This window comes from Populus nigra, chromosome 9, assembly GCF_951802175.1.
Source record: "Populus nigra chromosome 9, ddPopNigr1.1, whole genome shotgun sequence".
Lineage (NCBI taxonomy): Eukaryota > Viridiplantae > Streptophyta > Magnoliopsida > Malpighiales > Salicaceae > Populus > Populus nigra.
Window position 1 is genome coordinate 3,686,618 of NC_084860.1, and position 72,089 is coordinate 3,758,706.

The 72,089-nt window shown below is 33.1% G+C and overlaps 6 protein-coding genes and 2 pseudogenes across 9 annotated transcripts; 7 read left to right on the top strand and 1 right to left on the bottom strand.

Annotated features, from left to right (window-relative positions):
* The first annotated feature begins 5,094 nt into the window (after positions 1–5,094).
* On the top strand, positions 5,095–7,424 carry LOC133703258 (jasmonate-induced oxygenase 1-like). The gene is made up of 3 exons (XM_062127718.1): positions 5,095–5,753; positions 6,229–6,589; positions 6,981–7,424. The coding sequence occupies exons 1-3, from the start codon at positions 5,218–5,220 to the stop codon at positions 7,203–7,205; spliced, it is 1,122 nt and encodes a 373-aa protein (XP_061983702.1). The 5' UTR covers positions 5,095–5,217; the 3' UTR covers positions 7,206–7,424.
* Positions 7,425–13,974: 6,550 nt separating this feature from the next.
* Positions 13,975–16,763, bottom strand: LOC133703476 (protein RTF1 homolog). 4 transcript variants are annotated; one of them, XM_062128025.1, is made up of 2 exons: positions 16,639–16,763; positions 13,975–16,284 (listed from the first exon to the last, which is right to left on the bottom strand). In XM_062128025.1, exon 2 carries the CDS (start codon positions 16,270–16,272, stop codon positions 14,272–14,274), a length of 2,001 nt encoding a protein of 666 aa, XP_061984009.1. In that variant the 5' UTR covers positions 16,273–16,284; positions 16,639–16,763; the 3' UTR covers positions 13,975–14,271. The 4 variants fall into 4 exon arrangements, with proteins under 4 accessions (XP_061984009.1, XP_061984011.1, XP_061984008.1 ...); XM_062128027.1 differs by having other exon boundaries at positions 13,975–16,280; positions 16,639–16,761; XM_062128024.1 differs by having other exon boundaries at positions 13,975–16,296; positions 16,639–16,761.
* Positions 16,764–24,395: 7,632 nt separating this feature from the next.
* Positions 24,396–26,478, top strand: LOC133703660 (uncharacterized; annotated as a pseudogene).
* Positions 26,479–35,112: 8,634 nt separating this feature from the next.
* Positions 35,113–36,401, top strand: LOC133703876 (cytosolic sulfotransferase 17-like). Its single transcript, XM_062128591.1, has one exon. It carries the CDS (start codon positions 35,145–35,147, stop codon positions 36,153–36,155), a length of 1,011 nt encoding a protein of 336 aa, XP_061984575.1. The 5' UTR covers positions 35,113–35,144; the 3' UTR covers positions 36,156–36,401.
* A 772-nt stretch (positions 36,402–37,173) lies between these two features.
* Positions 37,174–41,976, top strand: LOC133703663 (uncharacterized; annotated as a pseudogene).
* A 17,013-nt stretch (positions 41,977–58,989) lies between these two features.
* Positions 58,990–60,161, top strand: LOC133703865 (flavonol 3-sulfotransferase-like). The gene has a single exon (XM_062128577.1). It carries the CDS (start codon positions 59,020–59,022, stop codon positions 60,028–60,030), a length of 1,011 nt encoding a protein of 336 aa, XP_061984561.1. The 5' UTR covers positions 58,990–59,019; the 3' UTR covers positions 60,031–60,161.
* A 1,515-nt stretch (positions 60,162–61,676) lies between these two features.
* On the top strand, positions 61,677–62,950 carry LOC133703845 (flavonol 3-sulfotransferase-like). The gene has a single exon (XM_062128548.1). The coding sequence runs from the start codon at positions 61,753–61,755 to the stop codon at positions 62,761–62,763; it is 1,011 nt and encodes a 336-aa protein (XP_061984532.1). The 5' UTR covers positions 61,677–61,752; the 3' UTR covers positions 62,764–62,950.
* Positions 62,951–68,278: 5,328 nt separating this feature from the next.
* Positions 68,279–69,476, top strand: LOC133703896 (flavonol 3-sulfotransferase-like). The gene has a single exon (XM_062128632.1). It carries the CDS (start codon positions 68,279–68,281, stop codon positions 69,287–69,289), a length of 1,011 nt encoding a protein of 336 aa, XP_061984616.1. The 3' UTR covers positions 69,290–69,476.
* Positions 69,477–72,089: the final 2,613 nt, after the last annotated feature.

Genomic DNA, 72,089 nt, shown 5'->3' on the forward strand with positions numbered 1-72,089 from the left:
TTAATCTTCAACAAATTAAATGTTAAATGATGAAATTGAAAAAAAAATAATCAATAACACGAAAAGATCTAAAAAAAATAGCAATAAAAGAATGAGTGAAAATTTAAAAAAAAATTGAGAAAAATTATTTGATCAAAAGGTTTAATTGAAAATATTTTTTTAACAAAAAAAACAATAAAAAAAAATGAGGATCAAATTATAGCATCGATGGAGATGAATAATCTCATTTTATTTTAATGAGACAATAAAAAATTAACAATGGTGGTAAACATGAAAAAAAAAACCTTAAAAAGTATGTGATTGAATAAAAAAGAAACAAAAAAAAACTTTATTTAAGTAAACCTGAGATTGCGTGGTAAACATATTAGCTAAATAATAAAGTAAAAGTCAACTTGGATTAATTCTCAAAACCTATAACCCAAGTAGAGATCAGGATAACCTAATAAATTACTTATTCACAACTCTACTTGCCGGTTTAACCCCATGACTCAGGTGATTTGGAGCCTAGATTCAAATAATAATAGGAGGACTGAACCAATATAATTCAATCAAGAAACAAGGTTGTCCCGCAACCCAATAAACCATAAAAAACCTATTCAAAACCTTTTGATTTTTTTTTAAAAATAAATTATGTGATTTCTATATGTTTATAAAAAATTCAAGTTGACAAAAGTCAACTAACTTGATTTGGGTTAACCTATTTAACTTTTGATCTAGGATTTGTCCCAAGTTAACCCTGAATTATGTTTCAAAGCTATTCCATTTTATATTTTAAAAGTATAATAATAAAATTTAACTAAAATATTTATAAACACAATGCAATGAACAATTTCCGATCAACTTTTTTTTTCCCACGACACAATGCACACAACAATAGCTAACAAGCAAAAAATATACTTCATTTATTATATTTGAGAGCACCAAAGCTCAAATAAAAACAAAAATATATAAAAACTGAAACAAAAGTTTTGATCATGTATAGATATCACATTTATAATTATGTTTTTAATAAAAAAAAACTGAAACTTTTCAATGAGTTCTTTGAACTTTTTCCTTGCTCATAATATATATATTCCAAGAATCTCTTTTACACATAACAATGAGAGAATAGGTCGAACTATCAAGTTTCATTGACGGGAAAATCAAGACTGCGATCAAATATTAAAACCTTTTTTCAATGAGAGATCCAAAAACTTCATTACGTGCAACACTATTATAATTGTAAATTCATTTTACAATCCATCATGGATACTTGAACAAACATATAATCGATGCAAATTAGAAAACATAACTTCAGTGATTGATAGCAAGAAACCATAAAAAACTCTTGAATTTTAGATCTTACAAATCTAAATTTATTTTTATTTATATCCTGTTTAGAAACTCGGTCCAAATCATATTTTTAAAAATTTTAAAATTTTAAAATTTTTTATTTAAAATTAATATTTTTAATGTTTTTATATCATTTTGATGCATTGATATAAAAATAAAAAAAATATTATCTTAATATATTTTTAAACGAAAAACATTTTAAATCCCAACCATTATCATAATCTCAAATAGACCCCTCAAGATATTAAATAGCTAAATTTAAGATTATTAAAAATAAATAAATTATTAAAAAAGTAAGAAGAGAGAAAGAGGAGTTCCCGTGATGTAATTTTCACCAATAATCACCTAAAAGGATTTTTTTATTTTATTTTGGGGCATACACGAAACAATCTTGATTTCTCAATTGGGATTTTTGTTTTATTAGAATTCATAAATAGAAAATTTTAATTTCCCAGCAAAATGAATTTTTCATTGCTAAGTTTAATATATATATATATATTGTAAGGAAGGACATGAAAGTAATTGTAGTCATTATGCTGGCACGTGACGCTGCCAGCGGAAATTGAACTTAGCAATGAAATCTTGATTTTTATTTATTTTTTTATTAAAAAAAACCTTAGTTTGCAATATAAGTATTTAGTGGGAAATGAAATCTTGGATTATAATACAAGGATTTTGTTTGGTAATTAAGTTTTCTTTAACCTTCTCTCTCTCTCTCTCTCTCTCTCTCTCTCTCTCTCTATATATATATATATATATATATATATATATATATATAGACGCGCACACTTTCTTTAACCTTGAGTTAAATCTACTCCCCGAGACGACAATTCTTAGCACTTCTCTTAAGATTATTTTTCAAGAAATCCTACGCATTCTATGAATATGTCTTATAAATATTTCAAGCATAATGTCCAATGTAACCTTTGATCATAACTGTTAAAGTACCTCCAAATCGGTATTCTTGAAGGGTAAATTAATCTTACCCTCCGTCAAATAAATATTATTTCTTTTCTCTCTTCAATTTTTTACCAAAATACGCATGGAATTTATTTTTAGTTATCTCGTACTAATAGCTTTTTAATAATTTAATAATTCTTTTCTTTCTTTCCACCAACATAAATTAACCCAATACTACATAATGCATCTCTATTTTTTATTTTAAACCTATAATCAAACACCACCTTCGCACAACCTTGTCGTTAGAGCTTAGAGCTGGTTATGGGGTGGTAATGGAGCCTCTGGCTTCGGACTTCAGACATAAGATTAAAGGCCAGATGAATAAAAGATGTCAGGCTCGGTCCAAAGAGCTGCAAGTTAGACAAGAAAAAAACAAAAAAGCCAGCTTTTCTCCACAAGTACATTGGCCAAACACTGCCATGGTTGTGCTGCTTGACAGCGTGTCGAGCTACATGTTGGATCCGACATTGGCCAAACACTGCAATGGTTGCTGTACCTTGTGCTCGGGTTTGGCAGCACGTTAGGCCAGGTGCAACTTGGATTTGATATCTAGCAAACCTAGTTCTTTGTGTCTACCAAACCTAGCAACGGAGTGGGCCTGATTCGTGTTTTCTGAACATATTGAGCTTGGAAATTTTTGTTACTGGGCATGCATGACCGAATTTGCTACTCTAATACCTAAATTTAACGCGATTTTTATATAAAATTATAAATAAATTATTTTTTAATAAATAAATTTAATTAACAAGTTTACACCTCTTCAACACCATTACATATATTAAAATCTTTTATAACATTTTTCTTTTATTTTTTAACTGAATAACATAAGTTAAAAACAATTCAAAATATTATAAAAAATAAAATTATACTTTAGTTATTTCTGTTCAAAAAAAATAAAACTCATGAATTATAAATATATTGTGAGATATTTAAAAAAAATTATAATTTTTATTGTTTACTGTAAATATATTTTTAGAATATTTTTCTATAAAATATTATTGTATTTTTTTCTAAAAAATATTTATTTTTAAATTAGTTTTTTGTAGAATATTTTTTATGACACATAATCAATATCCACCTAGGCTATAGAAAGCGAGAAAAATTAACTTGTTTCCACGGGCACTCCTCCCCAATAAGAATATTAACAACTTATTAGTTAGGTGTAATTCATCACCCAGGCCGTGTTGACGACCCGAGAGAGAGTGACAGGGCCAAGGAAAATGTTTAGCTCAGTATTCATGATGGTGATCCCATTGAGGATCCGCATATCTACAGACAGACCGTGAGTTCTCTCCGGTATGCATATCTCAAACGGCCTGACTTAGCTATCTTTGTCAATAAGTTATGTCAAATCATGGCTCTCCTACAACACTCTGGCAGGCTTGCGAATCTGTACAACAGTATATCACGACAGTACCTTGCACGAAGGTCTCATCTTCACTCCCTAGTCCACAACGAGACCTGAGGCCTATAGTGACGCAGATGACCGCGCTCCACTGGTGAATATGGAGTTTACTTGGGCAGAAATACTGTTTCTTGGCCAGCAAAGAAGCAACCTCCTGCTGCTCGTTCACCTACAGAGGCAGAACATAGAGCAGTTGCTAATGTTATTGCTGAGCTAATTTGGATTCGTTCCTTACTTCAAGAATTGGGATAACATGTTAGTCAACCAGCCATCATCTGATGTGACAATGTTGGAGCAGCATAAACATACGGAATACAGACAGTTGAGCTTCTTTCCAGCTTTATTTCTTCCTCTACTAACTTTATCATATCATTATTAATAACACAAACTTAACAAATGTAATTAAGATCTTGACAGGTATCCACCGCAAGGCATTAAGATAATAATTGTACTTGCATCCAAGTTAATTTCGAGGCGTTCACATGGGAATCATAAGTGATGCACTCGTTCGTCTCTACAGCAAAGGCGATGAATGATTACAGCAGTCGATCTCATGAATCCATCCCTTTTGGCCTGAATTGTTAGTGGAGATCCATGAATGCATCTTTTGTTCCATTTTCATGGAGTCCTTCTAATTTACCTTCATTTATATGGCTTCAATTTTTAATTATTTGTAAAACAGATACTCTATTCATGGTTTATATGATTCATTTATATATATATATATATATATATGTGTGTGTGTGTGTGTGTGTGTGTGTGTGTGTGTGTGTGTGTGTGTGAATAAAATGATTATTTTTATTTATCTTCACCCCCGCCTCCATGAAAATAAAATTTCTCCCATATCCACCTCCAATCAAATAATGCAACGACCTCCATGGAGGCATATTTATGAAATTAACATCTCAAATAGAACAAAGTGAATCCTCATTATCATAATTGTAGAATCTAATTTAAAAACTAACCTGAAAAAGAATTTGAGTTTCTGATTCATTAGGTCAATTGTTTTTATTAAAATAATTATATTTCAAATATTTTTTTAATGTTAATTCAATTAGATTTAGATTAAGTTTAATCAAATTAACTAGATTATAAAAAAAATATAGTCGGATCAATCATGCTTTATAAGATTACTGTTTTGTTTGATTTAGTTCAATTAAAAATTGGTTAAGCTTTAAATTCTAGATTTTCCAAGTTAATCCTTTAAATTATAAAGCCGAGTTTAACAATTATTAAGAATGGTGATTGAATCACTATGAAAAAGATAAAGCATCAAAGTGAAAGTTGTAAAGCAAGATAAAAAGAAAGAAAAGCGTATCAAAGAAAGTTGAACCATGCCAGTTATGATTCTTTAAATGTCTATAATGTTCATAGACATGCCATCATTGCTGCTGCTTAAGACTATTTCTTTCCTTGGTCAAAAAAGAAAAAGGAACGAAAATAAGAAATCTGCATCCTTATCAAGCAGACAAACTTAATTGGTCATCTTAAGCAGTATCAGCAAATAGCCTACCATTTTGATGGCTGTTTCACCTGAATACATGCCAGGAAATCCCATTGATTTTCGTGCTCCGCCGCCCTCTCCTATCGCCTCTGGCCGAAGATCATCCGTCACCAATGATGGAGTTGTCAATGAATTTCTTGAGCACTCTCTACGTGTTCCGGATTTGATTTTACCTGACAATTTCTTTCCAAAACAAAAAATTGTTGAAACACCTCCAAGAATAGATTGTCAATCACTGAATTCTAAGGAAAGTAATTCAGTTCTCAAGACATTGGATTCAATAGCAAGAATCGGGTGCTTCCAACTAGTTAACTTTGGAATTCCAAGTGAGTTTATAAAGTTGGTGTCGGTCATGGCAGCAGGAATCTTTCAGCTTCCTTCTGAAAAGAAGGCGGCGGTGATGAAGTCACCAGAGAAGCCTTATGGATTCAAGGAAGTTCATGGCGATCAAGAGGCCGAGAATGAATTAAGTGAAGAGTTTGTGTGGAGTAAAGATGAGAGTTTGAAATTGGATATGGAGAGAATATGGCCAACTGGGTATTCAAATTTCAGGTAATAATTTACGCAAAAAATATATTGTCTTCATATTTTGTTCTTCTTTGAGTGCATTTCTAATCGGAAAGATTCTACACCGGAAACTACAGAACTAAAAATTCCAATTAGCAATCTTATACTAGTGCTGCATTGCCGTTACTGTTAAAAATCTAGGCATGCTTCAGCAACGTTGCATGGCTTTAGGTGAATACTAATCTCTGAGTTTGGTAATTAACCTGCACCAAAAATTGTTCTAATGATCTTATTAATTGATGTTCATCCTTTTTTTTCTTCCTTTTGGAGATTTTTTTGGTGAATTCTTGAAGGTTTTTTTTTTGTTACACATTACAATAATGTTCGAATACAAGTCTGGACTGCTGGTTTCAGTCTCCCAATACAAGTGCCAATTTTAACATCTCTTCAAATATGAATACTGGTGTGTCGTGAACTATGATGAAGCTACATCTTATGCCCAAGTTCTCATAATTCGCAGCGAGAAAATGGAGACCCTTTCGTCAGATTTAGGGAATTTGGCTGCGAAGATTCTCCAAGTTCTCCAAGAAAATTGTCCGAGGAAATCAAAGTATGGAAATGATATGATGCAAAGGCAAGATCTCATTGGCTCAGTCTGTTGCCTTTACAAGCATAGACGTGACATTCCAGCTGATCGACTGGCTAGCTTCTTGGGATATGATGTGTTTAGCATGCTAATAAGGGGAACTGACTACTCCCATGCCTTGTGTTTGCATACATGTGATGGATCATCGCAATTTCATGTTTACTCTAAGAAAGGCTGGGTGTCTTTCTGCCCAGATAAAGATGCATTGATTGTCACAGTTGGAGATCAAACACAGGTATTATAAAAATTTCTTAAAAAAAAGTAGAATATTATCCTAGCTTTTTGTCCAGTACTACATCAATTTGTTTAACCTAAAAAGATTCATAGCATATGATATTAAAAGCAGCTATGCCCTCTTTACAATTGTGATAGTAATAATAAGATATGTGTGAAAATTAAACTCATCATGAACATAAACATAAACAACCTCTAATCAAAGATTAATTCTTGTACCTTAACTCATCATCATTATATTCCCTTTATATCCAATGACAGCTATTTTGATGTGCTCTAATCATATCATGGGAGATACTGTAAACTAAACAAGTTTATGGAGAAAATGATAACAAAACGTTCCATATTCTGCCATCCATGTACGTATTGATAGCCTCTCTTCTCTTATACAGGCTTGGAGTGGTGGCCAGTACAAGCAAGTTCTAGGAAGACCTATCTTTAAAGGAGAGGATGAGGACACTATTTCAATGGCTTTTCTCTATTCTCCTCCAAACACCATTATTTGCTGCTCCAAAACCACAAAGGGAAAGACTCTTTCCCTTGGCCAACAAGCTATATTGGCTATAATTTTGACTCTGGTGTACCATTTATTAGTTTATTTTTACAAGAAACTTTGATGCTCTCAAATGGATTCATCAACTAATAAGAATATACATATTATTATTATTATTATTATTATTATTATTATTATTATCATTGTAATGGCTATCATTTTATTATTATCATTGTTAGAATGTTAAGCTATTTATAATATTATAGAGATTGAATACACAAACGTTTATAATAAATAGTGATTGTACAACATGAATCCTAATACAATTCATATTTTCTTTTCACATATGCCTTCTCCTCAATCATTTGTATGTATTAGAACACTAAATGTAGTGCAACATTCACCGACAATATTAATCTGCCAAAGTTTTTTGTTTTGAATAGAACTTCTCGTGAAACAATAACTTGAATCTTTATTTTCTTGGTTAATGATTAATTTCAGCCATCACTTCTCATAATCAATTGTACATCATGAATCATATTTAATACTATTAGTGATCAATTTCGGTTCGGTTTAGTTTTTTTTTTTTAAATAACCAAATCGATTTTTTTAAAAAAACCGAAATAGGTTCAAACCGACCGGTTTCTGTTCGATTCGGTTCGGTTTTTTGGAACGAAAACCGGTTGAAATTGATTTGGCTTAGTTTTTTCAGTTTTGGCTTGGTTTTTTCTGATTTGGCTCTTTTTTTTTGTTTTTTTTGGGTTCGGTTCGGTTTTTTCGGTTCCAGACTTATAAAACCGGAACCGAACTAGTCGGTTTTTTAAAATTTCTAATCGGTTTAATTGGTTTTTTTTTCACAGTTCGGTTTTTTGAGTTATTTTTTTCCGGTTTTCTCGGTTTAATCGGTTTTTTGGTTTTTTTCTCACCTCTATATTGTATAATTCATATTTTCTATTCATTGATGCCTCCTCCTGTCATTTGCAAGTATTAGAACACTAATTATACTGTAACATTAGCCAACATTAATCTGGTAAACACTTTTGTTTTGAACAGGATTTATCATCAAACAATAACTCGAATCCTCGTCTTCTTGGTTACTGATGAATTTCAACTATCACCGGTCTTAATCAATATATTTTGTATAAACATACATAGGGCAAAGTTATCCTCACCAGAAGTTATTCATAACCTAGCTAACCATTAAACGTGTTGGCTTCACGTTCCATTTTGTTGCCATAAACTCATGATTTCAAAAGGATCTAAGCCTGAAAAACACTACCAAACAGATTAAATTCACTAAATCTTGCACTCAAATACGAACAATGGTAATTCTAATGACCGTTTCCCTCAATCAGCATAACATCCCTCTAGATATGTCATTAAAATCAACCAAAAACACTCGGCTTCTATGGAAAAGCCTTCATAAAGAAAGGGAGTTGGAGAGGAGAGGGAAGTCCACCCCTCTAGATGGAGGATCATACCATAGTATTTTTTTTCCTAGAAATTAGAAGAGCTATATGATATTTTATATTTAATTTTGAATCAAAGGATATGTATTTGGGTTTAAAAAAAAAACTTGAGGTTTTCGGATTTTTTTTTTCTTATTTTGAATTTTAATTTATGAGTTTTGATTTATATTTAAGCATAGGTTTCTTTGGTGAGGTTAATTTGGTTTCAAGTTGTTACATTGATGGAAGATTTTAATCACGAACATGACCAATGGATGGCAATCTATTTCCAATAACAAGATACAACTTTCAAGCTTTTATTCGAAGGACCCAATCTCCTGGATCTAGAGGCACAAAACTCCCGTATGGAGGAAGGATCATACTGACAAATTAGATCTGAAAAGTTGTTGTAGGAAATAAACAAAATGATGAGAAAAATCTCATTCGTATAAAAGAAACAAGAAAAGAGCAATAAAAAAATTGAGAATATGCAAGATGCTGAAAATGTAAAGAATTATAAATACTATAACACTACCAACATTTTTGCATTTTATGTAAGATGCTGAAAATGGAGAATAAGTTTAAGGAATTTGAAATTACTAGAATTTTTAGATTACTAAAAAACTTTTTTGTCAGTATTTATACTTTCAGTTCTTCAACACTATTTTTACTGACGAGTTTACAAACAGAAACACTCAATCAGTAAAATTCTCATCGGTGATTTCTGGTTTATTGGTGAGTCCGTTGGTAATAAAATTACTGATGAATTTACTAAAAGAAAAGGCATGTAAAAAAAATTTATCCGCTTCATTCTGTTGGTATTTTCCTCGGGAAATTTAACATATGATCGACAGAAAGACCGTATGCAATTCTGTTGGGGATTAAACAATAGCAGTAACATTTACAGTAATTGTTTTCCAACTCTTCGAAATATATCGACAGAGTTAATCCGTCGGTAAGACCGTTGATAATTATTTAAAAATATATTTTTTTTAAAAAGTAATCTACTAATTAACAGAAGTCGAAAATAATTCAAATAAAATAAATTAATATAAATCAACACTCAATAATAATACTCAGGAATTTAGTTTCTTGAAAAAGAGAAGAAGAAAATCAACTCAAACAAATTTGTAACAAATAAATAACATAAAACAAAATAAAGAACAGCAACAAATAAATAAATCAACTAAAAACAATTTCCACCTAACCTAGAGAACCTATTCCAGAACCCATAATCCAGCAACAAATAAATTCATTTAATTGAAACTAAACAATAAAATTAACTAATAATAATTAAAATCAATCCTATACATTTAATTGAAATTGAACCAAAAAAATAAAAACAAATCCAATTAAATTCAATAAAATTGTTTTAATATGAAAAAAATTTCTACAATAACATTAATACAATTATTAAGAACATAAAAAATAAACAATATTAAGAAAACAAATATAATGAAAAAAAACACAAAAAAGAGAAGAAAAACAAATCTTACCTTAATTTCATTGCGAGTAAAGCTGAGAAGAGAAAAAAAAACAAATTCATAAAATATGTTAATTAAAAAAAAATCTAAGAAGATAAAAGAAGAAGAGAGGAGAGGACATACTTGTGTGTGGAGGAGAAGAGAAGGAGTTGAGGAGAGAAGAGAAAGAAAGAGAGGGACGTTGGTGTTTTTTATAGAAGGGGAAGAAGAGGTGCATTTATTATGAAATTAGTGATTCTGGTCTTTTAATCGAGCTTTTTTACCGATGGATAATTAAATATTAATATTTTTAATCATTCTGTTGGTGATTCTGCTTATAATAATTAATTTTAATTTTCAATTTAATAAAAAATTCTTAGAAACCCCCCAAATATCAGTCGACTTTTCAGTTCATTGTTGATTTTGTCTGGAAATAATAGTAATTAACAGTGCAATTGAGAATTAAACTTTTCCAAAGCTCTTTTGAATATACCGACAGACTTAATTCATCGGGGATACCCTCTGTATTTAACACAATGAACAGTGCTAGGAAGAAAGGAATAATTTCAATGCTCTTTAGAATATGCTGACAGATTTATTCTGTTGGTGTATCTATTGGTATTTTATAGTTCCAATGCTCTCTTAAATATTACAGACGGATTATATTGATGGATTGATATTGTCAATAATGTTGTCTGTATAAATGACATATCATCGTACTTCTTGGAATTTTTTTTTATTTTTTTTCCACTGTAATCCCCTCGGTATATATCGATAGAATATTTCTGTTGATATTTACCGATGGATATAACAAAGGACTATTTTATCGATAAAACTCATTGTAATTTACTGACATGAATATTTCATCGGTATTGTGAATTCTTTATTAACAAGAATATACATCGATACATAGAAATCATACTTAACAATGAAACTCTAAACACCAAACATGGTTGCTACAATTTCTTATAAAGTTAAATTTCTTCACATAAAAACATTAGTGCATTGCTTTAATAAGATTAGTAACATCTAACTAACTCAAGATAAATCATGCATTATGATCACAAACAATTTGTTAAACTATCATTCTCTATTAAAAAGTAAAAACAAAGAACATGTAAAATTACCTTGTTGATTTATGTTTGTCATGTGAAGGGTGTAACATAATTCCATTCATTTCAATAATGGTTAGAATTCCAAGCACTCAAAATTGTAATTATAAAGGGCAATGCTTTATTACACAGTAAAAATCAAGCAAACTCATTAAACAAATCCTAGTGATTATGAACGAAAGAGTTGGAACCTATAAGATGATGAGAAGAGAACACCTAAGAATATGGAAATATTTGTACAATAAAAGTTTACATGAGAATATAATTATTATTAAAACTAACGTAATATTTTAATGGAAACAATCAACTACATAATGTCCTATATCATTACAAACCTCATTTATGTACTCGTGTCCCTCTCAAAACACATCTAAAATGTCTAGAAATCACTTATAAACATGTTCATCATTTTAAAAGTGTAAAATTCTATCAGCCAAAATTATCCTAGAAAATGACAACCATTTCTAGATACAATAATAATATGAATAATTTTATTTATAAAATTCATATCTTACTTTAATTTAGTTGTGTTTTTGTTTTTTTTTTTGGCGTTGCTCTATCCTTTTAAAAGGGTTATTTGATATCCATTGGGTAAGAAAGTGTTTCAACTAAAACATCAAGTTAAAAAATAAACAAAAAATACATTATTTAGGTTAAAAATAAATCATAAACAAATTGCATTACTTCATTGAAATTAGCCCAAAACAACCTCATCAATTCTCATACTACACAGACTAACAATCTAGTGATTGTCTATTGTGATAAAGAAAAGGATGCCACTGAAATGATAGATGATGCTTTTTCAAAAAATATCTCTACCATTCTCCACTAGAGTATGTTGGCATGAAAAGGGATAAGTGATGAATAGTTTTCAGTGGATGTGAGAAATGGAGAGGAAGAGAGAGAGGTCTAGCGTTTTTTTTTCTCTAATCAATGGCAAAGGAAAATTGTATTTTAGTGCTTTCACGGCTTTGGGATGTTTATTGAGAGGAAATGAAAAGAAGGGATGCTAATATACTTATATTATTTAAGGATGATTTTAAAAATTTAATCAATTAAATCCTTACTTAATTATTTTAGGATTAAAATTATAATCCCTGAATTAAATATATTTTAGTACTTAATTTCTATAATTATTTTTAATCAAGTCACACTTAATTAATTATCTCAAATTAATTTATAACCACTAGTTCTTAATATGTGTGACCCATTAAGTTCCTAATATGTTAGCTCAAATATAAATTATAATATTTAAATATCATTTATATTTTAATATATTTAATATTAATATTAATATTTTTAGTTTTTTAAAGAAAAGTTTAATTGATAAAAGAAGAAATCTTGAAATAATCTATTTAATATTTTAGTTTTTTTATAGATATTTAAGAATGACTTTTCTTTGAGAGAAAAAAAACATCATTTTAGCACTTCATTTAGCTCTCTCATTCCAACAAAATCAAGGGAAAAAACTAAAATTTTAGTTTTATTTATTTATTTTTATCTCTTCGTTTGCTCTCTAATCTAATATCTATCAAAAAAGCTAAAAGAATTAAAATAAATTATTTAAAAATTCCTTTTTTCATCTTTGCTTACAAAAACCAAAAGTTAATATTAAATTTATTAAAATAAAATCGGGTTGTTAAAATAACTTTTTTTCATTGAAATGTTTATAAAAAAAAATACATTGTTTAAAAAACTATATCAATAATTTTACTTTTCTAAATAGCTTTTGTATTGAAAATATTCTAAAAGGTTACCTTTCTGTTTTAGAATTTAACTATCACACAAGGAAAAACTTGGAGAAGTAGCTCGACAAGTGAGGAGCCACTGCTTTAATGATTTAGGTGTCACGAAGTTTAATCTCAAAGAAAATAGCAAACTTAGCTAATAGTAAGTAAATTTTGATGTGGACAAGAACAAAACATAAATAATTTTGTTACATATTAAAAGCCTAAATAATAATAAATAAATAAAAACATTATAAATATAATACTTAATTTTATCCATTCATCTCTACTTATCAAAAGACTATTATAACTCTTTTATATATATATATATATATATATATATATAAACTTGAAAACCCTAATAATATTGAATAGAAAAAAAATTAATAAAAAAAATATCTATTTTTCTAAAAAAACTCATGCATTAGTCTCATCGGGTTGAAAGGAATTCGTTCTCGAGTTCACTTTTCAATTAAAAATTGTTATTCATTAAAAAACATCATTTTGCATGTACATCGTATCATTATTTATTCCTAAAATTTTTGTTTGGATTTCCTCATCATAAATCCTTAACACAACACATTTATGTGTGTGCTACATCATATATCTTCAATACAAACAAAAACAACATACTAGTTACCTCCTCATCCCCTTCAATAAAGCATATCATGTTCTGCAATTTCTTATTATTATGATTGTTTTGTAACACACAACAAAGAAAAATAACCAACAAAGAAAAATAACCACCAAGTATCATTAGGTTATCTTTCAACCATGTTTTTTTCTACAACACATAGCAAAATAAAATAACCATAAAAATTCATTGAGTTTTAATACCAATTAATACAGAAAAACAGAAGATAAATAAATTTATTTCATGTCAAAATCTTAAAAGATCAAAAACACCAAACCTAGGGAGAGTATCAAGATACTTAATTTTATTCATTTAAATGAAGTATCAAGATACTTTATTTATCAAAAAAAACTATTATAATTTTTTATAAAAAAAAAATAAAACTCCCAGCAATATTGGATAGAATAAAATAAGTTAGAAAAAATATTCCCTTAAATATGAATAAAAATTACAAAAACATCATACTAAAAAGTAAAAAAATAAAAATAAAAATAACTAAGAAAAATATATTTTCCTTAAAAACCACTGCATCAAATTCTCTCCACAAAATCTGAAATACATTAATCTTGGCATCTCAAACAATACCATTCAGAAAATATTGCATTAGCGCCATCAAAAGGACGTAACACAACGCCAAACGTCAGTACTAAAAACGATTTAATCTATACAGTGGTCTCACAGTTTAAACCACTTGCATTAATGTACTCGATAACAGCATAATCATAACTCATCAGATTTACTGTAGACCGCGAACCTGAGGTTGTTATCAGAATCATTAAAGATGCTGTTTGGTGCATCATTGCATTTCAGAGAAGCCCTCTTCTTCTCTTGTAGTCACCAACAGTCAAGGTCAAAGCATGTCTTCTCCCATCATTCTCACGGACTTGGCATCCAACATTTGCTTCTATCCTCTGTTTCCTAGCCATGAACCCTGCATGGGCACCCTGAGGTCCACGAAACTTCTGCAGTGCAATCAGTGAGATTTCAAGCTCAAAGTTATGCATTGTATTTGACTCAGTGCCTTGATCCACAGGAGCACTGGTATCAACCAACTTCCCAGCATCAGCTGCCGCATCCAAGGCAGCTGCTGTAGCAGCAACACCAGACTCCGACATTGCCCCTGCTACCACATGATCGCTATCTGCAACTGCCGCTGTGTCATTTGCCTCACTATTCGATGCTGCAACAGCATCATCTCCTCCAGCAGGGTTTGAAACATAATAATTCCTTGACCTTGTCCATCTCCTTGAAAATGGATCGTACCCAGCTTCTCCGGCTTTTAGACCTGTATTAATAGGCTTCAATTCTGATGCATTTCTGAAGTTCTCAACCCTGTTCTTTCTATTCATTTCTGCCAACCTAAGAGCCTTAGCATCTTTCACCTTAGCCTGCCGAGATGCCTCCAGTTCCAGAATCCTTGCCTCTATCCTCTCAACCTCTGCCTCATCATGCTTACTTTGTGCAATTTCCAACTCCCTCCTCAACCTGTCCTTCTCAGCAGCAACATTTAATGGTCTCGATGATGCAGATTTTTTCTCCTGCAGCATCTGCTTCACAGTGGCTGCTGAGTACACAAAAGTGTTTGACTTACGTATGGCCTCCTTCTTTTCCAAGATATCTTGTTTGCTTGGTAAACGGCCACCACCACGCTCTGCCTCTCTAACCCACTGTTTATACTCTTCCTCAGTTGGTGCAGAATCTGACACCATAGCCATCTGCCACCTGGCAGCAGAGCTATCAGCACCCCAAGTAACATTCAAATACTTATAAGTTGACTTATTCTCCAGTTTGTATGGCTTGTCAGGTTCTGCAGCATCAACATTCCGGACCATGCAGAGCCTGTACACAGGCCCAGTCTTCGACCTACCAATCCCTACCCTCACAAAACAACCAATAATCAATTCTTCAAACCAAGGCTCCATAAACCATTTTGCAAGTTTTGTTCTCCGAATTGTAATTTCTTTTATATCTTCATAAGTTGGCCCCCGGGACCCAGGATCCCCATCCTCATCACTATCTGCCATTCCACCATCACCTGTTGACCCTTCATCCTCACTGTGAGACCTACTTCCACTCTCACTCTCACTGCTAGAGCTACTCAGACGTGCTGAAGTGAAATTATTCTTCTTGACTTGTGCAAAGCCCCTGCTGCCAGCAGATCCTCTAGATGCATCCCTCAACTTGCGATGAGCCTCCGGGTCCTGCTGTTTTAATCGTTTAGCTCTCAATTCATTCAATGCATCATCTTTAGCAGCAGCCCTGTCAGCTGACCTAGCTGACGAACGCACTCCACGCGACGATGGAAGAGGTGGAGTCTCTTTTCTAGATCGGGTTGGCTTATCATTATCCCTTTTCGATCTGATTTTCTCAGTCAAATGTTTATCCCCTTTCTTGTCTGCCCGGTCTGCCAATATCAACTCCCTGTCAAGTTCACTCATCTGAGCAAGCTTCTGCCGATCATCCTCGTCTTTGTAAAGATCATCACCAATATCCGATCCATCACTACTCTCACCCTCACGATCCGAACCACCATCATCATAATCACCTTCTTCCTGACTACCCCCCTCATCATCCCTCTCATTAGTTTCCAGTCTCTTCTTCAAAGGCACCTGAGAACCAGATGGCTTCCTACTTGCATACCCACGATCATCATCGGAACCATCATCCCTAGAATCACTTCCACCATCCGAATATGAACCCTCCTGTTTTCGCCTCCTCAATGGAGGTAATGAATTCCTGTTTCTTCCTGATTTCCCAGTCCTTCCCGCTGCCTCAAGCAGCAAATTTTCTAAATCCGCCATCGTCATACACTACACTGACTTCAAGTACCACTGGAATTAGTCCCCAAGTGTCAATCCAACAAGTTAACCAACCAAATATACAAAAGCATGAATTGATTATCAAAAGCAAATCTTTTTAACTCTCACAATTAAAAAAAAAAAACCGCAAACCATAATCTACAGCAGCTGATTGTGGGGTGATAATTCCCACTATAATCATTATCAACCCAGTAAATTAAAATCTACAGCTGATTGAAACCCTAATATCATAAAAATCCCTTCTTTTTGTAAAACCCTAGAAATCAAACGCGAAATTTAAACGAATACCAACCGTGAGAAGGAAGCAAGAAAGCTAAGCTGAATTAGGGTTTGGAGAGGCAATGGAGAGCTTACCGTCTGAGATTTTCGAAGGCAGGATCGAGCTAAAGATTGAATCTTTGCAATCTAGAATGTGCGTGGAGAGAGAAACAGAGATCATAGATTCGCTAGAGGATATTTTTTTATAAAAAAATCAGGAGTTTAGTTTTAACTTTTAGGAACTAGAAAAGTCACACGTCAATTGTCAAATCAGTCCTCTATGTTAAAGTTCTTAACAAAACACTACTATGAGTCTAGAATATTACGATTTAGCCACCCGAAATTGGTTGTCACAAGGCTATCTCCAAGAGATAATAATAATAATAATAATAGGGGAAAAGACTTGAAACTATATAGTAAAAATTTTATACAGACTGATGTAATGGCTTTTTAACCTGGTTTATATGATTTTCTTGGTTCGTATTGAAATAATAAAAATTAAAGAAGTTCGTTATTATTTGCATAATTTTTGCATAGCAATAAATAGGAAGATTTTATGAATAGTTAGTAATTATTTTATTACCTAGTTTAATTAAAACACCTTGACAGATGTAATTAAGAACAAAAAAAAAACTTTCTATAGGCATAAAAAAGCCCCTTTTCGATTTGTTGAATATATCATAAGAATTAAGAGCTAGTACCTATATTAAATATTTTTTGGATAAAAGATAAAGTATGATGAGGGGATTTTTAATTAAAAAGTTTCGAGAAAGTAAGTTAGAATCAAAAGCCACAAAAAATAAGGGACTCGAGGTTTTTATCTCATAATTTTGTTTAGAGAATAAAAAGGAACTAAGGAAGAAAGAAAAACAACATTAAAAAAACAGTAATAGTAAGAGAGCTTTTGAAAATACGAGTCAATTTATGTTTTTAAAAAACTCAAATTATTTTTTTGTTAAAAAATAAATTTTTTTATGTTTTGGATAGCTTTAATGCACTGATCTCAAAAATAATTTTAAAAAAATAAAAAAATATCATTTTGATGCATTTCAGTATGAAAAAACAATTTGAAAAGCAATCACAACCATACTCCCAAACAGGCCAACATATACTCATTTTGATGATTTCTGTTTCGGTGTTCACACTTAACTGCTTGGTGAGACCCTAGTTATTAAACTTGAATTAGTCTAGCGGGTCGATTTGAGATTTGGTGGTTGGATTGGTTTGGGTAAGATAAAAGACTGGCTAGTGCAAAAACCCTTTGGTATATGTACTCTATATTCATAAGAAAAAAAATTATTTTTTCAATATGGGATTTGAAGCCCTTTAATATATATATATTCTATGTTCATAAAAAAAAAGTTATTTTTTCAATGTGGGATTTGAAGCCCTTTAATATATATACTCTATGTTCACAAGAAAAAAATTAAGTTTTTTCAATGTGGGATAAAAAAAATTTAGTTTAAATACTTCAACTTAAAAGAATAACATAATATCTTTTAATGTGAAATTTAAAGGATTTGAAACCCTTTAGTATATATACTCTATATTCACACAAAAAAAATAACTTATTTTTTAATGTGAGATTTGAAGTTTTTTAGTATATATACTTTATATTCACAAAAAAAAATTTATGTTTTTTGAATGTGAGATAAAAAAAACTTTTCTTGTTTAAATACTTCAACTTAAAAGGATAAAAATATATCTTTTCAATGTGAAATAAAATTTTTTTTGAAATATTCTTTTAAACTTCATTATTTACAACATGTATAGTTTATATTCACATGAATTATTTTTTAATTTTTTCATATGAAATATTAAAACTTAAAATATTTTTTTTAATTTTTCCGGGTTGACATGTGTAACCTGCAACCCAGCCCCTTGATCGGGTCAACCCCCGGGTCGAGTTTGATAACTATGGGTGAAACTATTTTTTATATAAAAAAAATAACGTTAAAGTATTTTTTAATTTATTATAAATTTATAAATAATATATTTTCTATAAAGTTACATAAAAAATAAAAATAATTTAATAATTGTTTGAGATTTAAATGAAAAACTACAATAATTTAATAATTTTTTGAATTTTAAATGAAAAACTAAAATAATTAAAAATTTATTTTTAATAAAACTTAAAATGGAAAATATATTTCTATTAAAAAATTATTAAATAGGTTACACATGTGGAATAATGAAATGGAAAAACAATATCTAGTGTTTCAAATATGTTAGAAAAAAAAAATAAAAGTAAAAGAGATTTTTTACATTCTGTATTATTTTCCACCAACCTAACATAATAGAAAGACACTGACTTTGTAATATATGAATTTTTAGAGAAAAAATAATTTGATTTTTTTTAGATTAGAAATTTTATTCTTTTTTTTTTTAATTTAGTATTATCATGCTTACTCGTAGCTTTTGAAAAGTGAAACTAGAATAGGAAAAAAAAATATTTTAGATTTTTCATTATAATTATAGTATTTTTCATTTTTCATTTTTTTAATTTATATATGAAAACAAACTCTATTATCCTTGGTCATCAATTACCTCACCTTATTTTTATATCATTACTAAATATAACTTACATTCTCCGTATTATTCAGTCTTGTCAGTTTAAAAATATAAAAAATATTTTTATTTTATTTTTATTTTTCAATTCAGTGTTATTATTCTTCATCCTAACCTTTTGAAAAGTGAAACTTGAATGGGAAAAAATTAAGTATTTCAGATTTTTCTTCATAGTTCTATTATTTTTTATTTTTAAATATTTTAATTTATAATAAACTCTGTTATCTTGGTTATATCACCCATAGTTATTAAATCTGGACCGGCCTGATGGGTTGATCCGGGACCGAATGACCCAATGACTAGACCAGTCCAGTTAAGATAAAAGATCGGCCTGAGTAAAAACCTAGCAAAATCCGGTCAACTTGTCAGATCGACCAGTGACTCGGGCGACCCGGCAAAACCCAGTAGAGACATTTTTTTTTCAAATATGTTTTTTCTCCTAACCAAAGACTACTCTTTTATATATTTTTTAGTTGGCTATTGACTATTTTCAAAGTTCACTATATAAATACTAAAAGAATGTTTTACTTTTTCAATATGAGATTTGAAACCCTTTAGTATATATATTCTATTCTCACAGGAAAAAAGTTATTTTTTCAATATGTGATTTGAAGCTCTTTAGTATATATACTTTATGTTCACACAAAAAAGTTATGTTTTTTCAATGTGGGATATTTTTTTATCCCACATATGAATAATAGAAGAATATATACTCTATTAACCTTTTTCAAAGTTCACAATATAAATACTAGAAGAATGTTTTATTTTTTTAATATGGGATTTGAAACCCTTTAGTATATATATTTTATGTTCACAAGAAAAAAAATTAATTTTTCAATGTGGAATTTGAAGTCTTTTAATATATACACTCTATGTTCAGAAAAAAAAAGTTATGTTTTTTCAATATAAAATAAAAAAACCTTTTTGGTTTAAATATTTCAACTTAAAAGAATAACATAGTATCTTTTCTATTTGGGATAAAATAATATTTTAAATTTTATTATTTATAACATGTATAATCTATATTCACATTGATTATTTTTAATTTTTTTATATAAAATATTAAAACTTTAAATATTTTTTTAATTTTTTTAAATTGACTTAAATTAATTCATATGATTCCATAATTCATATAACTTGGAATCTAACTCCTTAACTTAACTGGATAAATCCCCGGATCGGATCGGTTTTGATATCTATAATATCACCTTGTTTTTTATATAATTACTAAATATAACTTCGCTTTCATTCTCTGTATTGTTCCTTCTTGTCATAATTCTATCTTGAAATAGAATCTAAACTTAGACTTCTCTCAACTCTTAAAAATGTTCCACGTGAATCCACCTTCGAATCGTGTTAGGCTTCACTTAGAATCTCCATTTTTTTTCACATTGATATATTATTATTATTATTATTATCATCAAGTATGATTTGAAATTTGTTGCTCAATTAAACTTAGATCAAGGTGGAAATAGGGGCAATTCACCTATTGAAATCTTATCCCTGAGCAACAATAAAACGTCGGCATAATTTAATTTTAGATTCCAAAATTATTTTTATATAAAATATATTTTTTATACAAAAATCTAAAAAAAATAAAAAATAAAAAATATCTTGGTGAGACGAGGAGGTAAGCCATGAATCTCCTTCCTTTTCTTATTATTAGAGCATCTTTTAGTTTTGACTGTAAGAAAAGAAGAATATAAGAGAAGCAATAAAGGGAATGTCTGTTTTATGTTGTTGAAAAATGCTGTCTGCAATTTCAAAAACAAAAGTGTGATGAAGGGTTAGAGGATGTTTGTTTATGTGGGTTGTTCTGTTTTTCAAGCAAATCACAATATATATATATATATATATATATATATATATATATAAAGTATAAAACGTAAGTTAATTGAAAGCTCCACACAAAAGTGAACAGTAAAAAAATCTAATTTCTTTAATTTTTAATTATAATTTATTAAAAAAATTAGTGTTTAACATTATTAAATGACATTACATAAAATAGAAGGAGATTACATAATAACGTAACATTTGCAAAATTTAATCATAATCCTAATTTTGTTGAATTTCGTACGTGATGGAATTGTAAATAGTTTAATAGAATAATAAAAAAATATTTTATATAAAGTATTCTTTATTTCATGATATAATAGCAGTAGTTAAATCTACAATATTTAAATTAAAAATCATCAATATTAATATATATCCTTTTTAATTATTTTATAAACTCAATTTAGAAAACATTTTTAACCAAATAATTTAAATTACTTTTTGTTCAACTTTAATTTCAACCATAGTTTTAACCAAACATATATAAATACCAAACCAATCTCAATTAAAATTACTTTTTATAAAATAATTTTTTTCAAATTACAATCACAAAAACTATCTCATACCAAACACACTTTAAAATCTCTTAAAGACACAAAGGGGCTGGGATTTTTAATTAACTCTATCTCTCTCTTTTTTTATCACCTGGAAGGTAATATCTGCTTTAGTTTTGTCGTTAAAGGCTTAGGTTCTCCAAAGCCCTTATTCCGTTTTTTTTCCAAACACAACTTAGATTAATTTTGAATTTTGAAGGACCACTTTGCAATTAATTCTTGGGTTTTCCATATCATTTTTTCAACCTTTTATATTTAATATTTAAAATTGTAACCTACATATGAAGTATTTTTCTGATATTAAATAAATTAGTTTTTTTCCACAAAACAACAAAATTTTCCCTTAAAAGAAATGCATTTAGATATTTTTGTTGCGTATGTCCAAGTTTCTCAAAAATAAATTATATTGGTATAATTTAATCATAATAAAAAAAATCACAAAAATAGTTTTTATTTTACATACATATTGGATTTAATAACTAATTTATCAAAGCCATAAGAACTTAGTTTGTATTAAAAAAACAAAAAAATTATTTTGTTTCTTTTAATATACAGGATTGTAAACTTATATGTAAGACATATTCTCGGTATTGAATAAAAAAAATTTTCTTTTATTTTTATGTTATGACTCTAGAATGATTAGACTTGACCCCTAAAATTATGGTACACTCTACTAGGGTGGACTAACTTTAATAATTAAACAGGCTAACAGTTAGAAAACACAACATTATCTTAGTTTATATCAGACAAATAAACAATGCAGCTTATTTTAAGTAAGGTGTACTAAGGGTGATATGTTTTTCCTATACACAACCAGTCTCCTTATCTAGAATCGAGACTAGTTAGGATTTCTAAAAACTAAAATACTCGGTTACGACTTCTTCTTTTTCTTCTTCTTTTTATTACTGAGAAAGATAAAAATTCTTTATTTTTTTCACCCATTACCATGAAGATCCCAATCTGGAAAAACAATCATTGCAACGCCGCATACATGCAATGTATCATGTATTTACAAAAAAAAATATTTCAAATTTTATTACTTTCCATTCTCATGCTATCAACAGAATATGTGTCACTGAATCAAACTATTGCATCAATGTTAGTTGGATGGTGAAATTTATATCATTTTAAATTGAGATTAGGTACTGATTTTTAATTTACCATCATAAGTAAAAAATTGGACAGGATCCTTATTTTCCTTATATATTAAAAGAAAATCTAAAAAGTGTGGGATTTTCACTTGTATATATGCCTTTATTTATTGCGAATCTTAATAATAAATTAATGATTTTGCCCTTAAAACAAATCTTATTTAAGTTTATTTTTAAGAGTAAAATAATCTTTTTATTTCACTCATTTGTCATTTGTGAATAGTTAGGGGTGTGTGAATAGTTTGGGGTGTCTAGGTCTTTTTATCAATCTTTTGCATAATTAAATGACTTTTTGGCAATTAGATTCATCTCAGCCTTCTCTTTTTCCTTGTCCATCACGTGTAATCTCTAGACCTCTGATGAGTCGCTGACATTCTTTTTTTTTTTTTCTCTCTTTCCTCCTAGAAAATCATGTTTTGCCCTCCACATTTTCATATTAGACCTTCAAGTTCATTTTATTTTGATTTTGTCCTTGATTTTTTTTTATATCTATTTGTTTTGTTTTAATTCATTTCTCAATTTTGCTTTTCAATTGCATCCTCCTTTAATTTCCTTGTTTACTAAATTTGATCCTCATTCTTTTGATTTTATTTTTTGATTTTGTTGATCTATTTGTTGTTGGTGTTTCAAAATCAATCCTTTTAGTTTTGATTTTAGTCATTTTTTTTTGTTAGAGTTTTTTTTTTTCAATTTAATCATTCAATTCTAATTTGCATATATATAATGTTTTTTGATTTGGTCATTCTGCTTTTGATTTTTTTTCTTGGCTCTTTTGTAAAAAAAATTATAGTTTTTAATTTTATCCTTCAAATTAAGTTTATAATTTTTTTCAATAATAATAATATTAATTTTATTTTGGTCCTTCTTCTTTTGATTTCTTATTTGTTTCCTTCACCCTAAAGTTTTTTATCATTTTTAATTTATCCTTCAAATCAAGTTTATGGTTTTTGTTATTTCAATAATAATAATAATGGTAATTATAGTGGTTATAATAATAATAATAATAATAATGGTGATAGTAACAATATTACTAATAATACTATTAATAATGATAATAATATTAATAATAGTGGTAATAATAATAGTTTAAGTAGTGGTAGTGATAATGATCATAATCGTAGGCATAATACTAGGAGTACTAGTGCCAACAACAACAACAATAACTAAATGATAATAATAATACTAATAATAATAATAGTTTGTTATAGTAGTAGTAACAGCAGCAGTAGTAGTAGTGATAATGATAGTTATAATAATAGTAATAATAGTAGTAATGATAATAATAAAGATGATAATATTAATAGTGATAGTAATAATATTGATAATTCATCATTCAACGTTAGATTTGTTAGGGGTTGAGTTTCACTATTTTTTTATATATGGTATTTCCATTCTAATAACCTAAATTACAGGTTCGAAAAGTTTATGTGGCCTGATGTCTCTTTTATTTTTTTCTTGTTGTTTTTTTATTTTATCATTTAACAATAATTTTTTAAAATAAAAACCAATCATCTAATTTTTCTTTAAATTTATTAAATAAACCAATTCACGGCTTCTATATTTTTAGTAAAAATTTGTGCTAGGTAAATATCCAATTCAAGAAATTTCAAGATTTTTTTTATGAGTTTAATAGTATTGCAAAAAGATCCCCGCGGTATTAGTGTTTTATTTTTATTTATTTTTACGTTTTTTTTTAAAATAGTTAAACAGCATATAAAGCACCCAAGAAAAAAACGCGAGTACATTAATGACACTCTCCTCTGAAAAAAAGTATGGACCAAATCCAGCACAAATTCGTACAAGTCCAAGGATTAAAGCTCCACGTAGCAGAGATCGGAGCAGGTAAGAATCCAACACACTCATCCCAACAACTGTCATGAAACTATCACTGATATTTTGATCACTGGCCTTTCATTTTGATCTTCAGGAGTTTTAAAAAACTTAATGGTCATCATAGACAATCAAGAGACTAAATTATGGTTTCTGAAACAAAAGGACTGAGTTATTATATCCCTTAAACCACAGGGACTAAATTATTATTTTGACGCCAACGAAGTTTGTGTATCCCTCATCCCCTGTAAGGTCTGGGTTCAGACATCTTTTTTGAAAAAAAAAATATTGCATGCAGACCAGGTCTACGCTGCTAACCGCATTTCAAATTCCGGTTGGTCGCTCAAAAAGTTTTTTGCGCGGCCACCTGTAACTTGAAATGTGGGTGGTCTCATAGACAAACGGGCTGTTAGTCCCGACTCTCAACCGGTCTGATGATACCTTAATGTTAAAGAAACGAAATTCCACATCAAGAATATTTTTGTAACCGAAATTTTCCAAGAGGAAAGTGATGGTATGGAAAATATAGCTAGAAAGAAATTACTACAGTACGTGAGCAGCTGTTTTAGTGTGGGAGAAGTGACGAAAAGAAGAGACTTTTGAAATGTTGACTTCTGATGGGTTACTGAGAAATCCAAGCAAAATTAAGAAGAAATCTCAGAGATTGTGAGTTTTATCATTTATGGGGTGTTATTGATTTGATTCTCTCCGTTCTGTTACTTGAATGATCATAGGTTGTTCTTGTTGCAAAAGATTTTGGAGCCAAGCCAGCTTACTTGTTTGCACTTCTGCATCCAGAGAGGGTCCTAGGGGTTGTGACACTGGGAGTGCCATTCATACCACCAGGTCCAAGTCAATACCAGAAATACCTCCCCGAAGGCTTTTATATATCTAGATGGCAGGTCGTTTTCCATTTTATATTCCTTGCTCTAAACATTCGATATGGCATGTCTTTTTTTTTTCTTTTCTCTTTATTTTTGTATCTGATAGTTTGTAAGAATGTATAGAAATTCTAAATGACCATCGAATACTAACTATGCATGCATCGACTAGGACATTTACATGAACGGTTTAGAATTTAACAATCTACATGCTCGAGACTGTCTAATTTGCTGAAGTCTAAAAATCATTTATCTGATTCCTTATTGTTATTTCTTTGAGTTGTGTGTAGAAACCTGGACGAGCAGAAGCTGATTTTGGTCGACTTGATGCAAAAACGGTTGTCAGGAACATCTACATTTTGTTCTCTAGAAGTGAAATACCAATAGCTGCTGAAAACCAGGAGATTATGGATTTGGTGGACCTATCCACTCCTCTTCCCCCTTGGTTCACAGAGGAAGATCTTGCGACATATGGAGCCTTGTACGAGAAGTCTGGATTCCAAACGGCGTTGCAAGTTCCATATAGGTAAGTGGCGTGTCTTTTAAAGGAGTGCCAGTCTCTGCTAATTTGTCTGACTTGTTTAATGTTAGCATCTTATAAGATTGGTTTGATTGTATACTTTGTAGGTCCCTTGATGAAGAGATCAACATAACAGAACCAGTAGTTGAAGTTCCAGCACTTCTGATCATGGGCGACAAAGATTATGTCTTCAAATTTCCTGGGATGGAACCTTACATAAGGAGTGGGAAGGTCAAAGAGTTTGTCCCTGGTTTGGACATCATATATTTGCCTGAAGGAAGCCATTTTGTTCAGGAGCAATCACCTGACGAGGTGAATCAGCTCATACTTACTTTCCTTAATGCCAGAATCTGGTCGTGAGGATTTGTTGCGAAGGATATATGTCTTAATATCAATTGGCCTTAATGCTGCAACCTTGGAACACTGGAATCTAATTCTGATGCTGAGTTCTATGATTGTTGAGTATGCAGAGAACTGTTAATGCAGGACCACTGCTCTCTGCCTCTGTATCTGTGGTCGGACCTGTTTGTATTTGAGTTTGAAGAAAAAACATGCATCATATAATTCGAGTTTTAAATGGATTTTACTGTTTTCAATAACCATAATTTTGTACGCATGCTGAAATATCTTGCCTCACCATAATGTTAAGCTCCATGTGAATTCTTCACACCTTAATGTTAAGCTCCATGTGAATTTTTCGAAAACAATTTCGTGGAGGTTGAATGGATAATGAAAGTCAGAGAAGGAGAACACTGCATCGCATGGTTTCCCAAGAATTACAGCTTCATATGGTGTAAAGCTGAAGAATAGCACACAAATCCGCTATTCCTAATAAATTCTCTGAAAATGGTAAGTTTCCTGGATAAAAACTGAATAGTATCAGTGCCAGCTCGAGCTCAGAATGCCACATCTGTTGATTAACTTACCAGTTACCAACTCGAGGAGACACACACAGCAACTTAAAAAAGGAGAAAAAAATATTATTATAAGAAAATCTAAATGGAGGTGGAGGATTCAATGTGCAATCTGCACTATTAATTTTTTTTCCTGATTTTAACTCTAATATTACATTGATTCTAAAATATTTATTATAAAAAATAAAATTATTAAACATGACTGGGTTTTATCAAGTTTGATTTATAATTAAGAGTTTTTTTATATAATTTTTTTTAAAAGCCTGAATATTTATTTTTCCTTATTAAAACAATTATATCAACTAACTACTTACGATAAGATTGTGAATTGAGAAGTTTATTTGTCAGGCTTCAGTAGATGGTAAATATAGACTGGACTGCTGATCACTGGATCAATTCCCACCTTCATGAACTCTTTTTTTTTTAGTACAGAAAGCTTCATATCAGTCATCTCTCTCTCTCTCTCTCTCTCACAATCAGTGGATCAGATACAACACAAATATGTTGACATAAGAAGTGGAGCTTCATATTGAGCTTCAGATCAGTTTTCTGTATTAAAATCTCTCAAGGTAGATCTGTGAACATCATGCCAGACGCAAATGATATTGAAATGGTAATCATTCAGATGCAAATGTTATGAATTTGGTTATAATAATAATAATAATAATAATAATAATAATAATAATTTTATCATTGAAATCAAATCTATGATTTCTTTTAATGGTAATATATTTTTTTTGTCAAATTTAATAATAATTATATTAATAATAATGAAAATAATAATATTAATATAAATTCTTATAATATTTAATTTTATTCTTCAAATTAAATCTATAATTATTTTTTAATAGTAATAATATTTTTTTTTAAATTTAATAATAATAAACTTGGTTTCTAAATGGATAGTGACCTTCACCTGACTTACCCTAAACAAGTCGAGGCTAAAAGTAGCCAGTGATTTTAGATTTTTAAATGGAAATAATGTAAAAACAAAAAACCTCTTAAGGCCAACATATAATTAAATTTTTTTATTAATTTTAATTTTAATTATTTGGATTGTATGAAAAAATAATAATTAATTTTTGGTTAAACTCCTTATACCAAATTTCTTAGATTAATTCATGCTATTGCTTAGCCAGAAACCAAGCATGCTAGTCACCTTTCAAGGCCGCATGGTCCAGTTGGACTTGAGGTACCATGCTCCTTCAGCCAAAAACTGAGTGGGAAGCCTCTGCTGTAATGTTCAATGATCAATCTAGTTTACACTGCCGATGAGATTCTAAAATTAATGATTAAATAAGATTAAATAAGTTTTCAGGATGAGATTCAACTTTTCTTTAACCAAAGATAGCCACTTTAGTTTGGTGATCTCTAAAAAAAACAAATTCAAGAACTGCCGAGTTAGCTTCACCCCTGATAATTAGTTTACACCAATTTAATTATTGACGTGCTAGCTAGCTAGCTCATGGCAATGCTAAAACAGTGCTGTAAAGGAAACGTGTAAAGCTTTTGACACTGCTCCTCATCTTTGACAGTGCTTCCATCCTCAAGACATGGATTGTACTGTGTCGACTACAAGCAAATCAAAAGGAGCCACTAAAAAAAGAAGCTGTTATTGAGCAGAGAGGCGGATGATGAAAAGCCAAATGGGACCGAGAGGGACGATAGAGGAAAGGGAAACCAAGGGGGAAAAGGAAGCATGTGGAGAGGGAAACTTCCAAAGCCTTGGATTCTCTGTTCATCAAAGCATGCTGGTCCATTACCACATCCATTCTCATGGGACAAGGCTACGATGCCATAGAACCCAATTCAACATCATGGTCACTCATGCGCGTCTAATTAAAAAAAAATTAATATAGTAAATTAAAAGTTGTAATAGAATAATATCATTTAAAAGAAATTAAAATGTTGAGATGGGATTTGAGAGTGAAGGATAGCCTTTTATACTATATTATATAAGTATAGTTGTTGGAACCGATGCAAGAAATTGGTAATCACGAACCTACCCAGAAGAAAAAATAATATATATATAGAAAAGATCTCAATCCTCACAATTGAATAATACTAGTCATAGTTTTGTTTCGTTTGGATTTAACTTGATATATTTTTTTAATTTTTTTTTAACCCGCTGGACAAAATAATATCGACCACGTTTAAAGGATGAAATTAAATTAGAATAGAGTAAGTCAGAAGATGAATTATATAGATTAAGGGGGTCACTTCATGCCAGCCAAACTTGCACTCCGCGTCTTTGTATCTTTTTCCTGTGTTTCCTTGTGCTAAGAACCTGTAAAACAAGATGGAAAGCAGGCCAATAGGGAGGGAAGCCAATGGTTTTTTTTTTTTTTTCTGTTTTGTTAGAAGTTTTCTTGAAACAAATTGAATTTTTTTAATTAAAAAATAAATTTTAAAAAATAAAAAATATTATTTTAATATAATTTTAAATAAAAAATATTTTAAAGAGTGATTGTTATCACAATAATAAATATGATATTAATATGAAATAAAATCTAATTGTATGACATGCGATTAAGAATATTAAAATAGTGTAAACTAGTCATATTGTCAATTTATAAAGAATATTAATGAACGGTAGTGAAGAAACATCTTCTAAATAATAATAATAATAATAATAAGACACATGTTCCTTGACTCTGACATTCTTTACCAGTCCGAAGTTATTATAGCCAGACCCCAATAACTTGGATGGGACGCCTCTGTCATACCCAAATTACTTGGATATGACATCTCATACTAGACTCATAGCATTCGAGATTCAAGATGCTGAGATCTAACAATCATACCTAACCAGAGCCCTAAGATGTGATTGCTTTTCTAGACCCGAGCGCTAAGGCACCAAGACACTATTGTCAAGTTAATGTACCAATCAATCGATTTTAGATCAAGGTTTTTGTTTTTTAAAAAAACAAAACTTTTATTAACATAGAAATAACTTGTAAAAATAAAAATATATTAAAACTATATTTTAATATTATATCTGAACAAAATTAATTTAAAATAAAAATAATATTAAAAAAAATTCAAAAGCACTTTTTAATTGTAAAATCAAACACACTAAAATCATGTAGATTTTCATTTAGACATTAAAATTCAAGAAGAAATTAAGTTCACAGTACTATTAATTCAATCTATGAAGGATTAGTCCCAACTACTTTTGGGCCACCATTGACATTGATTTCTTTGAATAATTTTAATTTATAGGCATAAAAAATTAATACATATCTTTCAGAGGATCAATTTTAGATTATCTCTCTCTCTCTCTCTATTTTTTACCTAATCAAGAATTTACTTTCTTATACTTTACCTCAGTTAAGCGGAAGCATGATCATGAGAAGGGATTTGGAAGCCACTTAGTTTAGGCTCTTCTCTGAGTCTTGAAAAGCAAAACCAGTGGAGACGTGATTGCGCACTCCCTGAGCTATATAAACAGAGTAAGTGGCTGCAAACAAATGTCAACACCAATTCAGGTCCGGAAAAATTAAAGCATTGAAACATAAAAAGTGACCTAACGTAAGCAAATTACTACTTGTTCCAGCCTCACCTAGGAGTGAGACAGCCAGCCCTCCGGTGTCTACATGGTAAGGGAATAATTCCTTCAAGAATGCAGAGAAAATTATACTTGCAATACAACTATAAACGAGATGGTACAGTGTGGAAGGCAAGATGTTAAATCAATTGATCTTATTATAATACTGTGAAATATGATCGGGACAAAAAAAGAAAAGAACGAAAGAGTTGTTTATTTCACAATGATCGATATGATGCTTCTTTCCATTTGGAATCTTCGTCAAAGACTTGTTGAAAATGCCAGATTGTGATCCACTTTTGGCTGTGTCAAATGCATGGGTGGGGTTTCACACAGAGCTATTACCCCTTGTGTAAAACTCAACGCCAGTTTTCATGAGTTCTTTGGGATTGTAACATAGTATATATATAAAAAAAAAATCAAATAACAAAGTGTAAAGAATATTTAGTGAAATAGATATATGTGATTAATCAGTAGCAATTATTATATGCTGGCTCTCTCGGATTTACTGGACAGAAGATTTATTAAAAAGAGATGAGAAAGGAGAAAGAAAAGAAAAGAAAATCTTCAAGGTATATCAAAACTCTGATGATGATATTATTGATATTGTTAAAACAAATCTAAAGATATCAATGTAGGCCACCAATGATGATCATAGTAGGTCATACGAGTGACCGAGATAAATGAGTTTCAATACTTTTAAATAGCTCATATGACCTATTTTATTTACTATTTATAATCTTTTTTTATGTTGTTAAATTTATCTTGTAATGGTGTCGATAATGTTATCATTATAATTTCAATGTATTTTTATTTTTATTATTATTATTTTTTGCTCTCTCTCCTCTCTTACTTTATAATTTATGAAGAGTAAGAGAGAGAGAAAAAAAACCCTAGTCTTCCACTTGATCTGGCTGAATACTACTCTATCTCAATCTTATTCACTACTTTGTCAATGCAAACTAGATTTTTCCTTAAATAAGATCTAATCCACCAGCGGATATTAAATTAGTGTAAAACTTGATTTAATTCAACATTATAATTCGAGGTGCTATAATAATGTGAAAAAAAAAGAATAAAAAAACTAGATGATGGCGACCACATATCAATAATTCCAGACATCACGTGGAGCACTTTCATCATCATTATTATTGGTATAATAATGTTTGTTGTATTATTTTTTAATTGTTTAGTTGTTTACTATATGTTAAAATTTTAAGATCTTCAAAGATTGGGAAGATCTTCATATAAGGATCTAAAGTTACTATGGGACCGTCTTTATTTTTCTATTTTGGATTTTTTTTATTTATATTAAGAATTTCAATTTAATTAGTATTTTATTATTTAAAAATACTAATGATAGATTGATTCTATTAGTGAGGCCAATTTTAAATATAAATTATTTTTTATACAAAATTTTAAATTTAATACTAATATAAATAAAAATATTTAGTTTATTTTTTATTCGAGTATTCATATTATTGTTTAGATTTTTTATAAATATTTAGAGATTTTCTCTTTTTCGTCACGGTGTTAACCTTAAGGTTTGAGTGTGTGGAATAATAGAAGTAGTTACTTTTTAAAATACTTTTAATAAAGAAAATATATTAAAATAATATATATTTTTATTTTTAAATTTTTTTTACATCAACACATATCAAAACAATTTAAAAATACTAAAAAAATTAATTTGAAAAAAAATCAAAATTTATAAAAACCCCAGTTAAAATGTTGTCCCAAACACCCTCTTAGTTTTATCTTTATGTTTTAAAAATAATTCTTAACATTAGGAAACCAATATATATATATATATATATATATATATATATATAATTTTAAAAAAAATCAAAATTTTTAAAAATTATAGTCGAAATGCTCCCCTTTAGTTTTAAAAGTAAATCAACTCTCAACTTGATACAAATAGCTGCTACAATGGCCTTTCTTTAATATTTTATTTACACCATTCTACATAATATTATCTTTCGTACATTCATGGAACCCTCTTCGCCTTCCACACAAATCCCGGATTTTGGTGAAACTGCTGAGAGAGAAAATGAAGAGCTTTCCAAAGGCCATGCTAAAAACTACAAAGAAGCGATCTCTACCTTTCCAGAAGTTATAGCGATCTTGGGAAGACTCATCCACTGATATATTTTTCGCCAGCTTTCCAAAAACGAAGGAAATCTTTGGTTAATGTTCTCTGAATCTCTCCTTTTCTCCTTCAAGAGTTTCTTGTTCTCTAAATTGAGTTTTTTCTATGCATTCCATTATTTTATTTAGTGGGTATTTAAGAATATGATAATAGTTACAATTTAAAATGTTTTTTTTAATATATTAAAATAATATATTTATTTAAATTTTTTTATTATTCATCTTTTACATCAAAACATTTAAAAAACATAAAAAAATAATAATTACAAAACGCAAGATTGCATCAATGCTAAATGCAATCTCTCTCTCTCTCTCTCTCTCTCACACACACACACACACACACACACACACAGACGAACGATCCACCTCTGGTGTCAAATGCATAGTGATGTTCCACAGCGAGCCGCTATCTATCATGTAAAATCTCAACAAGTGAGAAATGTCATAGATCAATTGGTCTAATTTACGGGGACAGAGTTGTGGAGTTGGGGGCTGTAAATATTCCTCAAAAGATCGAGTCTTAAGGTCTCGAAGCAATTATACGACGGGGAAAAAAATGCTACAAGGGTCGAAATAAAACGTTTTTACTGGTTGATGATATCCAAAAATCCGACAAGCAATAATAATTTTTTTTTAGTTAAATAATCGGTTAATCAGTTGGTTTAATAATTTTTTTCATTTTTCTTAGTTAAAATAGTTAATAGTTTATAATTAATCCTTGATAGGTCAAAGCTACTCATAGTTAGTACTTTCAAAAAGTTATTTTTTGTGGAGGTAAGGACTCCCTGATGTTTAAATAATTATATTTTACAGAAAAAAATAAATGAATATTCTATAGAGAGATGCTCTAAAAATACAAATGCAGCTACAATTGTTAATTTTATTTCGTTTCGTCTGGAATGACCAAAACATTTCATATCAATTCAAAAAACAGAACAAAAAGAAACAATTTTTACCTCATTTCAAATCTCAGTCCTTTCTGGATTTTCCAGATAAATTGGAGATTGTAAACATTTGTTATGAAGGTCTCATGATATATTTATAGCTCACGAGTCTTCTTTTTTTTTTTTTTTGTGAAAATGAGGGTTTGAAGTGTAATTACCCTAATAACATTAATAAAAAATAAATATCTCTTATCTAATGGGAATATGATGGGTCCTTGAATGACTTTTATACATCTAAAAAGGTGTGGAAAGATTAAAGTTTAAGACGTCAAGTGTAACTAAGTCTATAGAAATCAAGTTCTTTTCTGAGATTAGATTCAAGGGAGGATGGTCATTCCCCTGGACATGAGAAGGGAGAATGGTCATTATCTTAGACTTAGTTGGCTGTCAAATCTAAGTATCTTAGGTCTGACATGCGTGTAAGATCCATGCTACCTCAAACTTGGCGCACTATCAAGTCCAAGTATCTCGGGTCTGACATGCATGCCAACCCACGCTACGTTGGACTTGGTGCACTACCAAATCTAAGCGTCTTGGGTCTGGTATGCGTGTTAGATCGATGTTATCTTAAACTTGATGTATTACTATGTCCAAGCACCTTGAACTTGAATGATTTTCAAGTCTATACGTCTTAGGTCTAACATGTATGCCAGATCCATACTATCACTACCAAGCTAAAATGCCTTGAATTTAGTATTTGTGCTAGATCTATGCGTTTTAAAGAATCAAACAAAAACTAAATAAAAAGTTGACTCATCACTAATCTATAAATACTATCTACATAATGGAGCTTAGTTGATATCTTCTACCACTCAATAACTTGAATAATGAAAATGTTTTTTTCTTTTAATGGAAAAGACATTTTAACTTCATCTTCAATTACTTTATATAAATGTTTCCTTCTATCTTAGATATTGGGTTTTGAAAACACAATCATGCTAAAACACAATTCTAATTGCATCAGCTGAGAGGTGATCAAGAATACTAAAATAGTGTAAATTTTGACTTAATTCAATTATTAGAATTGGGGGCGTAACAATTTGAAAGAAAATGGCAGAAAAGAAGGGCAAACATTACAAATACCTTGGATAATGGTGACCAAATATTTGTAATTTGAGACACCAAGTTCTCGCAAGGAAATAGTTAATAGTGCCAATAATTAATCTGCTCTCAACTTGCTACAAATCGCTGCCATGACCACATATTTAAAAAACAAATATTTTTTACTAGTTTAGAAATATTATTTTTAAGGTATTTATTGTAAAAGATATTTTTTAAAAAAATTAATTTTTTTTTAAATTAATTTTTTTTAATGATTTTAATGTATTGAAATAAAAAATAATTTTTAAAATATAAAAACTTTTTTTTAATATATTTTTTTAAAAATCCTTTTAAAAACAGCAGTTATAAGTTATAACCTTCCCAAACTTCACATCCCCAAATTATTGAATTGCCATTTAAAGCTTGTAGGAGAAACCACACAATCACAGTAAAGATTTGCTACCAATAAATAGAAACCACACAATCACGCCAAAGATTTGCTATCCAATATAATATGAAATAAAACCCAATTGCATCTGCGGACATGTGATCAATAATATTAAAATAAGGTAATAGTTGACGGGGCCACAAATTAAACCAGCTCTCAACTCGCTACAAATAGCTGCCATGGCCTTTCATTCTACGTTATATTTTCATTTTTTACATTCATGGAATCCTCTTTGCCTTCCACCCAAATCTTGGATTCTGGTGACAGTGCAGAGAGGAAAAATGAAGCTAAAAATTACAATGAAATGATGCACGCCCTTCCAAAAGTTAAAGGCTTGAGGGGGATTGATTATTACCTGTACCAAGGCTTTTGGTACTCTTCCTTCTTCTTGGATGGACTCATGTCTGTTCAAGAGCACTTCAATCCTCAATCCACTGATATATTTCTCGCCAGTTCTCCAAAAACTGGCACAACTTGGCTTAAGGCCCTCACTTTTGCTATTCTTACACGATCCCGTTTAAGTGGCTCAACAACTAGTTCTTTACTTACCAAGATACCACATGACTGTGTTCCTTTTTTGGAATATCACCTTGCTCGAAACCCAAGTAATCGGGACTTGGCAATTCCTCTGCTATCTACTCATGTTCCTTACAGTTGTTTACCTAAATCTATCATTTCTTCTGGTTGCAAGATTATTTACATTTGCAGGGACGCAAAGGATGCTTTTGTTTCTTTGTGGTGCTTTTTTTCCGCGCATCAAAAGTCGAAAAATGTTGAACCTCTTCCTCTGGAAGAGGCCTTTGAGATGTTCTGCAATGGAATTTCAGTCTTGGGACCATATTGGGACCATGTTTTAGGGTATTGGAGAGCAAGCTTAGAGTTCCCTGAGAAGATATTGTTCTTGACCTACGAGGAAATGAAGAAAGACACCGCTGCTCATGTTAAGAAACTAGCTGAGTTCATGGGTTGTTCTTTCACCTTAGAGGAAGAGGAGGGAGGGGAGGTGCAAAAGATAGTAAGCATGTGTAGTTTTGAGAAGTTGAGCAACTTGGAGGTGAATAAAAATGGGAAGCACCGTCTAGACACATCAATTGCTATTCAAAATAGTTTATACTTCAGGAAAGGTGAGATAGGCGACTGGGCAAATCACTTGACACCTGAAATGGGAGCGCGTCTAGATGACATAATGGAGCAGAAGCTCAAGGGTTCAGGCTTGAAGCTGCCCAGGTGACTGTGCCTGGGGTCCCATTTGCATATGATTATTGCCGAAGTGGGTTCATCAAAAGATGTTATCAGCATGTCGTGAAACAGCAACTGTGTATCCCAATAAATACCCTCTCTGTTCATAACAAGTATTCACATTTTGTGAATCTTCCATGTGAATAAGCAATATTCTTTTGTGAATCTGTGTTCGTGACTTTCATTGATTTCCTTGCATGTTTGTAAGAATTCAAAATGGGATTCGTTTTTTTTTTTATTTAACACAAGTGCATACATTCCATTCATCAGTTTGATAAAAAAATAAATTTACTCTAATATACACTATTAGAGTGTTTTCTTCACAGAAATTGCAGTGTGTTTTTCTTCACAGCTATACATGTTTGAAAAGAACCGAGACAGCCATACATGAGGGCGGAGCAAAGACCAACCGAGACAACCATCCATTAAGATTGTTGAATTGCAGATCAAATGAACGTAGGCGGCACATCTGCTGAAAGGATCTCGAAATGCCTTGTAATTGGTTAAAATAAAAGATCAAGATCTGTAGGAGAACTCGTGTTTTCCACTCCTAAATTAAGCCCAGTTGCCGGCTTCATTTGCAACAGAGACACATAAAGAATCTGAAAGCAGTTTTTATGCACTATCAGCAAAATAATTTGACCAGTCAGAATGATTTTTTTCCCCTTACTAGTCTCAGATCACAATCCTTCTTACTTCAAACAAATCTTTTGGAACCGATATGTTACAGCTGGATTGTTACAGCTGGATTGTTGTTACAAGGAGGTGACGTAGGACACTTGTGTGAGCTGTTAGAGTCAGTTAGAAGTTAGTTAACCATGGAAATAAACGTGTAAAGCATGGTAAGGGTAGTATAAATAGACAGTGGAGTTTACGTATACAACACGAAAAGATTAATACAAACTTCTATTCCTCTGTTCTCATTCTCTGTTTCTCTTTGTTTATTCTTGTTAAGCTGAGCTTAACAATTGGTATCAGAGCTTGCCATAAGCTGCGAACCTCATTCAACAATGGTGGACGGTAACAAATTCAAGATAGTAGATGAACATTGCAAAAGGTTAGACAACCAGCTGCAGACTTATCATCTAGAATGGCAGGAATCCATGGCAGAAAACAAGGAGCAAGGGGCCAAGATTGAGCAATTGGTCATACAAATGGAACTACTATCCTCACAGTTTCAACAATTTGTAGCTGCCCAAACAGCAAGGACAGAGATGGCGGGAGGCCATTCTAGAGGTATCTTAGCAACACCAGGAAGGGACAGGAGCGTAGAAGTGAATGCATCTACTGAAAAAATAACACCAGGACTTAGAACTCAGAGTCGAGGTGAGCAGATGACAGGGCAAGAGTTTCATAAGCCAGGGTTCCACATACCATTGCCAAGGATGGAGCTATCAACCTTCAGAGGAGAGGATCCTCGAGGATGGCTGCGAAAATGCAAGAAATACTTCAGGATACACTCGATACCTGCATATCAATGGATAAAGGTGGTCTCGTATTATACCGATATGTCGAGGGATGGCTTGATTTATACCGGAGATTTTGATGGAAACTTAAAGAAGCGTCGCTTAATTATACCTTGGATGCGCAAATTGATTACAGGGAAAAAATGACAGAGAGTGAGTTGCAGGGAATGAAAAAGGCATTAGTAAACTCAACACCTTTCAGGGCATCGTTCCTTGGTTTACTCCCTTTTATTTCTTATCATGGAGATCGTATGATGACGTAGTATTTACAGAATTTGATTGGAATTCCAATTTTGTTTCTAATGTTGGTGCACGTTCAAGAAGTCATGAAAACTGTAGTTTTTGTCGGGATGAATTTTGTACGTGATTGAATTGCAAATAGTTTAAGGAATAATAAAAAATACTTTATATAAAATATTGTTTATTTCATGATGTAATAGAATAGTTAAATCTATAATATTTCAATTAAAAACCATCAATATATATATATATATATATATATATATATATATATATATATATATAAATTATTTTATAACCTCAATTTGAAAAATATTCTTTAAACCAAACACATTAAACTACTTTTTATTCAACTTCAATTTCACCTATAGTTTTAACCAAACATATATTTTTCCAAAGCAACCTCAACTAAAAATGCTTTTTATAAAATAACTTTTTTAAACCACAACCACAACAGCTACCATAATACCAAACACTACGTGAAGAAAACTGCACTTCTAAGCAAGTTAAATGCCACCATTGATTTAGGATCTGCTTTAATTAGATCTTAAAAGGTGAAAGTAAAACACAAGAAAATGCATGCATGCACACCACTAATCTTTGATTCTGGCGAGAAGAGTGATGACTACACTCAGAACCATATAGAATTACATTCCAAGATGAAGAAATTAATAACAAAGCAGCTCTTCCCCTTCCCCTTCATCTTCTGCATTATCCACTGTTCACGTTGCATGTGAACAGTGGAGAGCACCTCACCACTAGCCTCCACTGTTTCCACTGTCAGCCACTGTTCTTTCTCTTCCCCTTCTCCTTCTCCTTCTCCTTTGTCTTCTGCATTCTTCACTGTTCACGTGAATAGTGGAGAGCGTCTTCACTGTTCATGGCACCGGGTCCGGCCCAAACCTAAATGTATTGGTTCGGGTCCGACCCAGTAAAATAAAAAAATCCAAAACAAATTCTTAGATATTGTGTTTTATTTGAAAAAATAATATTTAAAATTATTCAATGACACTACATAATTTTATTAGAAGGAGATCGTATGATAACGTAGCATTTGCAGAATTTGATTGCAATCTCAATTTTGTTTCTAATGATATTTTACCTAATGTGATGATATTTTACTTGATGTTGGTGCACGTTCAGGAAGCCATGGAAACTGTAGTCCTTGTCGGATGGATTTCGTACGTGATTGAATTGCAAATAGTTTAACGGAACAATAAAAAATACTTTATATAAAGTATTGTTTATTTCATGATATAATAGCAGTAGTTAAATATAATATTTCAATTAAAAATTATCACTATTAATATATGTCTTTTTAGTTATTTTATAACCTTGATTTGAAAAGTATTCTTAACCAAATACATCAAACTCCTTTTTGTTCAACCTCAATTTCAACTACAGTTTTAACCAAACATATATTTTTCCAAACCAACCTCAACTAAAAGTGCTTTTTATAAAATAATTTTTTTTAAACCACAACCACAACAACTACCACAATACCAAACACATACTTGGAAACTGTACTGATAAGCAAGTTAAAGTGATTTAGGATCTGCTTTAATTAGATCTTAAAAGGTGAAAGTAAAACACAAGGAAATGCATGCATGCACACCACTAATCTTTGATTCTGGCGAGAACAGTGATGACTACGTACACTCAGAACCATATATAATTACATTCCAAAATGAATAAATTAATAACAGAGCAGTGCTATAAAGCTAAATGTGAGAACCAGAGATTAATAAGAAATGCTGAAAATTTTATCACGCATAAGATGAGAGAAGCATCGGACAGATTTTTCCCACAATTGAATACGTGAATTGAGCACAGATTTCCCAGCTGCAAACTGTTCCTAATTTCTCAAATGATTAACTAGAATACGAGTTGCACTTAAATTTTAAAGCAACATAGAAGCTCTTGATTTTTTGTGAATTGCTGAAAGATGAAACAATCATACAAGCTCACACCTCTATAACAGAGTGACAGTTCATGGTGACCTCAAAGACAGCATCCAGTCCTCCGAGCTCTCGTAACTTTTCCTTAAAGTCCCCCCCAAGTCTTCCTTACCATGCCAGATGTATCTGAATGAATGCAACCCATACAGTGAAATAAATAAGCAATCAGAAAAGGAGAGAGAGTGTATGAACTAGATGATGGCGACCACATATCAATAATTCGAGACATGACGTGGGGCACTTTCATCGTGATTATTGTTTGTACAATAATGTTTGATGTATTATTTCTTGTTAAGAGTACTTTTTAGGTTGTGAAAAGTCCAAGATGTAGTATAATAAAATAAATATAGCTTTCGATTTTATCATTTATATTAAGCTGAAATTTTGACATACAATTCTAAAGATTTTTTTTGTAAAAAAAATATTGCATGCACACCAGGTCTACACGCTGCTAACCGCATTTCAAATTGCGGTTGGACGCTCAAAAAGCATCAAAGTGATCCTTCTTTGCGCGGCCACCTGTAACTTGAAACGTGGGTGGTCTCATAGACAAACGGGCTGTTACTCCCGACTCTCAACCGGTCTGATGATACCTTAATGTTATAGAAACGAAATTCCACATCAAGAATATTTTTGTAACCGAAATTTTCCAAGAGGAAAGTGATGGTATGGAAAATATAGCTAGAAAGAAATTACTACAGTACGTGAGCAGCTGTTTTAGTGTGGGAGAAGTGACGAAAAGAAGAGACTTTTGAAATGTTGACTTCTGATGGGTTACTGAGAAATCCAACCAAAATTAAGAAGAAATCTCAGAGATTGTGAGTTTTATCATTTATGGGGTGTTATTGATTTGATTCTCTCCGTTCTGTTACTTGAATGATCATAGGTTGTTCTTGTTGCAAAAGATTTTGGAGCCAAGCCAGCTTACTTGTTTGCACTTCTGCATCCAGAGAGGGTCCTAGGGGTTGTGACACTGGGAGTGCCATTCATACCACCAGGTCCAGGTCCAAGTCAATACCAGAAATACCTCCCCGAAGGCTTTTATATATCTAGATGGAAGGTGGTTTTCCATTTTATATTCCTTGCTCTAAACATTCGATATGGCATGTCTTTTTTTTTCTTTTCTCTTTATTTTTGTATCTGATAGTTTGTAAGAATGTATAGAAATTCTAAATGACCATCGAATACTAACTATGCATGCATCGACTAGGACATTTACATGAACGGTTTAGAATTTAACAATCTACATGCTCGAGACTGTCTAATTTGCTGAAGTCTAAAAATCATTTATCTGATTCCTTATTGTTATTTCTTTGAGTTGTGTGTAGAAACCTGGACGAGCAGAAGCTGATTTTGGTCGACTTGATGCAAAAACGGTTGTCAGGAACATCTACATTTTGTTCTCTAGAAGTGAAATACCAATAGCTGCTGAAAACCAGGAGATTATGGATTTGGTGGACCTATCCACTCCTCTTCCCCCTTGGTTCACAGAGGAAGATCTTGCGACATATGGAGCCTTGTACGAGAAGTCTGGATTGCAAACGGCGTTGCAAGTTCCATATAGGTAAGTGGCGTGTCTTTTAAAGGAGTGCCAGTCTCTGCTAATTTGTCTGACTTGTTTAATGTTAGCATCTTATAAGATTGGTTTGATTGTATACTTTGTAGGTCCCTTGATGAAGATATCAACATTACAGAACCAGTAGTTGAAGTTCCAGCACTTCTGATCATGGGCGACAAAGATTATGTGTTCAAATTTCCTGGGATGGAAGCTTACATCAGGAGCGGGAAGGTCAAAGAGTTTGTCCCTGGTTTGGACATCATATATTTTCCTGAAGCCATTTTGTTCAGGAGCAATCACCTGACGAGGTGAATCAGCTCATACTTACTTTCCTTAATGCCAGAATCTGGTCGTGAGGATTTGTTGCGAAGTATGTCTTAATATCAATTGGCCTTAATGCTGCAACATTGGAACACTGGAATCTAATTCTGATGCTGAGTTCTATGATTGTCGAGTATGCAGAGAACTGTTAATGCAGGACCACTGCTCTCTGCCTCTGTATCTGTGGTCGGACCTGTTCGTATTTGAGTTTGAAGTAAAAACATGCATCATATAATTCGAGTTTTAAATGGATTTTACTGTTTTCAATAATCATAATTTTGTACGCGTGCTGAAATATCTTGCCTCACCATAATGTTAAGCTCCATGTGAATTCTTCACACCTTAATTTTAAGCTCCATGTGAATTCTTCGAAAACAATTTCGTGGAGGTTGAATGGATAATGAAAGTCAATGAAGGAGAGCACTGCATCGCATGGTTTTCCAAGAATTACAGCTTCATATGGTGTAAAGCTGAAGAATAGCACACAAATCCGCTATTCCTAATAAATTCTCTGAAACTGGTAAGTTTCCTGGATAAAAACTGAATAAATAGTATCAGTGCCAGCTCGAGCTCAGAATGCAACATCTGTTGATTAACTTACCAGTTACCAACACGAGGAGACACACACAGCAACTTAAATGGAGGTGGAGGATCCAATGTGCAATCTCTGCACTATTAAATTTTTTTTTCTTCTGATTTTAACTCTAATATTACATTGATTCTAAATAGTTTTTTTTTAATTTCTCCATTCACCAACATATTATTTTATAGTTAAGTTTCATAATTTTATTTAATTGGCTTCCAATAACAATTTTTTTATTTACCTTTTATTTACATGAATAATCATTTAATTAAATAAAATATTTATTATAAGAAATAGAGTTATTAAACATGATTGGGTATGATCAAGTCTGTTTTATAATTAAGAATTTTTTTATATTAAAAAAAATTAAAAAGCCTGAATATTTATTTTTCCTTGGGAATTGGGAAGTTTATTTGCCAGGCTTCAGTAGATGGTAAATATAAAGTAATTCTTGACGTGCCGAGTTAGCTTCACCCCCTGATAATTAGTTTACACCAATTTAATTATTGACGTGCTAGCTAGCTAGCTCATGGCAATGCTAAAACAGTGCTGTAAAGGAAACGTGTAAAGCTTTTGACACTGCTCCTCATCTTTGACAGTGCTTCCATCCTCAAGACATGGATTGTACTGTGTCGACTACAAGCAAATCAAAAGGAGCCACTAAAAAAAGAAGCTGTTATTGAGCAGAGAGGCGGATGATGAAAAGCCAAATGGGACCGAGAGGGACGATAGAGGAAAGGGAAACCAAGGGGGAAAAGGAAGCATGTGGAGAGGGAAACTTCCAAAGCCTTGGATTCTCTGTTCATCAAAGCATGTGTGAAGCCAGCCACCACCAGCCACCAAGATTGAATTAGAGAATGTGAAACCAGCCACCTAAGGAGTCAACAATGGTGGGAGTCAACAATGGTGGTGAAGCCATCCTTCCTTAGTCATAAATTGTAGGCACCAAACTTGTGCCACTTGCCTTGCCCCTTGTATTTACATGGATGCTTGCCTATAAATAGGCAATGCATCCAAGCATTGTAAATACACCACAAGAGAGAAACAAGAGAGGAAGAGAAGAGTGAGAGAGGGAAAGAAATCCCACAAAATTGTGAGGTATTTGTGAGAAAGTAAGTGAGGTGTTTTCTCCTATTAATAGAGAGATTTCAGTTGTTCTCCTATTAGTAGAGAGAGGTTGTAATTCCCACATTACTTAGTAAAATCCTTCTATACTTGCCCGTGGACGTAGCCAAATTGGGTGAACCACGTAAATTCTTGTGTGTCTGATTTCTCGTTTTATCCTATTCTTTGCCTTTTATCTTGTCGGGTTTGCATGCCAGTATCCTAACAGTGGTATCAGAGCCTTCTGGTTGGTGTTGTTAATACACAAAAGTTATTCGTGTATACGGTACTATTCACGTCTACGACACTATTCACCTATACGGCACTATTCATCCATACGGTACTGTTCACATACGCTACTGTTGGCGTATATAGAAAGTCAGTGCGGTGATTAAATACAGTCTAGGAAGTTCTGTCTAAGGAGATTGGGTTTTAAGCGGGACCGTTTGTGACCCCTCCAATCTTTCCTGGGAACTTACTTAGTGAAGTATTATTCACACGATACTATTTCTATATACGTTACAGATCTGTGAAACGGTGATAGCTGAATAGATCTCGGTGAATACAATGGTAGCAAAGTACGAGATAGAGAGGTTCAAGGGGAGCAATTTCTCACTGTGGAAAATGAGAATCAAGGCAATCTTAAGGAAAGACAATTGCTTGGCAGCAATTGGGGATCGGCCCGCGGAGATCACTGATAATGCAAAATGGAATGAAATGGATGGCAATGCTATTGCTAACATACATTTAGCATTAGCCGATGAAGTGTTATCAAGTGTGGCGGAGAAGAAAACAGCTAAGGAGATATGGGAGACTCTAACAAAGCTATATGAGTCCAAGTCTTTGCACAATAAGATTTTCTTAAAGCAGAGACTTTATACCCTTCGAATGGCAGAAACCACGGCGGTGACTGACCACATCAACACAATAAGAACTCTATTTTCACAACTCACTACGTTGGGTCAACAAATAGAGGAAAGTGAACGAGCAGAGCTTCTACTTCAAAGTCTTCCAGATTCGTATGATCAGCTCATTATCAACTTGACCAATAATATCCTCACAGACTATTTAGTCTTTGATGATGTTGCAGCCGCCATCTTGGAAGAAGAAAATAGGCGCAAAAATAAAGGAGACAGAAATAGTTCAAACCAAGCAGAGGCATTGTTGGTGTCAAGAGGGAGATCAACGGAGCGTGGCTCCAGTGGGAGTCAAAGGCAGGGGAGGTCCAAATCAAGAAGTAAGAAGACTGTGAAATGCTACAACTGTGGCAGAAAAGGGCACTTCAAAAGGGATTGTTGGTTTAAAAAGGGTATAGAGAACACTGCAGAGTCATCAAAACCTCAAGGATGTGTTGCGAGCACCTCAGAAGATGGGGAGGTTTTATATAGTGAAGCAGCGACAATCTCTACAGATAGAGAAGAGCTTACTGAGGTCTGGCTAATGGATTCAGGAGCAACATGGCATATGACTCCTAATCGAGATTGGTTCCAAACATATGAACCCATCTCTGGAGGCAAAGTGTTCATGGGTGATAATCATGCTGTAGAGATTGCTGGCATTGGCACCATCAAATTGAAGATGTATGATGGCTTAATTCGTACTATTTCAGGAGTGCGACATGTGAAAGACTTAAAGAAGAATCTTTTGTCCGTGGGACAATTTGATAGTCTTGGCTGTAAGATCCGAACAGACAATGGAATAATGAAAATTGTCAAGGGAGCGCTGGTGGTTTTAAAGGCGAGAAAGACAGTTGCAAACATGTTTGTATTAATGGGAGAAACACATCATGGGGCAGAAGCGTCAATTGCATCAGCCAGTCCTGCAGAAGAGAAGACGATGATGTGGCATCAAAAACTAGGCCACATGTCAGAGAAAGGTTTGAAAGTTCTCTCTGATCAGAAGTTACTCCCTGGGCTTACAAAGGTTACTTTACCCTTTTGTGAGCATTGTGTTACAAGCAAACAGCACAGGTTGAAGTTTGGCACATCAACAACTAAGAGCAAATGCATCTTAGACCTGATTCACTCTGATGTTTGGCAAGCACCGGTTGTATCCTTGGGAGGAGCAAGATACTTTGTATCATTCATAGATGACTTCTCCAGGAGATGTTGGGTGTATCCAATTAGAAGGAAGGCAGATGTGTTCGCAGTCTTTAAAATTTTCAAAGCGCGGGTGGAACTTGAATCTGAAAAGAAGATCAAGTGTTTGAGGACTGATAATGGAGGAGAATATACCAGTGATGAATTTGATAACTTCTGTCAACATGAAGGTATCAAAAGGCAGTTCACAACGGCATACACTCCACAACAAAATGGAGTGGCAGAGCGGATGAACAGAACCCTATTAGAAAGAACAAGAGCAATGTTGAAGACTGCAGGTCTAGGAAAGTCATTCTGGGCAGAAGCAGTCAATACCGCCTGTTATGTGATAAATCGATCTCCATCAACTGCAATTGAGCTGAAGACACCGATGGAGATGTGGACTGGAAAGCCAACTGATTATTCTCGATTGCATATATTTGGAAGTCCTGTGTACGTGATGTACAATACTCAAGAAGTCAGCAAGCTGGATTCAAAATCCAGAAAATGTATATTCTTGGGATATGCTGATGGAGTGAAGGGGTATCGCTTGTGGGATCCCACTGCCCACAAGGTAGTCATCAGCAGAGATGTTATATTTGCAGAAGATAAAATGCAAATGGAAGAAAATAATAGCATTTTAAAGGAGACTACAGAAGTCCAGATGGAAAATACTCAGAATCGTACTTCTTCTGAAGCTGCACCAGAGCATGAAGAGCAAGAACAAATAGAGTCTGAAACTCCTGAAGTTCGGCGGTCGACTCGTGAAAGAAGACCACCGGCTTGGCACTCAGAATATGTTACTGAGAGCAATATTGCATACTGTCTTCTAATAGAGGATGGAGAGCCATCAACTTTCCATGAGGCTATCAAAAGCACAGATGTATCTATGTGGATGACAGCAATGCAAGAGGAGATTGAAGCTTTGCACAAGAATAACACTTGGGATCTTGTTCCGCTACCACAAGGAAGAAATGCCATTGGCAACAAATGGGTTTACAAGATAAAGCGTGATGGCAATGATCAAGTGGAGCGGTATCGTGCAAGATTGGTGGTGAAAGGGTATGCTCAGAAAGAAGGGATAGACTTCAATGAGATATTTTCTCCGGTGGTACGACTTACTACAATCAGAGTAGTCTTGGCGATGTGTGCTATATTTGATCTTCACTTAGAGCAGTTAGATGTGAAAACTGCATTTCTTTATGGAGAACTTGAAGAAGAAATTTATATGCTCCAACCAGAGGGTTTTGCTGAAACAGGCAAAGAGAACTTGGTTTGCAGGTTGAACAAATCTCTATACGGTCTCAAACAGGCGCCGAGGTGTTGGTACAAGAGATTTGATTCCTTCATAATTAGCCTTGGGTACAACAGACTCAGTTCAGACCATTGTACGTATTACAAGAGGTTTGAAGAAGATGATGTTTTCATCATTTTGTTGTTGTACGTGGATGACATGTTGGTAATAGGCCCCAACAAAGATCGAGTCCAAGAATTGAAGGCACAGTTGGCTAGGGAGTTTGATATGAAGGACTTGGGACCAGCAAACAAGATTCTAGGGATGCAAATTCACCGAGATAGAAGTAAGAGGAAGATTTGGCTTTCTCAGAAGAATTATTTGAAGAAGATCTTGCGACGCTTCAACATGCAAGATTGTAAGCCAATTTCCACCCCACTTCCTGTTAACTTCAAATTATCCTCAAGTATGTCTCCTAGCAATGAAGCAGAGAGGATGGAGATGTCTCGAGTACCGTATGCATCAGCAGTGGGAAGTTTAATGTTTGCCATGATATGTACAAGACCAGACATTGCACAAGCAGTGGGAGCAGTTAGTCGATACATGGCAAATCCTGGTAGAGAGCATTGGAATACTATTAAGAGGATCTTGAGATACATCAAGGGTACCTCAGATGCTGCCTTATGTTATGGAGGATCAGAATTTACTGTCAAGGGTTATGTTGATTCAGATTTTGCTGGCGACCTTGAGAAAAGAAAATCCACGACAGGTTATGTGTTCATAATTGCAGGAGGAGCTGTGAGCTGGGTCTCTAAACTTCAGACTGTTGTAGCGTTATCCACAACAGAAGCTGAGTACATGGCAGCTACACAAGCTTGTAAAGAAGCAATATGGATAAAGAAACTTATGGAGGAGCTCGGGCACAAACAAGAGAACATTCTTTTGTATTGTGATAGTCAGAGTGCCTTGCATATTGCAAGGAATCCAGCGTTTCATTCAAGAACAAAACACATAGATGTTCAGTATCACTTTGTTCGCGAAGTGGTGGAAGATGGAAGTGTAGATTTTCAAAAGGTTCACACAAAGGAAAACCCAGCAGATGCTTTGACCAAACCAGTCAACACTGACAAGTATATATGGTGCAGATCCTTTTATGGCCTAACAGAAACGTAAGCAGCATGAAGATGGCAAGTATAGAAAGGATAGAAGAATCACAGAAGATCATGTGTGAAGACTTGATTAAATCATCAAAGTCTTCAAGTGGGAGAATGTGAAGCCAGCCACCACCAGCCACCAAGATTGAATTAGAGAATGTGAAACCAGCCACCTAAGGAGTCAACAATGGTGGGAGTCAACAATGGTGGTGAAGCCATCCTTCCTTAGTCATAAATTGTAGGCACCAAACTTGTGCCACTTGCCTTGCCCCTTGTATTTACATGGATGCTTGCCTATAAATAGGCAATGCATCCAAGCATTGTAAATACACCACAAGAGAGAAACAAGAGAGGAAGAGAAGAGTGAGAGAGGGAAAGAAATCCCACAAAATTGTGAGGTATTTGTGAGAAAGTAAGTGAGGTGTTTTCTCCTATTAATAGAGAGATTTCAGTTGTTCTCCTATTAGTAGAGAGAGGTTGTAATTCCCACATTACTTAGTAAAATCCTTCTATACTTGCCCGTGGACGTAGCCAAATTGGGTGAACCACGTAAATTCTTGTGTGTCTGATTTCTCGTTTTATCCTATTCTTTGCCTTTTATCTTGTCGGGTTTGCATGCCAGTATCCTAACAGTGGTATCAGAGCCTTCTGGTTGGTGTTGTTAATACACAAAAGTTATTCGTGTATACGGTACTATTCACGTCTACGACACTATTCACCTATACGGCACTATTCATCCATACGGTACTGTTCACATACGCTACTGTTGGCGTATATAGAAAGTCAGTGCGGTGATTAAATACAGTCTAGGAAGTTCTGTCTAAGGAGATTGGGTTTTAAGCGGGACCGTTTGTGACCCCTCCAATCTTTCCTGGGAACTTACTTAGTGAAGTATTATTCACACGATACTATTTCTATATACGTTACAGATCTGTGAAACGGTGATAGCTGAATAGATCTCGGTGAATACAATGGTAGCAAAGTACGAGATAGAGAGGTTCAAGGGGAGCAATTTCTCACTGTGGAAAATGAGAATCAAGGCAATCTTAAGGAAAGACAATTGCTTGGCAGCAATTGGGGATCGGCCCGCGGAGATCACTGATAATGCAAAATGGAATGAAATGGATGGCAATGCTATTGCTAACATACATTTAGCATTAGCCGATGAAGTGTTATCAAGTGTGGCGGAGAAGAAAACAGCTAAGGAGATATGGGAGACTCTAACAAAGCTATATGAGTCCAAGTCTTTGCACAATAAGATTTTCTTAAAGCAGAGACTTTATACCCTTCGAATGGCAGAAACCACGGCGGTGACTGACCACATCAACACAATAAGAACTCTATTTTCACAACTCACTACGTTGGGTCAACAAATAGAGGAAAGTGAACGAGCAGAGCTTCTACTTCAAAGTCTTCCAGATTCGTATGATCAGCTCATTATCAACTTGACCAATAATATCCTCACAGACTATTTAGTCTTTGATGATGTTGCAGCCGCCATCTTGGAAGAAGAAAATAGGCGCAAAAATAAAGGAGACAGAAATAGTTCAAACCAAGCAGAGGCATTGTTGGTGTCAAGAGGGAGATCAACGGAGCGTGGCTCCAGTGGGAGTCAAAGGCAGGGGAGGTCCAAATCAAGAAGTAAGAAGACTGTGAAATGCTACAACTGTGGCAGAAAAGGGCACTTCAAAAGGGATTGTTGGTTTAAAAAGGGTATAGAGAACACTGCAGAGTCATCAAAACCTCAAGGATGTGTTGCGAGCACCTCAGAAGATGGGGAGGTTTTATATAGTGAAGCAGCGACAATCTCTACAGATAGAGAAGAGCTTACTGAGGTCTGGCTAATGGATTCAGGAGCAACATGGCATATGACTCCTAATCGAGATTGGTTCCAAACATATGAACCCATCTCTGGAGGCAAAGTGTTCATGGGTGATAATCATGCTGTAGAGATTGCTGGCATTGGCACCATCAAATTGAAGATGTATGATGGCTTAATTCGTACTATTTCAGGAGTGCGACATGTGAAAGACTTAAAGAAGAATCTTTTGTCCGTGGGACAATTTGATAGTCTTGGCTGTAAGATCCGAACAGACAATGGAATAATGAAAATTGTCAAGGGAGCGCTGGTGGTTTTAAAGGCGAGAAAGACAGTTGCAAACATGTTTGTATTAATGGGAGAAACACATCATGGGGCAGAAGCGTCAATTGCATCAGCCAGTCCTGCAGAAGAGAAGACGATGATGTGGCATCAAAAACTAGGCCACATGTCAGAGAAAGGTTTGAAAGTTCTCTCTGATCAGAAGTTACTCCCTGGGCTTACAAAGGTTACTTTACCCTTTTGTGAGCATTGTGTTACAAGCAAACAGCACAGGTTGAAGTTTGGCACATCAACAACTAAGAGCAAATGCATCTTAGACCTGATTCACTCTGATGTTTGGCAAGCACCGGTTGTATCCTTGGGAGGAGCAAGATACTTTGTATCATTCATAGATGACTTCTCCAGGAGATGTTGGGTGTATCCAATTAGAAGGAAGGCAGATGTGTTCGCAGTCTTTAAAATTTTCAAAGCGCGGGTGGAACTTGAATCTGAAAAGAAGATCAAGTGTTTGAGGACTGATAATGGAGGAGAATATACCAGTGATGAATTTGATAACTTCTGTCAACATGAAGGTATCAAAAGGCAGTTCACAACGGCATACACTCCACAACAAAATGGAGTGGCAGAGCGGATGAACAGAACCCTATTAGAAAGAACAAGAGCAATGTTGAAGACTGCAGGTCTAGGAAAGTCATTCTGGGCAGAAGCAGTCAATACCGCCTGTTATGTGATAAATCGATCTCCATCAACTGCAATTGAGCTGAAGACACCGATGGAGATGTGGACTGGAAAGCCAACTGATTATTCTCGATTGCATATATTTGGAAGTCCTGTGTACGTGATGTACAATACTCAAGAAGTCAGCAAGCTGGATTCAAAATCCAGAAAATGTATATTCTTGGGATATGCTGATGGAGTGAAGGGGTATCGCTTGTGGGATCCCACTGCCCACAAGGTAGTCATCAGCAGAGATGTTATATTTGCAGAAGATAAAATGCAAATGGAAGAAAATAATAGCATTTTAAAGGAGACTACAGAAGTCCAGATGGAAAATACTCAGAATCGTACTTCTTCTGAAGCTGCACCAGAGCATGAAGAGCAAGAACAAATAGAGTCTGAAACTCCTGAAGTTCGGCGGTCGACTCGTGAAAGAAGACCACCGGCTTGGCACTCAGAATATGTTACTGAGAGCAATATTGCATACTGTCTTCTAATAGAGGATGGAGAGCCATCAACTTTCCATGAGGCTATCAAAAGCACAGATGTATCTATGTGGATGACAGCAATGCAAGAGGAGATTGAAGCTTTGCACAAGAATAACACTTGGGATCTTGTTCCGCTACCACAAGGAAGAAATGCCATTGGCAACAAATGGGTTTACAAGATAAAGCGTGATGGCAATGATCAAGTGGAGCGGTATCGTGCAAGATTGGTGGTGAAAGGGTATGCTCAGAAAGAAGGGATAGACTTCAATGAGATATTTTCTCCGGTGGTACGACTTACTACAATCAGAGTAGTCTTGGCGATGTGTGCTATATTTGATCTTCACTTAGAGCAGTTAGATGTGAAAACTGCATTTCTTTATGGAGAACTTGAAGAAGAAATTTATATGCTCCAACCAGAGGGTTTTGCTGAAACAGGCAAAGAGAACTTGGTTTGCAGGTTGAACAAATCTCTATACGGTCTCAAACAGGCGCCGAGGTGTTGGTACAAGAGATTTGATTCCTTCATAATTAGCCTTGGGTACAACAGACTCAGTTCAGACCATTGTACGTATTACAAGAGGTTTGAAGAAGATGATGTTTTCATCATTTTGTTGTTGTACGTGGATGACATGTTGGTAATAGGCCCCAACAAAGATCGAGTCCAAGAATTGAAGGCACAGTTGGCTAGGGAGTTTGATATGAAGGACTTGGGACCAGCAAACAAGATTCTAGGGATGCAAATTCACCGAGATAGAAGTAAGAGGAAGATTTGGCTTTCTCAGAAGAATTATTTGAAGAAGATCTTGCGACGCTTCAACATGCAAGATTGTAAGCCAATTTCCACCCCACTTCCTGTTAACTTCAAATTATCCTCAAGTATGTCTCCTAGCAATGAAGCAGAGAGGATGGAGATGTCTCGAGTACCGTATGCATCAGCAGTGGGAAGTTTAATGTTTGCCATGATATGTACAAGACCAGACATTGCACAAGCAGTGGGAGCAGTTAGTCGATACATGGCAAATCCTGGTAGAGAGCATTGGAATACTATTAAGAGGATCTTGAGATACATCAAGGGTACCTCAGATGCTGCCTTATGTTATGGAGGATCAGAATTTACTGTCAAGGGTTATGTTGATTCAGATTTTGCTGGCGACCTTGAGAAAAGAAAATCCACGACAGGTTATGTGTTCATAATTGCAGGAGGAGCTGTGAGCTGGGTCTCTAAACTTCAGACTGTTGTAGCGTTATCCACAACAGAAGCTGAGTACATGGCAGCTACACAAGCTTGTAAAGAAGCAATATGGATAAAGAAACTTATGGAGGAGCTCGGGCACAAACAAGAGAACATTCTTTTGTATTGTGATAGTCAGAGTGCCTTGCATATTGCAAGGAATCCAGCGTTTCATTCAAGAACAAAACACATAGATGTTCAGTATCACTTTGTTCGCGAAGTGGTGGAAGATGGAAGTGTAGATTTTCAAAAGGTTCACACAAAGGAAAACCCAGCAGATGCTTTGACCAAACCAGTCAACACTGACAAGTATATATGGTGCAGATCCTTTTATGGCCTAACAGAAACGTAAGCAGCATGAAGATGGCAAGTATAGAAAGGATAGAAGAATCACAGAAGATCATGTGTGAAGACTTGATTAAATCATCAAAGTCTTCAAGTGGGAGAATGTGAAGCCAGCCACCACCAGCCACCAAGATTGAATTAGAGAATGTGAAACCAGCCACCTAAGGAGTCAACAATGGTGGGAGTCAACAATGGTGGTGAAGCCATCCTTCCTTAGTCATAAATTGTAGGCACCAAACTTGTGCCACTTGCCTTGCCCCTTGTATTTACATGGATGCTTGCCTATAAATAGGCAATGCATCCAAGCATTGTAAATACACCACAAGAGAGAAACAAGAGAGGAAGAGAAGAGTGAGAGAGGGAAAGAAATCCCACAAAATTGTGAGGTATTTGTGAGAAAGTAAGTGAGGTGTTTTCTCCTATTAATAGAGAGATTTCAGTTGTTCTCCTATTAGTAGAGAGAGGTTGTAATTCCCACATTACTTAGTAAAATCCTTCTATACTTGCCCGTGGACGTAGCCAAATTGGGTGAACCACGTAAATTCTTGTGTGTCTGATTTCTCGTTTTATCCTATTCTTTGCCTTTTATCTTGTCGGGTTTGCATGCCAGTATCCTAACAGCATGCTCGTCCATTACGACATCCATTCTCACGGGACAAGGCTACGATGCCATAGAACCCAATTCAACATCATGGTCACTCTCATGCGCGTCTAATTATATCCGTTTGGCTATACCTAACTCCTATTTAAAAAAAAATTAATATAGTAAATTAAAAGTTGTAATAGAATAATATCATTTAAAAGAAATTAAAATGTTGAGAAGGGATTTGAGAGTGAAGGATAGCCTTTTATACTATATTATATAAGTATAGTTGTTAGAACCTGTCCAAGAACTTCGTATTCAAGAACCTACCCAGAAGAAAAAATAAGGGTTATCTGATTACATTATTAACTCACGGGTTATTAAATCAATTTACATGTTATCAAATCAATTTTTTTTCTCTAAATAATGTTTTTTCATGCGGTTTGGTTAAACTCCATATACCAAATTTCTTAGATACCATATCATATATTGTGTAAACTAGTCAGATTTTCCATGCTATATTGTGGGCATTCATAAAGAATATTAATGAACGATAGTAAAAAAAACATGGCAGACGCAAGCGCCACCAATCTAGGAAGGAGATTAGTCCCAACTACTTTAGAGCCACCATTGACATTGATTACTTTGAATAATTTTAATGTATAGGCATAAAAAAATAATCCATATCTTTAAGAGGATCAATTTTAGATTCTCTCTCTCTGTTTTTTTTTTTTTGGTTTTCAAATATTTGACATTTTCGTTTAGATAAGCTCTAGTGTGTGTTTTTTTTAGATTATTTTAAATCATGTTTCTTGAAATGTCAAAAACATTTCATGGATTAATTTAACTTAATCATGCCAAAAAAATAGGAATTAAAACTGTTTAATTTTTTCCACCAAGTAGAAGTACCTAATTGAGAATTTACTTTCTTATCTTTCACCTCAGTTAAGCAGAAGCATGATCATGAGAAGGGATTTGGAAGCCACTTAGTTTAGGCTCTTCTCTGAGTCTTGAAAAGCCAAAACCAATGGAGACGTGATCGCGCACTCCCTGAGCTATATAAACAGAGTAAGTGGCTGCAAACAAATGTCAACACCAATTCAGGTCCTGAAAGATTAAAGCATTGAGACATAAAAAGTGACCTAACGCAAGCAAATTACTACTTGTTCCAGCCTCACCTAGGAGTGAGACAGCCAGCCCTCCGGTTTCTACATGGTAAGGGAATAATTCCTTCAAGAATGCAGAGAAAATTATACTTGCAATACAACTATAAACGAGATGGTACAGCCAGCCCTCCGGTGTCTACATGCAGAGAAAATTATTTTTTGTTTTGCTCTCTCCTCTCTCTTACTTTATAATTTATGAAGAGTAAGAGAGAAAAAGAAACAAAAAAAAAAACCCTAGTCTTCCACTTTAATCTGGCTGAATACTACTCTATCTCAATCTTATTCACTACTTTGTCAATGCAAACTAGATTTTTCCTTAAATAAGATCGATCTAATCCACCAGCGCATAGGTGATCAAGAATATTAAATTAGTGTAAAACTTGATTTAATTCAACATTATAATTCGAGGTGCTATAATAATGTGAAAAAAAAGAATAAAAAAACTAGATGATGGCGACCACATATCAATAATTCCAGACATCACGTAAAACACTTTCATCATCATCATTATTATTAATATAATAATGTTTGTCACTTTGTTGTATTATTTTTTAATTGTTTAGTTGTTTACTATATGTTAAAATTTCAAGATCTTCAAAGATTGGGAAGATCTTCATATAAGGATCTAAAGTTACTTTGGGACCGTCTTTATTTTCCCATTTGGATTTTTTTTATTTATATTAAGAATTTCAATTTAATTAGTATTTTATTATTTAAAAATTCTAATGGTACATTGATTCTATTAGTTAGGCAAATTTTAAATATAAATTATTTTTCTATACAAAATTTTAAATCTAGAACTAATATAAATAAAAATATTAGTTAAGGTTTGAGTGTTATAAAAATAACCTTAAGGTTATAAAAATTTTAAATATAAATTTTTTTGTTCGAGTATTCATATTATTATTTAAAATTTTTTATAAATATTTCAAGATTTTCTCTATTTTCCTACGGTGTTAGGGATTATAACCTTAAGGTTTGAGTGTTTGGAATAATGGCAACGGTTGTTTTCAAAGTGTTTTTCACTTGAAAATACATCAAAATAATATATTTTTTATTTTTAAAATTTTTTTTAACATCAGCAGATTAAAACAATTCAAAAACACTAAAAAATTAATTTGAAAAAAATCAAAATTTATGAAAACCCCGGTTAAAATGTTGTACCAAACACCCTCTTAGTTTTTAATATTAATACATCAAAACAATCCAAAAATACTAAAATATTAATTTAAAACTTTTAAAAACTCCGGTTGCGTTTGTAAGAAGTGTGGGCATGTTTGGGATTGTGTTAGTGGTGGTGGTTCAAAGTGCTTTTCAATTAGAAATGCATCAAAATAAAGTTTTTTTATTTTTTAGAAATTATTTTTTATATCAGCACAACAAAACAATCTAAAAATATAAAATAATTTTTTATTTTAAGCAAAAAAAAAATTAAAGATTTTTAAAAAGACAGTTTGCATCGCATTCCCAAACACACATGCTATGACCTTTCTTTAATATTTTATTTACACCATAATATTTTATTTACACCATTCATGGAACCCTCATTGCCTTCCACACAAATCCCGGATTTTGGTGAAACTGCTAATTAAGAGGGAAAATGAAGAGCTTTCCAAAGCCCATGCTAAAACTACAAAGAAGTGATCTCTACCTTTCCAGAAGTTAAAAGGCTTTTTGGGACGTTCCGTCCTTCTTGGGAAGACTTATGTCAGTTCAAGAACACTTCAAGCCTCAATCCACTGATATATTTGTCGCCAGCTTTCCAAAGACGAAGGAAATCTTTGGTTAATGTTCTCTGAATCTCTCCTTTTCTCCTTCAAGAGTGAAATTTATGTGCCTTTCGTACCTTTTTACGTTAAAACATTTCATCTGTTCTTGTTTTCTAAATTGAGTCTTTTTTCTGTGCGTTCTATTATTTTATTTACTGGATATTTAAGAGTGCAGTAATAATTACGGTGTTTTTATTTAAAAATATATTAAAATAATATATATTTTAAATTTTTTAATATTCATCTTTTTGACAACATCACTCCAAAACATTAGAAAACATAAAAAAAAGAACCAATTAAAAAACGCAAGATTGCATCAATGCTAAATGCAATTTCAATTTCATGTATAGAGATCCACCTCTGTGTGTGAAATGCATAGTGATGTTCCACAGCGAGCCACTATCTATTATGTAAAATCTCAGCAAGTGAGAAATGTCATAGATCAATTGGTCGATATAGCTAATAGATAGGTCAAAGCTGCTCATAGTCATTACCTTTAAAAGGTTATTTTTGGTGAAGATGAAAATTTTTTATGCTTAAATAAGTATTTATTTAAAAAGAGAAAATAAATAAATATTATGTAAAGAGATGTTTTGAAAATACAAATGCAGTAGAGAATTAGAGATTGTGAACCTTTGTTCTGAAGGTTCCATAATATATTTATAGCTCATGAGTCTTGTTATTTTGTAAAAATAAGGGTTTGTAGTGTAATTACCCTGATAACATTTAATGAGGAATAAATATTCCTTACTTGATGGGAATATGGTGGGTCCTCGAAGGAGTTTTACACACCTAAAAAGGTATAGGGAGATTAGAATTTAAGACGTCAAGTGTAACTGAACCTATAGAGATCAAGTTCTTTCTTGAGATTAGATCCAAAAGAGGTTGGTCATTCCCCTAGACATGCCAAGGAAGAATGATCATTATCTTGAACTTGGTTGGCTACCAAATCCAAGTAACTTGAGCCTGACATGCATGCCAGATTCACACTACCTTGAACTTGAAGCACTACCAAGTCCAATCATCTTGGGTCTGACATACATGTCAAACTTATGCTACGTTGGACTTGGTGCACTACTAAGTCCAAATGCTTTGAGTTTGATATACGTGTTCGACCCACGTTATCTTGGGGTTGACGCATTACTATATTCAAGCACCTTGAACTTGACTAATTGTCAAGTCCATGTATTTTAGATCTAGATCTGATATATATACCAGACTCATATTACCTTGAGTTGAACGCATTACAAAGTTAAAATGCCTTGAATTAAGTATATGTGCCACATCCGTACATTTAAAAAAACCAAACAAAAACTAAATAAAAAGTTGACTCATCGCTAATCTATAAATACTATCTACATAATGGGCCTTAGTTGATATCTTCTACCGCTCACTACATTTACTTGAATAATGAAAATGTTTTTTTCTTTTAATGGAAAAGACATTTTAACTCCATCTTCAATTACTATATAAATGTTTCCTTGGGTTTTGAAAACACAATCATGCTAAAAATTTATTATCTATTATAAAATAAAATGTATATGTTTTTATATTTTAAAAATGTTTTTGAAATTTTTTTATTTGTTTTTAATTTTTTTTATTCTTATTGTTTTGATGTGCTAGTGTAAAAAATAAATTTTAAAAAATAAAAATAATATTATTTTAATATATTTTTAAATTAAAAATATTTTTTAAAAATAACAACTAATACAATAACAAATCAGATTTAATATAAAAAACATTCTAATTGCATCAGCCGAGAGGTGATCAAGAATACTAAAATAGTGTAAATTTTGACTTAATTCAATTATTAGAATTGGGGGCATTTAAAAACATTTTAATTGCATCAGCTGAGAGGTGATCAACAATACTGCTTCCCAAACTTCACATGATGCTGTTTCATAATGTGGCTGCGGTAAAAGTTCGTCAATAACCACATGTATCAGCGTTTAGTAAATAAAAAAAAAAAGTGATTTTCTATGATAGGACCCACTAACTTTACAATCATGCTGCAGGTTTGGAAGAAGCAGCATCTCGTGGGGATTTCTAATGAACAGCATATGGTTTCATTGTCGCACTGTTCATTAAACTGAACAACTTTTTTAAAACTAGTGCAGTTAATTGATTTCATTCGCACTGTTCACATGAACGTGAATAATAATTTTTTTTTGTTTTTTAAAAAAATTAGTTTAAGGTGAATTAAATTTACTCGTACTGTAATTTTAATTTTATTCCTGATAATATTTTATCTAATTTTGTAGTTCTTGTCGGATGAATTTTGTACGTAATGGAATTATAGATAGTTTAATGGAAGAATAAAATTTTTTTTATATAAAGTATGATTTATTTTATGATGTAATAGCAATAGTTAAATCTACAATATTTAAATTAAAAACTATATATATATATTAATTATTTTATAACCTCAATTTCAAAAATATTCTTAACCAAACACATTAAACTACTTTTTGTTTAATCTTAATTTTAATTATAATTTTAACTAAATATATATTTTTTTAACCCAACTTTAACTAAAATTACTTTTTATAAAATAATTTTTTTCGAATCACAACTAAGAGCCAATGCAATACCAAATACCAAATACGCTGAAGTCAAACCCAATTGCATCAGCGAACATGTGATCAATAATATTAAAATAAGGTAATAGTTGATGGGGCCACAGATTAAACCAGCTCTCAACTCGCTACAAATAGCTGCAATGGCCTTTCATTCTACTTTATATTTTCATTTTTTACATTCATGGAATCCTCTTTGCCTTCCACCCAGATCTTGGATTCTGGTGACAGTGCAGAGAGGAAAAATGAAGCTAAAAATTACAATGAAGTGATGTCCACCTTTCCGAAAGTTAAAGGCTTGAATGGGTATGATTATTACCTGTACCAAGGCTTTTGGTACGCTCCCTTCTTCTTGGAAGGACTCATGTCTGTTCAAGAGCGCTTCAATCCTCAATCCACTGATATATTTGTCGCCAGTTCTCCAAAAACTGGCACAACTTGGCTTAAGGCCCTCACTTTTGCTATATTCACACGATCCCGTTTAAGTGGTTCAACAACTAGTTCTTTACTTACCAAGATGCCACATGACTGTGTTCCTTTGTTGGAATATGACCTTGCTCAAAACCCCAGTAATCGGGACTTGGCAATTCCTCTGGTATCTACTCATGTTCCTTACAGTTGTTTACCTAAATCTATCATTTCTTCTTGTTGCAAGATTATTTACATTTGCAGGGACGCAAAGGATGCTTTTGTTTCTTTGTGGTGCTTTCTTGCCAGGCTGCAAATGTCGAAAAATGTTGAACCTCTTCCTCTGGAAGAGGCATTAGAGGTGTTTTGCAATGGAATTGCAAATTTTGGACCATATTGGGACCATGTTTTAGGGTATTGGAGAGCAAGCTTAGAGTTCCCTGAGAAGATATTGTTCTTGACCTACGAGGAAATGAAGAAAGACACCGCTGCTCATGTTAAGAAACTAGCTGAGTTCATGGGTTGTTCTTTCACCTTAGAGGAAGAGGAGGGAGGGGAGGTGCAAAAGATAATAAGCATGTGTAGTTTTGAGAAGTTGAGCAACTTGGAGGTGAATAAAAATGGGAAGCACCGTCTAGACACATCAATTGCTATTCAAAATAGTTTATACTTCAGGAAAGGTGAGATAGGCGACTGGGCAAATCACTTGACACCTGAAATGGGAGCGCGTCTAGATGACATAATGGAGCGGAAGCTCAAGGGTTCAGGCTTGAAGCTGCCCAGGTGACTGTGCCTGGGCCCCGTTTGCTTATGATTATTGGCCTTGGGGGTTCATCGAAAGCTGTTATCAACATCTCGTGAAACAGTAACCGTGTATTCCAATAAATACCAGCAATTGATACTGTAACAACTCTTTAACTAGAATAAAATAATAATATAATGTAAATTGAAAAATAAAGTAATTAAATGTTTTTTTTTTTTTAATTTCTCCTTCCTTCACATGATTCTTTCTTAGATTAGTATTTTATAAGTTAAACTTTTTAAGTTTACACGGTTATTCTCTCACTTTTCTTATTTATTTCCTTGGATTTTTTTTATGTTTTCCCCTTATTTTTCTCTCTTTCTCTCTCACCTTTTCTTTTCTTTCTTTTTCTATTCTGTCAAGTTGGCAACATATAAAAGGAAGGAAGAATTTATTTGTTTTATTTTTTAATGACAAATAATCATTTTACCCTTAATGAGTTTTGTTTTTATTTGATGTTTTTTTAGCACTACCAAACTCTGTTCATCCTAAAATTTTAACTAGATTTTATTCAATATATTTTAAGATCCCTTGTAAAATTTCAGCTCAATTTGATGGTCGGATTGAAAATTACATCCAATAACGTAAAATTTGTCAAATTATGTTTTTTTATCAAATTTTTGAATTTCTTCAAAAATTCTGAAATTTTAACCCAAGCTAAAACATCATATTAGAAGGCTCCATGTAAATTTTCAAAAAAATTTAATACCTCAATTAAGAATGACAAATTTTCTTTACATAAAACTAGTAAAAATATATTGATAAAATCTTGACCTGGGCTAGAGCCCACCCTAGCCCATGCATGCCTCCGCCCTTGCCTGAGGGTAGCTCAACTAGTTAGACTTTGAGTATGTTTCTCAATAATCATGAGTTTGAGTCCTTTTAAGGCAATTAGATGCTTACATGGTTGTTAATTTCAAGACCCGTGAAATTAATCGAGATACATACAAGTTGGTTCAGATACCCATATTAATTAAAAAAAAACAAAGAAACACTAGTCTAGAAAAGCGATCTACAAGGTGATTTTTTAGTTGACTAGTTAAATCTATTTTTTTTATAAAAAATAATATTTTATAAGATAATTTAAGATTTTTTTATATAAAAATATCAAAAATAAATTTTAAAAAATAATAAAATATTATTTTAATATAATTTGAAATAAAAAATATTTGAAAAAAAATTAATAGTATACTCTCAAGTCTCAACCACCCCAAAATATAGGATTAAATTGGATTGCGGGTTCCACACCATTTAAAGCTTGCAAAGAAGGATTTGAAACACAATCACACTAAAGATTTGCAAGGGAATATAATATAAAATAATACCCAATTGCATCAGCGGACATGTAATCAATAATATTAAAATACGGTAAATAATATGAAATAATACCCAATTGCATCGGCGGACATGTAATCAATAATATTAAAATACGGTAAATAATATGAAATAATACCCAATTGCATCGGCGGACATGTAATCAATAATATTAAAATACGGTAAATTTTGATTTATTTCAATTATTGGATTCTAGGCAGCGTGACAATGTCAGAAAATCTTGGATGATGGTGAACAAATATATCAGTAATTTGAGACAACACGTTCCCGAAAGGTAATAGTTGATGGTGCCAAAAATTAAACCAGCTCTCAACTCGCTACAAATAGCTGCCATGGCCTTTCATTCTACCTTATATTTCTTTTTTAACTTTCATGGAATCCTCTTTGCCTTCCTCCCAAATCTTGGATTCTGGTGAAAGTACAGAGAGGAAAAATGAAGCAAAAAATTACAATGAAGTGATGTCCAACCTTCCAAAAGTTAAAGGCTTGAGGGGGGATGATTATTACCTGTACCAAGGCTTTTGGTACGATGCCTTCTTCTTGGAAGGACTCATGTCTGTTCAAGAGCGCTTCAATCCTCAATCCACTGATATATTTGTCGCCAGTTTTCCAAAAACTGGCACAACTTGGCTTAAGGCCCTCACTTTTGCTATTTTTACACGATCCCGTTTAAGTGGTTCAACAACTAGTTCTTTACTTACCAAGATGCCACATGACTGTGTTCCTTTTTTGAAATATAACCTTGCTCAAAACCCAAGTAATCGGGACTTGGCAATACCTCTGCTATCTACTCATGTTCCTTACAGCTGTTTACCGAAATCTATCATTTCTTCTAGTTGCAAGATTATTTACATTTGCAGGGACGCAAAGGATGCTTTTGTTTCTTTGTGGTACTTTCATGCCAAGCTTCAAAGGTCGAAAAATGTTGAGCATCTTCCTCTGGAAGAGGCTTTTGAGCTGTTCTGCAATGGAATTGCAAATTTTGGACCATACTGGAACCATGTTTTAGGGTATTGGAGAGCAAGCTTGGAATTCCCAGAGAAGATACTGTTCTTGACATACGAGGAAATGAAGAAAGACACCGCTGCTCATGTTAAGAAATTAGCTGAGTTCATGGGTTGTTCTTTCACCTTAGAGGAAGAGGAGGTAGGGGAGGTGCAAAAGATAATAAGCATGTGTAGTTTTGAGAAGTTGAGCAACCTGGAGGTGAATAAAAATGGGAAGTGCCTTCGAGACAGATCAATTCCTATTCCAAATAGTATATACTTCAGGAAAGGTGAGATAGGCGACTGGGAAAATCACTTGACACCTGAAATGGGAGCACGTCTAGATGACATAATGGTGCAGAAGCTCAAGTGTTCAGGCTTGAAGCTGCCCAGGTGACTGTACCTGGGGTCCCGTTTGCTTATGATTATTGCCGAAGTGGGTTCATCTAAAGCTGTTATCAACATCTCGTGAAACAGCAACTGTGTATCCCAATAAATACCCTCTCTGCTAATCTCATGTATTTCCTAGCAAGTATTCACATTTTGTGAATCATCCATGTCTATAATCAATATTCTTTTGTGAATCTGTGGAATGATTGTTTTCCCCTACTCGCGATTATTGCGGAGTTACTCCGCGATTTTAACAACCTTCATCTGTGCAACAGAGGCACATAAAGAATCTGAAAGCAGTTTTTATGCACTATCAGCAGAATAATTTGACCAGGCAGAAGGATTGTTTTCCCCTACAAGGCTCAGACTTTCATTGATTTCCTTGCATGTTTGTAAGAATTCAAAATGGGATTCTTTTTCTTTAATTAACACAACTGACTTTCATTAATCAGTTTGATAAAAAAATAAATTTACTCTAATACATATAATAGAGTGTTTTCTTCACAGCTATACATGTTTTAAAAGAACCGAGACAACCATCCATTAAGATTGTTGAATTGCAGATGAAATGAACGTAGGCGGAATATCTGCTGAAAGGATCTCGAAATGCCTTGTAATTGGTTAAAATAAAGATCAAGATCTGTAGGAGAACTCGTGTTTTCCACTCTTAAAATAAGCCCAGGAGCCGGCTTCTTGTGCAACAGAGGCACATAAAGAATCAGAAAGCAATTTCTATGCACTATCAGCAGAACAATTTGATCAGTCAGAATAATTTTCCTCCCTACTAGGCTCAGATCACAATTCTTCTTACTTCAAACAAATCTTTTGGAACCGATATGTCGAGGGATGGCTTGATTTATACCGGAGATTTTGTTGGAAAATTAAAGAAGCATGGCTTAATTATACCTTGGATGCACAAATTGATTCCAGGGGAAAAAATGACAGAAAGTGAGTTGCGGGGAATGAAAAAGGCATTAGTAAACATGCAAGGAAATCAATGAAAGTCACAAATACAGATTCACGAAAGAATATTGCTTATTGACATGGATGATTCACAAAATGTGAATACTTGCTAGGAAATACAAGAGATGAACAGGGAGGGTATTTATTGGGATACACAGTTGCTGTTTCACGAGATGTTGATAGCAGCTTTTGATGAACCCACTTCGGCAATAATCATAAGCAAATGGGACCCCAGGCAGTGTCACCTGGGCAGCTTCAAGCCTGAACCCTTGATCTTCTGCTCCATTATGTCATCTAGACGAGCTCCCATTTCAGGTGTCAAGTGATTTGCCCAGTCGCCCATCTCACGTTTCCTGAAGTATACACTATTTCGAGTCACATGCGTTATATTGGCTTGGCTCATCCTGAGTCTGATTTTACTATAAAACAATTTCTTAACTAACCTTGACCAAAAACCCCCATGCTACCAACTACATCATAACAAGCAACAAATCAAATGAATTGTGATCCGCCAGTAAACAGCGAATGGACTCTGCCCCAGCAATAGATCCTACAACCTCTGACCAACCGGCGAAAGATCATGAGGACCCTACCCCATTATAACGAATGAAGCAGACCATACTCCATCGACAATTCATCAAGTAGAATATTTGTGCCGTAAACGGTAAACCACCTTATTTAGATGTATTTTTAAATAATATCTATGAACTCAAAAAAAAAATCACTCAAATATCTCTCTAGAAAACTAACCTTGAACTCTTAACTAGAAGAAAAAAGAAAAGAAAAAAGAGCTTGTGACATAGGAAACTAAGGGTGTTTAATTTGGAGAGTGGTGGTGGACTGTGTGGTTTCTCCCAAACTCTCTTTTATCAATGTTTGGTTAAAAATTGAATTGTGATAAAGCTAAGATCTGGCCTCGGTTAATGAGAAGCATCTTAAAGATGCTTTTCACATGAAAAAGTTGGTCATGAGGTAAGTCAAACAACGGAATTGTGGTTGCTTATTACCGTTCAAATTACCCATCTCTTTATTTTTATTTTTTTGTTGCATCGTCTCCTCCAACCTTGCATAAGCCACTACTCTCCCTATAGATTTGATGCAAATCTGAATTAATATTGGTCAATGAGGACGCTAACATGCCTTTCAATTTTGCTTTCAGTAAAAGGTTGTGGTTTGATGCCATTCTTTTGTTGTGCTTTCACTAAAGATGTGGTGGCAAGTTCTAGCTCCTAAGAAGATGAATAGGTAGTAGGTGAGGGGTAGAAGTTTTGTGTTAATTGGGTTATTTGGTTTCTGTATAAAAAATGGATTTCTTGCTGTGTTGTTAGTACTTGATTGGTCCTCATGTATCAACTATGTTTGAAAGGCTTGGAATAATTAAATTCATATCAACTATGTTTGAAAGGTTTGGAATAATTAAATTCATAGTGCTTTGTACTCATGGATCATGCCATCAAGGTGAGAGATATTAATTGCAAGATTTCAGGTATTAAGAACAACCAATAAATCAGAAAGAACAATTCAATTATGCACATTTATCACTATGCAATGTGATTTAACATTGTTGTTACCCAATTTTTAACCTATATTTTTTATAAAATTTTTGAAAAATTCAAAAATAATGAAAACAAAAAAAAATCCAAAAAATATGTTTTTTAATATATATTTGCATCGTTTTTAGTATTTTCAGTATCTTATCAAAATAATTTAAATTTTTAAAGATTTTAGAAACGCGTTTGACTTTGAATACGTTACATTTTACGATCACCGATTTTCCTCGTTCAGCAGCCACCCCCTCCCGCTAGCCATTTTTTTTCCCTTCACAACCGCCTCTAACCCTCCTCCCTGGCCGCTACCCAAAGTCATCCCCACCTCCTCCATACCGTAGCCCCATCTTCTTCTCCCTCAGCCAACAGGTTGCTCTCCCCTGCCCAACGCCATTTTCCTTCTCCTTGAGCCTAAACACAGTCATCCCCCTCACCAGACCTCTCCTCTCTCAAGCTCTTTGATTTCCCTCACCAACCTCTACCGGCGGCAGTTTCTGCCCCCACAAGACAACCCCTCACTCTCCTCTCAGCCGGTTTTCAACGCCAACCACCGCTCACCCTCTTCTAGTCGACCCAGTTTCAACAGTGCCCATAGACCAGCCTCCAGTAGCACACCACAGAGCCCCCCCCCCCCGCGTCTCCATCGACCAGCTCTCCTTTGCACAGACCAGCCACCCGCAGCTGCACAGCCGTCGACACAAACCCATTCACCAGCCGACCGCTTGAAACAAAGAAGAAGGCGAAACCGAGAGGGAAACATATCCAAAACGAAGAAGAAGAGAAAAAAACAGATTGAAATTAAAAAAAATTAAAATCAACTGCCTGTTGTGTTTTCGGTTGTTTTGTAGGTCACCGCCGGCGTAGGGAGACAGAGAAGAGGAAGACGTTCCCGATCCACTGGTTTTGCCACCTTCATCACCGGCGGCACGTGAATTCACGCGCCGCCACTGTTCCTAGTGTCCCTCAGGCTTCACAGAAACATTCCCAGCAATTCCAGGATTTTTTAGTGGCTGTTTTGTAATTTTCAAATTGTTTAATGTAATTTTTGTTTAGTTTTTTTTAATTTTTATAATTTTTAGTGTGGATGTAAAAAAAAATAAAAAAGAAAAAATATAGTGAAAGTGAATGTGTTTTTATTTTATGGATGTTTTTTATGATAAAATTGCAAATAATAAAGAAGAATTTAATATTTTGATTTGCACACGGTCCAGAATTTGAACTTACATATAAGTTGTATTTCTAATATCTGATTAAAAAATAAAATTTTTAAAACTTGTTTAACACATTATAGCGCAGTTTATCTCAGGTAGAGTAAATTAGAAATACTAATACCTTCCCTAACCACTATTCTCAAAATCTATTTTACATAATCAAGTTGTAATCAAGTTGTGATGTGGGTTCCACACCATTTAAAGCTTTTAAAGAAGGGTTTAAAACACAATCACGCTAAAGATTTGCTATCGAATATGAAATAAAACTCAATTGCATCAGTGGATTGCATCAGTGGACATGTGATCAAGAATATTAAAATACTTTTTTTAATTGATTCAATTATTAGACCTTGAGGCCACTGTAATTAAACCCGGTCTGACAGGTTGATCTGTGACTAGATCAATCAGGTGGCTGGATTGGTTCGAGTTTGTTAATAGACCGGCCGGTGCAATAACCCGACAAAACCCAGTCGAACTCGGATAGACTTGGTGTTTTTTTTTCAAATGTGGTTTTTCTCTTATACCCTTTCTTTTATATTTTTTAGTTGATTATTAACACTTTTTAAAGTTCACTATATAAATATTAGAAAAATATTTTATTTTTTCAACATGGGATTTAAAATTCTTTAGTTTATATACTTTATGTTCAAAAAAAATATTATTTTTTCAATGTGGGATTTAAAACCCTTTTGTATATATACTATATATTCACAAGAAAAAAGTTATGTTTTTTCAATGTAGGATTTGAAACCCTTTAGTATATATACTCTATATTCCTAAGAAAAAAATTATTTTTCAATATGAGATTTGAAATCCTTTCGTATATATACTCTATATTTACAAGAAAAAAAAATATGTTTTTTTAATATGAAATAAAAAAACTTTTTAAAATATTCTTTTAAACTTCATTATTTACAACATATATGCTCTATATTCATATAGATATTTTTTTAATTTTTTATATAAAATATTAAAATTTTAAATATATTTTTTTAAATTTTTCTAGATTAAATCAAGTTAATCTATATAATTTAAGATTCGATTTCATGATCGAATCCCAGATTGAATTTGATAACTATGCTTGAGTTAGCATGTCAATGTGAAAGAAAATGTCAGAAAATCTTGGGTGACAGTTAACAAACATCAGTAATTTGAGACAACACGTTCTCCGAAGGTAATAGTTGATGGCATAGATATCAAACCCAATTTCAGAGTTGATCGAGTTAAGAAATTAGGTTCTAAATTATACAGCTTTATTAGTACAATTCGGGTTAATTTAAAAAAATTTAAAAATATATTTTAAATTTTAATCTTTTATATAAAAAAATTAAAAAATAATTCATATAAATATAAACTATATATATTACAAATAATAAAATTTAAAAGATTACTTCAAAAAAAAATTTATCTCATATTAAAAAGATATTATATTATTCTTTTAAATTGAAATATTTAAATAATTTTTTTTTTATTTCATATTAAAAAAATATAATTTATTTTCTTGTATATATATATATATATATATATATAAAGTCTCTCATTAATATAAAAAACACTTTGGGAAAAAAAAAACAGGTCTTACCGAGTTTCCCGGGTTATGGGTCAACTAAGTAGGTCAACCGAGTTTGATCGTTTTTTTTGCTTTTTTTGCTCTTGTCGGTCTTTCACCTTACCCGGATGATCCAGGCACCAGGTCCCGGATTGACCTGCTTGACCGATCCGAGTTTAAACCAGCTCTCAACTCGTTACAAATAGCTGCGATGCCCTTTCATTCTACCTTATATTTTCTTTTTTTACGTTCATGGAATCCTCTTTGCCTTCCACCCAAATCTTGGATTCTGGTGAAAGTGCAGAGAGGAAAAATGAAGCAAAAAATTACAATGAAGTGATGTCCACCCTTCCAAAAGTTAAAGGCTTGAGGGGGTCTGATTATTACCTGTACCAAGGCTTTTGGTACGCTCCCTTCTTCTTGGAAAGACTCATGTCAGTTCAACAGCACTTCAATCCTCAATCCACTGATATATTTGTCGCCAGTTTTCCAAAAACTGGCACAACTTGGCTTAAGTCCCTCACTTTTGCTATTGTTACACGATTCCGTTTAAGTGGTTCAACAACTAGTTCTTTACTTACCAAGATGCCACATGACTGTGTTCCTTTTTTGGAATATGACCTTGCTCAAAACCCCAGTAATCGGGACTTGGCAATTCCTCTGGTATCTACTCATGTTCCTTACAGTTGTTTACCTAAATCTATCATTTCTTCTCGTTGCAAGATTATTTACATTTGCAGGGACGCAAAGGATGCTTTTGTTTCTTTGTGGTGCTTTCTTGCCAAGCTGCAAAGGTCGAAAAATGTTGAGCCTCTTCCTCTGGAAGAGGCTTTTGAATTTTTGTGCAATGGAATTGCAAATTATGGACCATACTGGGACCATGTTTTAGGGTATTGGAGAGGAAGCTTGGAGTTCCCTGAGAAGATACTGTTCTTGACATACGAGGAAATGAAGAAAGACACCGCTGCTCATGTTAAGAAATTAGCTGAGTTCATGGGTTGTTCTTTCACCTTAGAGGAAGAGGAGGAAGGGGAGGTGCAAAAGATAATAAGCATGTGTAGTTTTGAGAAGTTAAGCAACTTGGAGGTGAATAAAAATGGGAAGCACCGTCCAGGCACATCAATTGCTATTCAAAATAGTTTATACTTCAGGAAAGGTGAGATGGGCGACTGGGCAAATCACTTGACACCTGAAATGGGAGCGCGTCTAGATGACATAATGGAGCAGAAGCTCAAGGGTTCAGGCTTGAAGCTGCCCAGGTGACTGTCCCTGGGGTCCCATTTGCTTATGATTATTGCCGAAGTAGGTTCTTCAAAAGCTGTTATCAACATCTCGTGAAACAGCAACTGTGTATCCCAATAAATACCCTCTCTGTTCATCTCATGTATTTCCTAGCAAGTATTCACATTTTGTGAATCTTCCATGTCAATAAGCAATATTCTTTTGTGAATCTGTGGAATGATTGTTTTCCCCTACTCGCGATTATTGCCGAGTTAACTCTTATTGCCGAGTTAACTCATATTTAACAACCTTGATCTGTGCAACAGAGGCACATAAAGAATCTGAAAGCAGTTTTTATGCACTATCAGCAGAATAATTTGACCACGCAGAATGATAGTTTTCCCCTGCTAGGCTCAGATCACAATCCTTCTTACTTCGAACAAATCTTTTGGAACCGATATGTCGAGGGATGGCTTCATTTATAACGGAGATTTTGTTAGAAAATTAAAGAAGCATGGCTTAATTTGTACCTTGGATGCGCATATTGATTACAGGGAAAAAATGACAGAGTGAGTTGCAGGGAATGAAAAAGGCATTAGTAAACTCAACAGCTTGCAGGGCATCGTTCCTTGGTTTACTCCCTTTTATTTCTTATTTTGTTTTTCTCGCCATTGTCTAATGTTTTTCTAACTCGCAGTCTGGTCTCTGCAGAGAATGAGAAAGCACAAACTCTTAAGAGAATATATTCTCCTGCAATGGCATCAAACAGAAAAGTCCGACGTTTACTAATTGAGTTCATGGATCTCTTGTCTGAATATAAAAGTGCGGAGACTAACCTTGACCAAAAAACCCCATGCTACGTACTTGTATCTCAACAAGCAACAAATCAAATGAATTGTGATCCGCCAGTAAACAGCGAATGGACACTGCCCCAGCAATAGATCGTACAAGCTCAGACCAAACCGGCGAAAGATCATGAGGACCCTACCCCATTATAACTAATAATGCAGACCATACTCCATTGACAATTCATCAAGTAGAATATTTGTGCCGTAAACCACCTTATTTAGATGTATTTTTAAATAATATCTATTAACTTAAAAAAAAATCTCTCAAATATCTCTCTAGTAAACTAACCTTGAACTCTTAACTAGGTGTCATGTTCACATTGGTATGCATAAAGGGTCCAGTTGTTGGTTGCTTATTATTAGTATAGTCGTTAGTTTGATTATTTGGGTCCAATAATTATATGTTGACATTAGATTAAGACTTCTTAATCCGTTGATTCACAGCCAAGTATTTTAGATTAAGAATTTAGCTTAAGAATAGGTCTTGAGGTTAGGTTGTTAGCTTATAATCATAGTCGTGGTTATGCACGTCATGATTATGCTATTTTTATTGGGTTGAGTCTTTATAATTCGGTCAGTTATTATTTCCAGTTGTATTTAAGTATGAAATAAAATAAAAAAATGGACAAAAGAATTGGTGTGAGTCATCCTAGACTAACATGGGAGACATGTAATTTGGGCATTATTTTTTCAATAAAATATTTAAATGTTGTAATTGTGTTTTTTTTTTAAATAATAACTCAGGTTATCATCCCAGCAATTAAATAAGTTCATTTTCTTTGAATTATACAGGATAAAAAAAGTAATGATAGCAAATAGAAAAAAAAAAAAGCAATCATAATAAACTAGGAAAAAAACTTTCATCCAAAAATAAAAATATTATGTTGTTTAATTTCTAACCAAATAAATATTTAAGTATGAAATAAAATAAGAAAATGGATAAAAGAATTAGCGTGAGTCAACCTAAACTAACATGGGAGACATGTAATTTGGATATTAAAGGGTGACCCATCAAATCATATCCTAAGACATAAGGTCGGTATAATCTGATAGAAAAAAAATTTAAGAAAACAATACAATCATTTTTCTTTTTTAAAAAAATGTCTAACGACAATATCGGGAAAATAAATAAGCCAAAAAAAAGATATCAACCTCTATTAATTTTTTAAATCCATGATCCGGGTCATCAGATTAAAAGCGCTATACATTAAAAATTTATGAAGCTGAATCCTTAAGAAATGAAGCATTGAAGCATGAAATTGAAAGAGAAATTACACAAAAAGATTCAAAATAAGACAAAATAATGATTAAAAGAATGAGAGTTGAAATTGAAATAAAAAATAAATTAGTGGTCCATAAAAAAATTTCAATTTGAGGGTTAAATTGAAAAGAATAAAAACATTAACAGAATGATAAAAGAAAAAATCAAAAGAATAAGAACCAACATAAAAAAAAAATAACACTATAAACTTGGATTGAATGGTGGAATTAAAAAAAAATTATAAAAAAACCAAAAAAAAAATAGGAATCAAAAGAATAAAGTTCAAATTGAAAACATCAATACATGACAAAATAGAATTGAAAGTTTAAATTGAAAACAAATAAAACTTTTACAAAAGGGTTATGAACAAAAAAAAAAAGACTGAAATAAAAAAAGCTTAAAAAAAAGGACAAACCTGCAATTTAAAAGGAAAAGAAAAAAAGATTCATCAACGATAAACTGCTCGACTTCCACCTACATGCATTGCACTATGAAAAAAGGAAGCAATGGCCCTTCCAACAACACAATAGAAAATCTATTTTTACAACCAAAGGCATTGCACACTTCGGCACTGTTTGGGAATGCGGCTGCGGCTGCATTCCTAAAAAATTTGAAAATTTTTTTTTTGCTAAAATTTAATATAGTTTGTACGTTTTGGATCGTTTTAATGTGCTGATGTCAAAAATAATTTTTTAAAAATGAAAAAACATCGTTGGCATGCATTTTGGCACGA

Coding starts and splice junctions, on each gene's coding strand:
- LOC133703258 (XM_062127718.1), top strand. CDS start 5,218: ATGGCTGTTTCACCTGAATACATGCCAGGAAATCCCATTGATTTTCGT. Junction 5,754..6,228: donor ACTGGGTATTCAAATTTCAG/GTAATAATTTAC, acceptor CATAATTCGCAG/CGAGAAAATGGAGACCCTTT. Junction 6,590..6,980: donor CAGTTGGAGATCAAACACAG/GTATTATAAAAA, acceptor TCTCTTATACAG/GCTTGGAGTGGTGGCCAGTA.
- LOC133703476 (XM_062128025.1), bottom strand. CDS start 16,272: ATGACGATGGCGGATTTAGAAAATTTGCTGCTTGAGGCAGCGGGAAGG.
- LOC133703876 (XM_062128591.1), top strand. CDS start 35,145: ATGGAATCCTCTTTGCCTTCCACCCAAATCTTGGATTCTGGTGACAGT.
- LOC133703865 (XM_062128577.1), top strand. CDS start 59,020: ATGGAATCCTCTTTGCCTTCCACCCAGATCTTGGATTCTGGTGACAGT.
- LOC133703845 (XM_062128548.1), top strand. CDS start 61,753: ATGGAATCCTCTTTGCCTTCCTCCCAAATCTTGGATTCTGGTGAAAGT.
- LOC133703896 (XM_062128632.1), top strand. CDS start 68,279: ATGGAATCCTCTTTGCCTTCCACCCAAATCTTGGATTCTGGTGAAAGT.